Genomic DNA, 72,089 nt, shown 5'->3' with positions numbered 1-72,089 from the left:
TTGGTTGAACTACTTGCCTCTTTAATGGAATAATGAACTACGAGCAGCCAGATGACTTAAGACGCACATGGAGAAGTTCAAAGTCCATTAAACTCATTACTGCAAATTCAATTGAATAACATAGTGATTTTACCTAAAAAACACTTGTTTTTTTAAAAATGATCATTTACTATCATTACTTTACAGAGAGAGCAGTAGAACAGCATCCCAGCAGAAGTGACAGAATAGAGAAATTAACTCCTTCATGATGGGGTCATTTATGATGTTTCCACTACAGGACTGAAGCTATTTGTGTTTTTGGTATGTTTTTATTCAACTGGGATTTCCCACTAATTCATTTAGTGCATCCCCACAAATTATACTTTCAGGGCAATTGAAAAAATAATTATATATATATAAACCATCATTTAATATGAAAAAAAAATGAAAAATTAACAAAAAAAGCCACATTATAAAATACACACATAGCCAGTGCCTATGAGTTTAAAAAAAATGTATTTAGGTATTTGTCCTGAGTTTAGAGACCCTTCATTTCCCTAGTATTTTCATCTATTTTGGTGGCTACAGGACTAAATATAAATGGCGTGCATTGCTGTTTCCAAACTAGGTTTTTAAAAATGTAATATACTGGGAGTTGGGCCCCAATAGAGGTTAGAAAAAGCAGCAATGCTGAACAAAAGTATAGATTTTTTTAAAGTTGACAACCCAAAGTATTTTACCATGGGCATTTTAACACTTTTTATTTAACCATTTTAGTTCCAATCTGTGCCAAACATTGCAGAAATTATTATTTTTTCAATTTTTAAACATGTAATATACAAACGGAGCATTCCATGCATGTTTCTCAGATTTTGGGTCAAATTGGGATCTATCAGGATGAATATCAAGATTTCTTTTTTTCTTGTGCACATGGCATGGTTTTTGCAAAAGTTCCTTCCCTGGATTTCGGGGCAATTTTTTTAAATTTATTTTTGGTGTCTTTACTTCCCTGGGTTTCAGTGCATTTTTTTTGGCGCCTCTCCTTGCCTGTTTGGGACTAATGTGTTTTTAGCATGCAAATAACTAACCTAGAGAGATCAGCTTAGAGATCATACCTAGCAGTTAGTTTAGGTGTTTGAGATAGCGTCGGGGTCCTGTTACTGGATTGTTAAAGTGTAAGGTACGTTAGATACTAGGTAGATGATCTGATTAATAAACATGTAAATGGGCCACAACTGATTCAGACAAATTTGCCAGTTTGTTTTTGCCCCGTTTGTTTTCGGGCGATGAATTCCATTTTCTGCCAATTTGTTTCGTAGGGAAATGGGTTGGCTTTTTACATTTGGACATGAAATTCGTATACATTCACTCTTGACACTCTCACACTGTCACTCACTCTCTCTCTCTCATGTTAAATTTGCAATTCATACAAATCCAAATGCATAAGTCTACAGGTTACGTCACTGTCTATTGATCATTGAGACCGATCAATGATCAGTGACCAAAAGAGTCATTAATCAGTGGTTAGATAGCATTTTATTAGGTTAAAAATATTAAAAATTAAATATATAGTGTAAAATGTTTTTAAAAAAATGTATTGTTATGAGATCACTTGTAAATGAGAAGTTCAGGCCACCCACATTGATCAGTGAGACTGATTAAAAATCTGTGGCTTAAAGTGTCACTGATAAGTGATCAGGTGGTAACAATTATGTTTTAAAAAATAATAAAATCTTAAGCATTAGTGATCTTTCCTTTAGGAGAGCTTGCTGTTGCTGGTCTGCCTAAGACGTATATATACGTCTTTTGTGCTCAAGGACCATGCATTGTAGGATGTGCATATATACATCCTTTGTTACGAAGGGGCTAAACATGCATGGGATAGGCATTCATTTAATACAAAACCAAGGACTTATTAAGGTCCTTTTTATCAGGAACAATGGGCAAACTAGAACGGATGGTTCTCATCTGCTGTCCATGTTTTTTAGATGCATCAGTCAAAGAATACTCAATGGCCCTGCAGTTGCTAAGAACTCTTAAACAATATTTTTTATAATAATTTTCATAGATGCAAATTTATTGCGGGAAGCACCATATCTGAAAAGGAATAATTGATAGGAGTTTGTGGGAGAGCTATATTTCAGCTCTATGACTTCACTATTCGTTATGAAGTGCCAACCCCAGTGAGCTTCTGCTTCAGGGAGAGCTTGACTGGTCCTGTGTAATGTATTGTTAAATTAGTGAGATTTATTTAGTCTCTTCAACTGCTGAACTATGTATTATACGCCCTGTATATGAATAATGTCATAAAAGTCCCTGTTGGTGTAATAGATAGGTGTCCCAATACTTATGTCCATAAAGTGCATATATCAAATTCTGTAGTAGGCCAGTGGAGGTCCATTATTTTATGATCAGATAAAAGAAAAGCTGTTGAAGCTTTTTTTTCTTTTTTTTTTGTCAGAAGGTAACCTTTAGCAACTCTGTATCTAAACCCTACCTATCTATCTAAACCATCTAAAATAGGATGTCGAAGGATCTTGAAGACTGTAAATGTGTTTACTGAGCAGAGTAACTCGAATTATTTAGTATTCACTGGTTAGAAAGGTCTATATTAAACATACATTTATTTTACAGATACTGTATTTACTTAAAATTATGTATTCTGCGAAAGATTCCATTAAGAATGCAATTAGCCTTAGGGTTTAGTGTGAAAACGTTAAATATTGCTAGGGACTGATAAATATCCCAATTAAGAATAGACATTGTGGTTCAGCTCTGAAACATGTTTATTCTTTGTGACTGGAGGGAGATTAAAAAAGCAAATCATTAAAAATACTCTCTAGCTACTAATATATATTTGGTGAGGTCACAGTGTTGCTTACCAAACGATACTGGAGATTAGTTAATATGGATATGTGTTCATTTAATTACCATTTAATTACCAACAGGGAAGGTTTTATCGCCTATAAAAAGTCTGGTAAGAGTATTACCCTGTGCTGAAAATGCTCATACGGATGGGCAATCATTGGTAAGTACATTTAGCCATCTGAGTGCCAGAAGGTGGGCACCTTTTTAGAATTCAAATGAAAACATCTGTAGACAACGAAGCAGATGGTTTACTAAGGTATCATATGGCAGAGTTTGAAAACTCATCAAGGAATATTAAATTGTTATGTTGTCTCATTTGTGAAGATGTTTAACAGGCTAACTCAGTTTGGTACAGGAATTTTTAGTAAATCTTGCACAATTCTGACTTTGAGTTATTATTTGCCTGATGTGACTTGGATGATTGTGGTCACATCAATGATATATATACATCAATGTATGTTAAGAACCCTAAGAGTGAATAATGTTAACCTGGGAGATGGCAAAAATAACAACTTGTTGAAACTTTTACAAATGATTATGGCGGCTGTTCATCTCAGTTAAACCAAGTTTACAATATAGTTCCATTATTAGACAAAATAGGATGGCTGAAGTTCATAAGAGTTCCTCAGCATCCCTCTGGTCTTATTGAACAATGGACTTCAGTGACCATGTAGGAATCTAAGTACAAAGTAAAATAACAATAAATAACAATATGTATTTAATGAATTTATTGTAAAAAACAATATTATCCAAAATTTGCTGTTTCCAGAGGACTAACATTTGGACATCTCTAAAATGACTTCTGAAAGGAATGACAGGCTCATTAGCACTCTGTTTCAGAAACTAACCAAGAATGCAGGACCTTATGAAAATAGGCATGGAAAAGTAGCCTGTATTTGTTAAAGATCCTGGAATAGGTGTGAAACACTGATCTACTTTTTAACCAGTATGTTTGATTCTGGCAATAGAAGTGTGGTTACAATATAAAAAGGGTTAATATATATATACATACAGAGAAATCATAGCCATTGTGCTGCATCCTCCCTATTAAGTGTGTAGGTTCCTCTGTCCCAGTGTATAGTATGAATAAAATAGATGGGGGCTTAGCCTTTATTCTTACATATATAAAGCCTTCCATAATTAGCTGTAGGGAGCAGAGAGCTGCTTTCTTGCAGCAAACACGGTACAAACAGTGTGCAATTAACGGCAGGGAGCAGGGATTTTCACAGGGGTCCAGATGTCACCTCTGCTGATGCATCCTGCTTCTCCTGCCGAGCCCATCTGATGCAAAGGGCCACCAGACACTTCAAATAATTATCAGCACGCTTCCATGAGAGTGTTTTGGAAAACAAGATGCCAGCTACATAGAGCAGTTCTAGACTAACCCTAATTATATCATTTAATCATGGATTTTACTTAACAGCTTCCTAAACCTGTACATAATGGCATGGATGAGGTTTACAAGAACACATAGGTGATACTTAGGCAATCATAAGCAATCGCAATTAGGGATGTTTACTCTTTAACATTATTGGTGAATCTACCATCACAGCAGAAAAATGGGAGGGTGAATAAGAATGGAAGTTGTTTCTACTGCTACCACCAGGACAGGGTTTCGCATTAGGCTTTGTGTCTAGAGATGACCTTCATCAATATTGTATGATCTTATAATGCTACAAGTCTGTATTCTGCAGAACTTAATTTCCATTAAACACCATTGGATACCCCAGTCCATCATGGATTTTTTAGGGGTTCATGAAAACACAGTCGACTAAAGAAAAACACTTTTCCAACCGGAGGCAAGTAGATGTGGCTAAATGTCTGCTCCACTTGGCTCCATCCAGTCTTAAGACTAGTATGATCCAAAATGCAAAAACAATACCTAATGATCTATTTACTTATATTATGTCTATGGGATCCAAAAAAAAATTGTACGGATGGGCAACTGGGGCATAAACCCAAATCCTGATGATCTTGGGAAACAAACTTTGCAATGCGTCACAGTGAATACACGACAGTTACCCCACGTGTCCCATGCAGCACATCAATTATTTGTGCAAGTGGTTGGCACATTGAGGTTCAGTGCAGTAGACATGCACTGGTGCCTGAGACACAACTCTGCTATGGTCGCATTAATACATTTTCAAGCTTTATGTATCAAGATTAGTAATAAGGCATGGGACAGATTGAATTAAGCAGACAGCAAGGAACATGAATGAAACGCCACAAAACTTTATATATGGTACAAATCCTGCCACTTCGCTAATAAAGAATACTATAATATTTTATCCCTTGAGTATGAATCTTGTTTTAAAACACAATTATATATTTTATACAGGAGATGTTCATTTTTAGAGTACTTGTCTATGTAAAGCGTGTAGATTAATGGGCGAGCTACCGTCTCATAATAAGAGCTGCACATAAACCTGCCAAAGCTTCAAGATGGATCGAATTGCTGTTCTTTCTCCATGTGCGCCAGCGGACAAATTTGTGAGCAAGCCTTGTATCTATTTTATACACAAAGGTTAATATTCTGCCTGTGATGACAATTTCATCAGTTACCTTGATTTGCCTAGATTAAATAAAATCCGCCTAGTTTACTGGAAATCCATCGAGCGGGCAGTGCGCAGTTACATCTGAGCATAAATATTGTATTAAATAGTAATATTTGTCTACATTAATTGACTGGCTAAAAACATTAAAAGGATTCCGTGGGAAGATGAGCTTTTCTAAAAAAAAGTTCAAGTTTCCAGGGTTCAATACGTTGATTATCTTATAGTCTGTGAAGTTGACAAAGAGAAAAATAAACTTGCCAAGCAAGTAGAATGAAAGAGCCCATGTAGTTAGCAATGGGGCATTAATGTGTGTCATGTTTCCAATGAAAATCTCTCTTTGTATGTAATATATTGCTTTGCAGCACATGATAGAGTGGAACTTCCAATGTAGAGAGAGAAAAAAAACATTTAATAGGAATTCTGTGTAAACGTTTAAAAGAATATATATACAGATTTGATTTAATAATTCTCCCAAATCATTTACAATATGGGCTGTAGTAGTGATTTGTGCAATTAGGTTATTCAGAGATAATCTTTTCCGCCTTTAGCATAAGAGGTGTGTTGGTTCACTGTAAGGCTTTGGTAAGACACGCTCACATGTAAACTGGATCTTAAAAATGGGAGAAAATATATATACGGTAGACCACTCTGGCCAATCAGAATACAGGACATAAAAATATCAAAATATAGTAAAAAACACTTAAAATGAAACTTTACAGCCCCATGTCTGCATTAAAATACAAACCCTGAAGAACAAGTAAAAACAAAAAAAAAGACAATTCCAACAAAATGTGCATGTATACTTATTTTTTCACATATATACTAAATGCTTACAGGTAACATAGAGTTAATCTCTGCTTCTGTCAAACCTGTTCTACAATCCCCTATACTATACATGTCCTAATATTACAAAAACTCATTATAAAGTGACATTTTCTATACGGGGAAGCAGGCAGTGATTCACCACAGAGAAAATATGAGGTTGGTTAGTGTGAGGCTTATTAACCAAGGCCACCGGCTTTATGTACTTCCAAACATATCTATAGTGTTAGCCAGGTATTCATTTCTATAGTAACTTATTATCGCTTTCTTAGACCCTTTTAGAAACAGTATCTAGGAATAAAATACTGATACTACAACCCCCGGCATGATGGACAGTATGATGGAGCTGTGCACATTTTTCATTGTATGCCAGTTTTCAATAGCCCCCAATTTAGCGTTACACGTTGGCAGCCAAATGGTTAAAGGGCATTCCAGGTGCCACCGATAACCATCCTTCTGTTTCCACGTGAATAAAAAGTATTGATTGTATGCACATTATCCCCTGTAATTCTCAGTTGCCATGCACACATGCTCAGAGCCCTGGTTGATATTATGTCTGCCCCATATTCAGGTATAATACACGTTGCACTGCACTTTCCAAAGGTCTTTTTATTAGTCTGTGAATATATACATATACACACACACAGATACACACACACACACACATACACACACACACACACACACACACATATATAATGTGATATTCCGCAATGTTTAAATGGGTACAATGTGTGCTTCATGCTTACTGCCATATAACACTATAGAAATGGATAGGGAACCTATAGGAATCCATAGTATAATAGATGCTGGTATTCTTAGAACCCACTACAATCAGCCATATAGTGGTGATTCAGAAACGGAGAATAGGGGCAAGTGGCAGGAGGGCTACTTTGATTCTAATTACTGATTTGATCCAGAGAATGATTTATCCATCAGATAGGGCCGTGCAGTAAAGCGCCTATCAATCACTTTTTGAGGACACATATACATGTAGGTCAACAATATGAATTTATTTGCATGGAATGAGCCTGAATAATATTTAACTGCAAAGCTGTACTGAATTCAATGATTGTCTCTTTTATATTCACTAATTAAAGGGTCACTATCACAATTGTGGTTGAACAAACGGAGGGAACCACATGCAGAAAGATAGCAATAAGAGTTTCTGCAACCGCAAATGTTTTCTAATTACGCGCATCTTTGCGTTTGGGATTTCTCATAAATATTAAACATATATATAGAATATACAAGGGTTATAATAACATAACCAGAAATGTGCTGATGAGAACACATATGACTACATGTGATTAGGGCACAGGTGAGATATAATGTGTATGTAGTTCTATGTGGTGATCTCATGTCTTGGCCAGTTTTAATCTTTTTTTTCCAACCGAGCAATTTAGAGAATCAAAAAGCAAAAGCAACCCTTGCCAAATTATCCAATAGTGTTATGCTTGTCAAATTAGTATGCAATACCTGTGTAGCAAATAAGCCTGTCATGGATATTATAAAGGTGCTTCGGCTGCAAGGTAATTTGATTAGTAATATGCAGTTACTGAAAGCTGACTCTGATCAATCATAATTTAACTCCTTGCAAGCAAAAAATAGACTGGAGTCTGCTAATTATCCAACCTGCAGGACCCATCTCAAATGCAGAATGCTTTACTTATAACTAGCTATCTCCACATTTCGTCTAGATTGTAAGCTTGCGAGCAGGGCCTTCTTTACCTAGTCTGTGAATTCTGGTTTTGTCATACCCTTTGAATGTATGGGCTGTAAGAAGTGCTGTGTAAATTGTCGGCGGTGTATAAATAAAAGCTAATAATAATACTAATAGCTGATGCATTCACAGCTGATGCTTGCACAGGCTGCCATGTGAATTTACCCCATGAGCAACAAAATATGGACTACAACCCCCCGTATGATAGGGATACCCCTGTGCACACTGTTCATTGTACTCCATGGGAAGCTGTCATTCTAAGCACTTTGTACTTCACTACCAGCACCTTCACTTGGTCATTGGCTGTGATTAATAGGGACTGAAGCAACAACTTATTATTTATACCAAACCTAAGGCAATGTACAGTCAGCCTGGCTGGAGATTTTTTATGGAGCAGAATTAAGAAAATGCCGATTAGTCTGCCTTTTGTTGCACCCCTAAAAAATTGGTTGTCATAGCAATGAATACTACAAACCACTACACCAGAATAAAAATGATAAGCTCAAGTAAGCACTTTGGAAAGGTCATAAACACAGTGAGCTGTAGAACAAAAAGACCACTTTAGATCAGAGACAGACAAACCCTGGATCCTTTGGAATACATGTAATATAATGTTCTGCCGGCTACTAGGTTGGCTGAGCATGATGAGAATTCCAGTCCACTGTAAGTGGGGTAAAATATATGGGCAAACCCTGCTAGAATTATACCATTCTTGGATTGCACAGCCACCTGTTCTCAAGGTTGCTCTAGTGCATATCCCAATGCCCTCAAAAGAGCTGAGAGTTATGAGAGCTACAGTCCATCAACCTCGGGGGGGGGGGCTGCAGGTTTCTCTGACCTGAATGGAAGGACTGTGCTCTTTAGTTACAGCTTTTCATGAACTCAGTAAATGAATGCAAATCACATTGCAAGAATAAAAATAGCACCTAACATCCAACACTAAAGTTGCTAAAATAATCTACATCGTTTTAATTACAAAGGAAAGAAAAATCAGAAAAGCCAGGATACATTGTTAGTTTCCAGTAACTGAACAACCGCAAGCATGTAACAGCCACATTGATAAAGTTTAATAAAACCCAGGCATTGTCTATGAAATTAGATTTCAATAGAACTTTTATTCCTGAGAGCCCTCATCTCTGTTCTGAAGATGTAAAGTGTATATGCAATATATAACACTAACCATAAGATAAATTCATTCTTCATAACATAATAGCTATTTATAGGCAACAAATAGCTTTATTTATAAATATATAAATGTCTTGTTTTCAAAACAGAATAAATAAAGGAATGGGACAGAACTGCTTCATGAAGTCATCTACTCAATCACCTTCCTACCAATGATCATGTTAATCCAGAACACATATCTATGTTCAACATCCCCAATATTACCAGCAATAGCCCAAAGCAGACCTTATTTTAGCATTCCAGCAGCTGATAACTACAACTCCCATCATGCGTGATAGGAGTTGTAGTAATCAGTAGTCGGGATGCCAGAGGTTGCTTGTTAAATGGATGAAAATGTAGGGGAAAGAAAATTGTTAATTAAAGAAAATCTACAATGATGATTATTTAGAAGAAGGGAAATAATACATTTTGGGGGGTTTTTGCCAGAGAGAGAAATGTTGAGATGGGGGAAAGGATTTGTTAAGAGACATTCCCTGGACTGTGTCTCCACAACAGGTAGTATACCAGCTCCAGCCAAAAAGAGCTTATTTCTAGCTTGGAGAACACAAGGCATCAGTTCTCAAAAGAAAAGACTAATTCTGATCATCTACTACTGACGATCATATGAAAAAGGAGATCTGGATGATTTCACAGACAATAAAAAAGGAAGGTAGCATCTTACCTTGATTCAGTGCATGGCTTCTGCAGTTGGCTTGGTGAGGGAGTGTGCTATTCCAAAAGGAAATAATTTTCAATATAAAAACAGGAGGGGAGATGGTAAAAGAAGGAGGAGAGAGGAGAGCAGGAGGGGGGGAAGAATAGAATGAAAAAAGAAAAGCCAGAAAAGACAGTTAAAATCAGTTTCCTGCCCACACAGTGAAAAAAGGAATCGGTGACAGTCAGCGGAGAGAGAGCTCACATATACACACACCAGAGGGGGCAGACAGGAGAATAAACACAGAACATTGGAAGGGAGCTGAACTAAAACATACAATAAATTCTACAGCACAAGCTCATATTAAAGGCATAGAAATGGGCAGCTGGTGTCAAAATGAGAGCTTGATTTATGTGTTTAATGATTGCACTAAACAGCTGTGAGTCTTCTGATGTGGGTCACACATAGCTTCCTTACATTGACCAAATTGAATAAATGTAAGATTTTGAACCTGGGCTGGAGGGTGTTAGAAAGTCATTGATAAGGCAGGTCATGTCACCCATGAGCAATTCCTGAGGAGTCTCAGCAGAGTTGCACCTGAATCTTAGGGGTTTTAGACCAAAGTCAGTTGTGAAAGGGCTGATACTCAGGTCTGACTCTTCCATTCTTCTCAAAGTTGTTCTACCAAGTGCTTCTTCGCTGGAACATTACAGCAGAAATGCTTGCATGAACACAGGTGAATTACATTGGAATAAGGACAGTAGTGAGATAGGATTTTGCATTGGGTTATAGGGCATAGCCAGTGTCTGATTCCAGGTGAATATGGGTTGTCTGAATTAGTTGGCTAAAGATTAGTGTTCTGCTTGATACCCTCCTAACATGTTTCTTTTGATAATGTGAAAGCTTTGCTTTATCTGTTCCTTGTTTCTGAAGAAATGTGTGGAACATTCATAATATTGTTAATGATAGTAAAATAATGGAGGAAGGAGGATTCCATGATTCTTCTTCAAACATGACTGTGGAGAAGGCTGTGGTATAACACTAGCTGATGTCACTTAACATACTCACACTCAGACTTTTAACTTACTCATGTCAAATAATCACACCAGGATTTATTCAGCATGAATTAGAAGTTGCAGTGAATTGGGCACTGTAATCTCACCACACTAACTGCGGATTGTAATGGGCCAACTTGCAGTATGGCTGATCTGGCGCAGTGGGATTCTATAAGTTATATACAGTCTCCCGATTACTGTGAACAATCAGAACAACTTTACTTACTAATATTACATTTGGTTTCATTAGTGAGAATATATATTTTTTTAAATACGGTACTCCAATTTTGGATTTTTGGGTGCCCAATGAAAAAGTCAGCTCTGTTGCCACTGGGTACATTGTGTATTTGTTATTTCATTTCGTTCTTTATGACCTTAGTTTTTCCACATTGGCAAAATGTGTTTGCACCTTTGTCTTGGTGTTCATGTGGTTCTCCTGATCCATAGGCAAAATCAGCTAACACGATGACTGTGGTCCAGATGTAGGACTGCTAGGTAACGCCCAGGCAACAAGGCTAGGTGTCCTATGAATGGTAGGTAGTTAAGCCCCAGTGGCAACCAAACAACCTAAGGCTGAACAAAAAGCAAACAAAGTGTTGCTGGGCATCCTAATCCTACCGTCTGTTTAGAGTGTTCCTTTATATATTATCATGACATATTTACAACATATTTATAAATCTCCTTGTTGTAAGTAAGCCCTCCATTTATTATATATTTTATAACATACTGAATACATGCAATATCAACTAAGACTGCAGGTTACTATTATAGAGATTTATTCTATATAAAGAAGCTATTCATGGAAGGAGGCTGTCAGTATTTCTGCACGCAAGCAGGAAAAGAATCAAAGAAAGCACATGGGAGTCCGTTTTTACTTTTTTTTACTTTAGAGTGGTGATCGGGCTATTGCACCTCTTACCTGAGTTTTGTCTGAAGGCAGTCTTCTCCAGCGGGTAATTACTTTCAAAGGATCCATGTATAAAGTGGATATAGAGGCAATTGTGATAATTGTTAACCTTATTTGCATGCACCTACCCAGAATCCCTTGTGGTTGTGGCAGCACCATGAGATTTCTGAGGGGAAAAACAAGCCTTCTGGTGTCTGTGATGCTTCTACTGCCCCTTTAATTTAAGTTGAAGGGTTTTCCATCACCTTTACCCACCGTAACTTATGAAATGGTATCTTTTGATATTATGTTATTACCGCCTTCTGTAATGTTACAGTTGATTAATACTTCTTTCAGTGTTATTCAATATTCTGTTAAATAATCTTTTTTCCATTTTCTAAAACCCTGGAAGGTTTGAATGTGTAAATTTCATTGTAGCTAATGGCTGTCATATACAAGAAAAATAATTAGCTAGCTAGTTTGAAAGGTTTCTGCACAAACACCAATTTGTTTAGAAAGAGGACCGGAAAAACCACCGTACATTTGGCTTTGCATAGTTTTCATTTCGTTTGCCCATGTAAATGTGGTATTTTGATTTATCTTCTAATAGCACTGGTTTATGGCTGTACTTTACATCAAATTCCTTTGGGTATGTGGAAATGAAAGGACCTTTTTTACAGGGTTATAAATAATAAATAAGTAAATAAATCTCAAACTGACAGAATTAATGGGTAACAGTTGGGGTAAGAGTGTCCCAGGCTTCAGCATCACATACAATACAATTTAAGCCCCCAAAAAAACAAAACATGAAAAGTATAGGCGATCCTTTCATTGGACGCCCTTCCCCATAAAATAAGATAAAAAAGGGGCAGGTAATCCTCTAATTGTTCACCCTTCTCAATAGAATAGTATGGAAAGGGTAGGTGAACCTCTCATTGGCTGGTCTTTTTCATAGAATAACATGGAGATGGTGAGCGATCCTCTAATTGTTTGCTTTTCTCTATAGTATAACATGAAAATTGCACTTCATTCCCATACTGTAACACGGAAAGGGACTTCACACATTGGTTCATCGGTTGCCACTCCCCATACATCACATCGGTCACATTGTCTTAAACACACCCCCTCAACTGTTCATTGGTTAGATTATTTGAATAATCTGTGCTCATTGGTTGATTTTTCTGCATACTGAATTCCAATTCTATTTTTTTTAAATTGAATTACCCTGATTAGCAAACAAAAAGCACATGAGTGCTTATGAGTGCTTTCAATAAATTAATATAGTTATGGTAAAAGCCGGGGCATCTACAGTTTCCCATTAAAGATGGTAAATGCAAAACAGAAAGAATAGAAAACAGAAAGAATATGTTTCTTTGAAGCTAATAAATATACATCACAAATGCAGCTGATTTATTAATGGTAAAATACAGATCGCTAAGCAATATAACAATACTCTCTCTCTTTCTAAGTTGCAATTTACTATGTTCTAGCAATAATATTCTTGTATTGGTTTGCATGTGGCAAGGGTGCTCCAAACAGGCTCTACATGAAAGGTATCTTGATACATTTAAGAACTTAGTGATACTTTTGGTTTATATTATTAGCAGATTTTTTTACACTGATTTCCCCGGGATAATTGTAGCTTTTAGGCTAGTGAGCTGAAATATTGCCCTCTGCTCTGAGAAAGTTACCATTTTGTTCAGTTTATTGAGTCAAAAACAGGTTTTCCTACCTTTCCAGGCTCTGCATTCTCGTGATTTTATATCTATTTTTCTGCTAATAAAATCTGGTTGTTTTTTTTACATGCATGTGAGCCAACTTTTTTTTAACAGCCGTCTATTATACTGTTATTATTTTGCGCAGTGAAGAGACGCTGCCTTTGTTGATGGCATGTAGACATGCTTATTATAATTATTACTGTTGTGTAGAACGCATCTACTTCACAGTTTAAAATTTTGTGTTGTGACTGGTCTAAATGAGGCTGAAATACAGGAAAATGAGGAAATAAAATAACACAGCGGAAATCGTTAGACATGCAGCTTTTATGTCATAATAGTTAAAAATTATAAGAGGATACTATTAAATCAAACACTGATTAAGATACTTTAAAAAATAATATAGCCAGATGAATCACATCAAATAAGGTTAGACCTTTTTAAGGGTGTAGGTTTTTTTTTCCAGTTTGATATAGAAAATAATTCCCTTACAAATAATTACATATAACAAATGGGTATGTTATTTATAATGGGCTGTTGCGGTGCAAACTGGTAAAAGTGGTGTAACTGACGTAGCAACCAATGGCCTGGCTTTGTGCCACTTTGACCCCCAAAATAAATCCTATTTTTTAGGACTGTATAATAAAATATTCCTATTTTGCTTAATTTCTAATTAATTTTTATTTTGGTAAAAGTACCATATTTTAGTTGATTGTCTCACTAATAAAAAAAGTGGTATTTATCTAAGGCTATATTTTAAATGCAATTGTATGGTCGGTTTTCTTTCATTTGTCGTAAAGAACATGGGAAGATAAATAATTGTAATTAAATACAATGTCATAAAATTACCTAGCTGCGTTTATGAAAAAGCTGGCTGAGTTCTGAGGCCATCTCTGATGATAATGGAGCTCCTAATTGGCCAACTAGCCCAGTTGTACCTGCCACCAGAAGTTATGTCGGGGAAACCAGCCCAGTAGGCTGATACCAGATCGCTCAAGTACCTTTAGTGACTCTCGTGAGGCAGACTTGGTCCTGCATGAGGTCACAGGTGGGATACACATGGCTTCACTCTTCACAAGTGTAGGAGCAGGCATGTCCACACTCATCAATACAAATTGATCCATATCAATGGACCTGGTAGGGTCAATTTAAATTCCCAGTCCAGCCTAACCACCAAGATTCCTCCCTTTTTCCCATAGATGCCTGGTGTCATGCATATGCACAATAATGTGGAGCCAAGTTATAGCTGCTGTGGACCCTTAAGGTATCCTTGGGCCCAAGCCCGCTGTCTCTTTTGCCCCATGTTAAACAATTGATAATACTCTACTCAAAGCTTGAGACAGATTCTAGGGTTTCTGCGTCAAACAATATTTTTGAAACACAAAAGAGTACCTAATAATTAACATTTTAAAAGTGATTTACATAATTTGGTCATGCTATCCATTTAAAATCTAATTAAAAGCTTTTATATTCTACAAATATGTGACAAGTTTGCATTAATGAGCCACTAAAACTAACAACATGTAATTTGCATGATGTTTGCAAAAAATATATTTTTTTCTGTATTTTGTATAAATGAAGGTTGTGATGAAATTATTTCTCTGACACTCAATGAGTTAAATGCAGAAGACAGATCATACACATAAGCAGACTATCAAAGATGTGCTTACTTGTGTCGTGTAGTCTTAATTGAGAAAAAGAATCTAGAAGACTGAAATGCTGACATTAAACATTAAAGTTTGGCACAAGTGTCTGACATTTTGAATTATTAAACATCATTATAGCCACACGCCATTTACATAACATTCTATAGTTTTTCATGAACCATTAAAATCACTTATTTCCCTTCTATATAGTTCCCATGGCATGAAGGAAAAAGTAGCGACGCTACTAGAAAAATTGATGGTTTTCACTAGAGAATATTCATTTATCTGACCTTTGTTTAATGGTCTTTATCTAAATGTATTCATTGGGAGATTAATTTGTCCTTTTGAGTGTCTTTTGTAAAGGGCAGACTAGGGTGGGTGACAGGTAAGCTGATTGCTTTCCAACTCCCCTCTCCAAGACAGAGTTACTTTAAACGGTTGTGACCAGTAGGATAGACCAATTATCAACCACAGAAGACTAAGAAGTCAATATTGAACCTCTGTAGAACTGTAGAACCTCTTGTAAAGCAAGGTATAAAACTTTAATTTGGCAAAAGAGTGTCATTGGCAACAGGTGGCAGGTCCAACTTAGTGGCCAATAATAAACGACCTCAAAGACCTCAAACACACATTGCCAGGAAGTAAGTTATAGAAACCCTGTAATGTAAAGTTGAATGCCCTTGTTAAACTAGAAACTACAGGTGGCTTTACAAGGGCATACAAGTAAAACACATAAAGATAATTCAAGCGATGGACCAAACTCTTCAAATCAAAGCAGCTGGGGCAAAAAGGCAACTGCCCCCATGCCCTCCTTGTTAGCCTTACTCTGTAAAGCACCAAAGGCCATTTTATGATTTTTAACTTAAGTGCTCTGCCATTTCTAAACATATTGCTGAATGTCAAGGCCAAGTGACATGCCTGTTGGCGGTAGTAATTCTTTTATCAACTCAATAACCAAAGTCACTGAATGGTCCAAATAAATTACCTTTGTTTAGCAAGTAGCTCGCGTTATATTTCCTACAAAACACCTACAAAAGCATAGGAGAGACATGATTGCTGAAAAAACAAGACCTTGTGTTGTATAGTGATCTTAAGTCATGAATATACTATCCTTTCACATGCATGTATAATGCCTTCTTCTAAGACCAAAAAACTTGGTTAACTTGTGGCATTCTAAAGTAAAATAAAATGGTTTGTCTTGTTTTCAATTTTTTTTTAAGTTTCATATTATCATGTGTTATGACCCAACAAAGGATGGTAGTATAATGATTCATCAAAGTAATAAGACAGACTTGGGTAACTAACCGAGTGACCCAGTATGTCATCACATTGATTTCAAAAGGAATAGCTCATTAACGGCTTTAACAGCTTTTAAAGCTAAAGTAACGGCAACATTAAACATGGCAACAGAGTTTCAACTGTTGAAAACAGTTTGAAATGCAGCAAAGCTTGGAGGTACTTACAACAAATAAAATTAACTGAGAACATGAGAACTGATGCAGAAGAAAAGGCTTTAGCAGCTTGGCTATGTAAGCTGTAATTGGGAACTTTTTGGTGATGAAAGACTTACAGAAGGGGCTATTGAAATCCCAGAGAATTTCCTTTGTGATGGGCGTTTTGTGGAGAAATTATGTGGCACCTCCTTTTACGCCTGAAGATGCACTGCTGTTCGTGGACCGTTCAATGGTTTGCCCAAGAAAAGGTTGATACAAAGATGTACTTAAGTCCTGGAAGGTAACACTGTTGCTTACAGTAGCATGGTTTAGATGGGTTATTGAGCCCTTTGTCACATAACCAATGTGTAATGATATGAGGAACAATGAATAGGAACAAGGAGGAAGAGAAGGACCATCCCATTCTCCAAAGACCGTTCTTATAGAAGCACAGTGACATGAAGAGTACTTTATGGTGTAAGAAAGACCAGACTAAGACTGGGTAGTTGCCCCAGGACCAAGAGTGTCAAGGGGCCCCGATTTGCTGTTTACTTGCATTTTTAAGTGTAATTTATGTATGTGTCTAAACATGTCCAAGGGAGTGACAGTCGGGTACAAGACGCAAAGTCATATCTAAGCACTCCTTATCTTAAGGGTGCACAGCGCTATTATTGTACCATATATTACACAGCTCCTACACCCATGATTTCAACATTTGGTTTTGTAACATTAAACTTTTTTAAAGTTTAAAAAAACAAATAAAGTAGTCATTCTTTAAGGATAAACAGGATTTTGTCAAGATTTAATATTAAACGTTTTATGTTTTATCTGCATAAAGCACCCACAAAGGTTTTTTAAGTACATCTGTCTTTTTGGGGCAATATTGTTCTGTTTTACATGTTGCTCTGTATTTGTTAGCATAATGATATGTTCAAAACCCAAATGAGTATAAATGCATGTAAAATATAGGTTTCGTGAAAAATCAGATTTTGATTTTGTTTTTCGTCAATCTTGCATTTTAATTTTAAGTGCCACTTGAGAATATATTTTATGTCCTCAGGGAAACACTGCTTGATGTTAAATTAACTATAAAAAAGAAACTGTTGAGGAAGGATCAGGCAATGAAACGTGTTTGACTTAAAGTAAAATAGTACCGACAAACGTGTTCATTAGCATAATCCTTGCATGCTAACATGAAGTACAATACTGTAAAGGGTTAACACTGTGGTACCATATTACAGAAACAGTGAAAAACTTAAACAAGAAAAGCTAAGAAAGTGGGATTGTAACAGTTTTCACCTTTTCATAATACTCATTTATTTATATAGCGCCTTCATATTATGTATCTCTGTACAGCGGGTAAGCAGGACCCATGTAAAATATCTATAAGCTTTTCCCATTATCTAATAGGACCCAGGGGCTGTCCACAATGGGCAATGCTTTCCTGGGCCCCATACATGGGTACTGGCTGTATCCCCCTATGGCCAGAGCCGGACTGGGAATGAAAAGAAGCCCAGGGAATATCTGGACACCAGCCCCATATATTTTATTGCGTGGTCCAGCTCTTGTGCCCACATGTCACACCCCTTATACATCCCTATCTGAGTCACACTATTTGCCATCCAAATAGCTATAAATAATATATTAAATTGTCTGAAAACAGAATACCACATTATTATTAAATCCCAGGAACCAAAATTCTTAAAAGGAACAGAGTCCCGACCCTTCGATTTCACAAGTAACATGTCCCACAGTGCCACTTTTGCCCTCAAACAATTGTGAATCCCACTTTGGCCCCCTTTGTCATATTTACCTCCAAACAGCCTGCCTGTGTCATCTTTTCCCCAAACAGCCTGCCAGTGCCATTTTTGCCCCAAACAGCCCTCCTGCGCCATTTTTGCCCCACATACATCTCTGTGCCATTTTTGCCTCCAAACACACTGCCTGTGTCATCTTTGCCCCACCCAAACACTTATACATCAGTGCTAACACACAAAAACTCACACACCCATGCTAACACACACTTATACATTCATTTACTCATTCATTTACTTATTTATTCACTTGTTTATTCACTCATTTAGACTCCCTCCAGCACCCCTTTCCTCATGCGCAGCCTTCTCTGTGGTGCTTGCACACTGTGCAAGCAACAAACCTCTCTTTAACAGCCCAGGGGAAGCAGGAACACAGTGGGGGTCACATTGTTTTCATTATGGACAAGAATAAGGCATGATCCCAAAAACATAACTTTTTATAATTTAAGCCACAGCTACATTGGCTCCTTCAGCAGGAAATCCAAAGACATAGTTTTTCACACTAGACCCCCCCCCCCTTGTACTTTTGGTAAACCCACATTTGTTGATTCTCATCAACATTCCGATGGAGGTTCATAAGAATTGCAGTCTACAAATCCACAAAAATATTTTTGTTAACAGTGCACCTAAAACACCACAATCGGCGATCCCTGCATTTTTAGAGAAAAAAATAGTGTGCAGCGTGCTAGAGGTTTGCAACAGTCTGAATTAACCGCGAGGGCAGCTTTGCTGTAAGAGAAATTGTGAAGCATATGTTAAGAATCGCATATAATGTGTTTCATGGCTGAGTGCATTTGCTCTTAAATCTGTTCTTTATTTATTGCCAACAAACTAAGGCTCATTTTGGCTTATTTTCATTGATAACGTTACTCTCCTGCTGTCATATGCAATGTGCGGAATTCTGCAGAAGCCTTCCATATGCACTGGCCCCTTTTCCCACCCCTCCGGCTATACGCCATGCAGGGGATGTGTTCAGCCGAACTCATGTCCATGCACGTGATATACTTACCAGCAGTCAGCTCATGCGCCGATGGAAGAGCTGCCACTCATAGGAAGCTTAAAGCAGCCAATCAGTGGCAAGAATCCTTGGACCATGGCAGACTGCTTCTACATAAGTGCTCTATATATTTTTTGTTTTTTAAAGTACTGTCCCTTTATTTTGACACATCACAGAGATAATTCCCCCAAACAGCGCACATGTATAAAATCCATTTAAAATATAGTGGCTCATCACCAACCAGGAGCTTCTGGGACAACATTGCTGAGGCGACTACTTCATGGATATCATAGTATTGAAAAAAGGGCTGCTTCAATTATTCATCTGGCAATAATTCTGTTTAGTTGTCATGCCAACCAGCATCCCAATATCCAGTTGCTTGAGGGACCTTAATCGAAGAAGCTTTGGAATAATCCAGCTTTTCGGCCTCATAAAGTTTAAGGACGGATATCTGTGTATTAACTTGTTCTACCTTGGAATAATGTTTTATTTGCGGACATAATTCTGTTGAAAATCCCTCTCCGTGCTAAGTAACTCTTAATAGTCTAAATAAATTATCAGTTCCTGATATTGCTTTATTGAACTGTCAGCTCTCTGGGGAATTTTGCACAGGTTTGAACCTTCTAAGGTCATTTAAACACGCTGCTTTTTCATTTTTTGGTTCTAGAGACATGATTTCAAGTAGACAGAGCATACAAAATGTGGCACGGTTACACAAGACTGATTCTAGTGTACAAAGCCAGGGGTACATAGACATGCCAAGACAATGATTTGGCATATCTGATCATTACACCAAAAGAGAGCTTCATGACATTGCATTCTAAATACATAGACATTAGTATGTGGTTGCTCCCCCCTTTGTAGCCATAACAGCTTCTACTCTTCTGGGAAGGTTTTCTACAAGATATTGAAATGTTTCTGTGGGAATTGTTGCCCATTCATCCAGTAGAGCTTTTGTGAGGTCAGGCACTGATGTTGGACGAGAAGGCCTGGCTCGCAATCTCCGTTCCAATTCATCCCAAAGGTGTTCGACGAGGTTGAGGTCAGGGCTCTATGGGGCTAGTCGAGTTCTTCCTCACCAAACTCATCAAACCATGTCTTCATGGGCACAATCATGCCGGAATAGAAAAGGGCCTTCCCGGAACTGTTCTCACAAAGTTGGAAGCATAGAATTGTCTATAATAGGTATTATTTTATACATAACTTTGCTTATGGTGACCCTGTTAAATGTCATCTCCTGTACTGTTTGGTTGTTAATGAACAGTTTTTAAAAGCATTGTTACATGTTTTATAACTGGTATATAGAACAGGAATTTGGTCAGAAGGTTAGATCGGTGACCTCAATACCCAAAATATATTGGTTATCACAACAGACTAGGTGAAATGATTTACTGCAAATATTTTAAAAACTATGGTATGAGTTGTAAAAATATATTATCAGAACATTATAAGAAGCTTTTTGTATGAATTGTTGATTAATAGTAAGCTTATTTTTGGTGACAGAGGCTCTTAAAATGGATATTCTCAGCATGGGTTTCAGCCTTTGATTATGATAACCCTATTCTCACTGTGCAATAAAACCTGGAATAACGAAACCGCAATGGAAAATTATGTGAATTACAGCCTCATTTTAATCCCAGGTATGAAAAAATATATATCCAGTTGATTAGTATGTAAATGAATGTAATTTGTCCTTTTATTAAGCTTCATTTTTTGTAGGTTGGGGATATAAAGCAGGATGTTTTTTTGGCTTTATTCGTTAAATGTCATTACACCTGGCAACTAACACTGGGTCTGAAATAATAATAACAAAGCTGAAAATGGGGTGCAAACCCAATAGTGAGTTTGATTTACAAACATATCTTTGCATCCATAAACCACCACCATAATCTAGGATGAGATCACTAAGGTGCTCTTAAAGGTACATTCTAGTGTCCCAGACAGCCTCAGGGGTGGGCTGACACCGTGGAAGGAGGGCGATTTCCCCCGGGCCGGTCCAGAATTCTTTAAACAGACAATCAATGGGAATCAATGGGAGCACTTTCTGCACATGTGTATGTGTAATTTGTTGGTCGTTTCATCAGCACCCCAAACACTGTGTTTAAATTCTTGTTAGTTGAGTGCTTCTCATTTTGTATTTTTTTGTTTATTTGTTTAGGTTCTAACCATGCCTGAGGACACCTCCAACCACACAGGAGTCTCATTAATGGTGTAAAGTAAAGTCTCGGTGGATTTAAAGTAATGTAATACCATGTATTCAGCTTCATGATCAGCCAAAGCTCAACAGACTTAGTCCATATACAGGAGCCAGAAGCTGCTGCGCAGGGTCATGTGACGTGTATCAAGTGATGCAGCCAAGTGCCCTCCTCCTGGCAGCTCTGCAGCCCTGCAGCCTTCACCTCTTCAAACATCTCTTGAAGATTGACGTTCTGCAGTTTGGTACCATTACAGAGATCAAGTCCAGTTCTGCATCGCAGATCCGCCTGCTATACTGTTATATGACAATTTTCTTCTCTTCATCTGCTGCCTCGTTGTGTGACTCCATTTGCTTCCTATACACTCCTAAATAAAACTTCTAACCTATACAGCCCTCAAGAGCTCTCATATGCAAATACACTCCCAACCGCCCTCTTCATTTTTCCGATGACTCATGACTACTGATTTCTTGCTTTACAACTTTTCTGGAGTTTCCTACCCCATTCCTTCAGACTTTACTCCTAATGTCCTCAACCAGCATGCCAAAGAAGCCATTTGTCCTGTTCACCTGGAAGATCAACACAGTTCTCCATATCACCCTTGCTACAATCAACTCATCCTCACTTAATTAGCCCTCTCCTAATGTCTCTCTTCTGCCTCACTCATCAAATAGATTGTAAGCTCACAAGAGCAGCATCATTGTCTTCTCCTGTAACAGTATGTTTAATGTCTGTTACATTTTTTAAATTGTCTTATTTACTTTCACTGTACCCTATTGTGCTATGGAAATGCTAACACTATATAAATATATATAAATACATTTCATGTAGGTGTTTTAAAATGACAATCATGAATGCTGTGCGGTGCTTATTATTGCATGGTGTTAGCATGTGTGTGAGCATATAATGTTAGTTACTTTATGGCAGTAGAATGTGCACGTGTTAAAGTATTTTGTTTGTGTGTATGACCTTATGGTGTTAGCATGTGTGAATGTATGCTGTTACCATGTATAAGTTCATGTTACTGAATCATGTGCTAGAGTGTCAGGGGTCTGATAAGGTTAGTGGCACTACCGAGAGGAGAGAGGTAGTGCGTGTATGTATAAGAATGAGGGTGTAAGTATGCGCATGTGTTTTAGTTACACGGAGATGCCGAACAAATGATGCGCCCAGGAGCCATTAACCCTAGGCTCCCCACTGTAATAGAAAAAATGTTTCTAAGAAGTGTTTGGACATTTAGTGGCCTAGGAAGGTATGTTTTCAATGCTGTATTCGGTTACAAAAGTGTTAAGGTCAGCAAAGTAGTTATCACATTACTAAATAAAGGGATGTTTTCTTCTCGAAACCTTTTCGTTTAAGTTAATTGTTACTCCTATAAATACTGTATGCTTATTTTCTTTATATTTTAAAGTTGTTATTTTGTAAATATAAACAATGTTACACAATATCTCATTTACCATGTTATAGCTAGAGTTTTTCATTTTAAAGCTATGCCTGACCTCCATTGCATGGATTGTTGATCCATATGACAGAGTAGCTAAACTGCCAATACAGACTCTACTAAGCCAATACAGTAACATTATATATGTATATAATTCTATATATAGGGTTAAAAGGAAAAAGAAAATCATGTATCATTAAATTAGTAATGTTTTTTTTATTTTTAAGACGTCAGCCTCAACATCACTTGTTGCCTAAAGGTATTTGTGTGCTGTATTTTTTATGGATCGAGAAGGGCCAAGCAGCGGATTTTGTATTTCCTTACAGTTGTGTTGCCTAGCAACATGGTATAAATGACAAGCGTGAATGCACCACAATCCTAGAGCAGCAGAGCTATGGGTTAGGTACTTTGCTTTACCCCTTATGCAGATCATTTATAAAGCATTCAGTGCTCACAATTGTCCTGAAGAGTTAGATGTGGTCATATCGCACCGTTGAGTGAATGTTAGAGAGAGAGGAAACCATTCTACTCTCTAACCATAACGCACCAAGGTGCTTATGAGTCCCCATGTAGCTCCAAACACTTTTTCGTTTGGTGAAGGGGTATAACATTTCACTGCTTGCTGGAGTTGTCTATAAACACACACAACATGTTTTCTTTACCTCATGAGCCCTGGGCTTTTGGCTGATAAGTGATGGTTTAATTTATATAACGCTAGCTAATGTGCCAAAACAAAATACATAGTTTTATTTGCCAAAGATTAAACGGAAAATCACATGTATCCATGATTTTGGATTAACAATCAATATAGGTCACTTGTCTTGGTTTTGTGTGGATGTGTGTATATGTGCACTGGCAATGCCCCAGTGGAGCTTGGTCCCTGAATATTCACCACATCTTTACTCTCTTCCATATCTTTTTGTGTGGCGTGACCCCAGAAGAAGAAGACTGGGTACTCGATTATCCGCTGTGGTGGTTTGCTTATATGCATATCTATCTCTAGGGACCTTGAAGCCTGTTGAAATTAATTGTACCTCTTTAATTCAGAGTACTTTTGAATATATCCATATCCGCATGTGTATGTTTTGCTTGCTCTACTGACCCAACCCAATAGAATTCCACCAGCCATGACTATAAACAATCCTTCAATGGCTCAATATGTTTGTGGCATGTATTGGAACTCTAATACACATTCAGATGTCCATGAATGGTGAAATGGTAAATGTTTAAAATTCTCATATTCTAGTATTATTTAATGCCTGCTGGTGCTTTTAATTAGTGGTTTTTGGCCAGCTCCTCCTTCAGTACAGTTGACTTACAATAACTTTACCTCCCAGTCAATTTTACATGTCACGAGAACCATTCAGTTGCCACCATCAGCCTCTGTACTAGAATCTTTGTGATGGGCTATTAAATATTTAAACAGGTACATACATTAAATTACATCTCTCTGACACACTGATGCATACATCCCATTTTGTTTATAAATCTGAGTTCCTTAGCTGTACTGCTGCTTTAATATAAACGAAGAATATGTTAAGATCTCTCTTGTGGCCTCAGCAGTTTTCCTACAAACTGGGCTGAACTTTAAAGTAATGCTCAGAGTGAATTCAATAAATTGATTTAAATGGCATACAATTGCATTTGTAATAGCGTTTGTTCAATTCAGTATCCAATTTTTCTTACTAAAAGTCCCACACGATTTTTAAAAAATCAGCAATAGCGTATGTTGGATGTGTACATGTAATATATGATCACTGCATGTTTTAACCGTGTCCCAGCACCAAGTGGCCACCTACAAACTGACCTTAGATTTCACCCAAACATGTGACTCATCTTGTGTCTCCAATAAGAATTATTGTATAAGCACTTGAAGAGGTTATTGGAAGAAAATGAAGCTAATTCGTCTTTTTTATTTATTCTTTCTCCTAATCACATAAACGCTAAATTAAATGGCTTCTTAAGCTTCTGGTGTTGCTCTGGTAACAGAATTTTCAAAGCCTAATCCCTTGTCAATTTATTGTTCCACCAGAAAAAGCACACAGAAAAGGAGGTTGGCCGAACATAATCGACAGGTCTTCACAAACATGTCAAAGGATAGTTTCATGTTTGGTCGTCTAATACTAAGCACTTGATGATCCACATTCCCTACTATCCACGTGGGCCATCGTACACTAGCACTCACCAGCAGACATCAATTTAAAGAAAGCTAGTAAAGGGAGTCCAGAAATAATCCAGTCAGGTAATAAATACACCTCCAAAAACATGGCTGTAAATTCTACTGGGTAAGCCTAGAGGCCAAAAGGGGAATTGCATGAGTTGCCTAGTCTGGCACCTTTTATCATAGGCTAAGTTAATAGCTGGTAAGTAATGAGTTTTGATTATTCATGAGCATTGATTATGTCAGGGCTGTCAACATTACCTTTAAATGAAAGCCGTAATTGTTTTATAAATAAATTATATTGATTGAAGAAGTTCTTCCTTCTTGCGTCACTTTATTCCCACAGGTGACAGGTACCATCTCCAACTTCAGTCCAGGGACATTAGACCCAAGCATCATAATAAAAACATACTAGGTAGCTCCTCCAGTGATCTCCAGGCATCTATGGGTCCTCCTCAGTGGTTGTAGACATGGATTTCTTATATATTCATAAGTGAATATTGCATTATTGTTTTACAAAAAAATGTAATCATCATCATGTTATTTTGTGTTAATTATTTTTGTATTACTTGGATTACAGATAGAGCCAAAGTGCAATTACACCGGATACCTAATGATCCTGTACATGATGTCAGTGGTTAGAAGCCTTCTTCTTTAGAACTATATATTTTCCAAGCCTTGTTTCTACATCGAACTAACTCAGAATGTTTAATATCAAACACGAAGCCATGCATTAAAATATGGGTTTAAATTACTCATTGATCAGGTCTGATTTTTTCAGTCCAAAGACTAGTCGAAAATAGCGGGCCACTGGGGAAATAAGGTGACTGCAGATGTCAATATATTTTGTAAATTATTAAAAAGGAAGCTCATTGATCCAAAACCTGCTGGCAGCTCGTAACATAGAAATGATCGCTAACACAATGTCCGCTTACACAGGTCATTTACCACGTGGTGCCAGAAAGCTTGTATCATTTTGCTAGGTTTGGGTTAATTTTTCATAATCTATTGCCTCTGCTTTAAATAGGACCCTGTGACATCTATTATACTGAGTAAACAAATACCCTGAGAAGGCAGGGGGATATTAAAACATGATGTATTGTTTCTTTTGCCTTGTCAAATGAAATTAATTCAATAATCAGTTACATATAATTAACCCCTCTCGGGCACCTTCCTATTCACAGGTTATGAGTGACTTTCTTCCCCACAGAAAGCTAATTGAGTGTTGCAGCTGCAACTATGTAACATAATTTGAACACTAATGTGATTTGATTATAAACCATTTTAGTAAAATTTCTAAAACACTACAAATAAATGAACAAACCAGGGAGGGATTGGCACTTCATATTATTAGTAAAACAATGTTATTGTTGTTGCAAAACTCTAGTTGCTGAACTAGGGGAGCCAAATTAACCCCCTATTCCTGCAAAAAATATATATACCGGTATATATATATATATACACACACACACACAGTGGCAAGAAAAAGTAAGTGAACCTTTTTTTTCTGCATTTGATGTTCATAAAATGTGATCTGATCTACATCTAAGTCACAAGTATAGGCAAACACGACATGCTTAAGCTAATCACACACAATAATATGGTTTTCATATTTTTATTGAACACATATTTTATTGACTGAAGGTCAGCCATATCTTTGGGATGTCTGGTGTGAACGGCTCTCTTGAGTATCTCTAATGGGTTAAGGTCTGGGCTGTGACTTGGCCAAGCCAAAAACCCGATTTCTTTAATTGTTTAGGGTCATTGTCCTTCTGCATCACCCAACTTCTACCGAGCTTCCTCGACACGGAGGAGAGAGGCGCCACTCTAAATGAATGAGTTCTCCACGCTCCAGCTCCTCTGTTTTATAACATAGGAGGACTCGAGACTTAGGCCCCGTCAACGCAGAGAGGCGGGTCATGTGTATGATGCGCCCACATGACCCCGCCCCCGAGGGCAGGATACAAGGGGGTGGTAAAATGAGGTTTTTCCTAAGGTAACAAACATCCTTTCCCCAGCCATGAGATTTGTATATCATCAATCCTCATGTCATTCTTACTTTTTACTGCCACCTAATTGTAAGAGCACTATGGAACCTGCTGGTGCTTAATAAATAACCGTAATATAATTTAAAATACATTCCCAGTTAAAGGAAATATCTAGACACTCAGGTGGAAAACGTTTTTGAGATGCAAATGTATTCTTTCCACACATTGGAGCGCAAAATATTTTGGTGCTAATGATTGTGTCAAAAAATAGACAGCTATAAAACACAAAAGAGGTGGGCTATAAGTACATAAGGTATGTAGCATATATATATATATATATATATATATATATATATATATGTATATATACCGGTGTATACGGTATATATATACCATACCAGGTTTGCACATGCAGTAATGTGCATACGTTATCTCATAATTCCGTTATTGTGGACTTAGTGTCCAGAGGTCTCCATAGGAGACCATGTTGGTTCTCAGCAGCGCAGGCTCAGTAGTAGCTCAGAGTCTAGGGCATTTGGTGAAAAGAATAGCAGACTAGATTCTGCAAAAGGATAGAAAAACAAGGGAGAGTCTAAAAAGGAAACCCTGATGCCATAAGGGCAGCCACTTCACGGCCAAACAAGCTGTATATATAGGTTTAAGCCTTTGTTTTCCTGTCAGACATGAACCCCTGCAGCGGCAGAATTTTCATTGTTACAGAAGAAGCGAACCACAGTGTCCTCATCACCACATGGGGTCCAAAACATACCGCAGAGAGCCAAATATTCATAGATTTCAGTTTCTGGGTAGAAAGACAACAGAAAAGCTGAGAGCCATTAAATGCACCTTAATGCTGAAGGGTTCCTTTACATTGTCATGGTGTCCTCTGTCCAAATACAGGGAGGTTTGCAGAAACATATATTTATATATATATATATATATATATATATATATATATATACATACACATATACAAATACATATACATATACACATACACATACATATATACATAGACACACACACATACACATTTCACCTTTAGCCAACCCCCAGCTATTTTCCATATAGTCCCAATGTATATTTTTGGTTTGGAAAATGCATATTAACGCACTTACAAAGTAAGTTTTGTCTGGGGGCGTCCCTTTAGTAAATGGTAATTATTGGTGTCTTGAACAATATTGGAGCTGAGAAGTTTGGCAACTCCATAAATGAATCTTATCTAGTGGTAAAAAGAAATCTAGTATAAATACAGCATTTATAATTACAAGTGTAATAGGATCGTACAAAGATGTGATGATTTAACAAACTATACAATTAAATAACAAGACTGAAAATGTATGGACAGCATCAGCAAATATTATTTTTGTGGAAAGTGGTAGTGAAAATATATAGAAGAGTCTTACTGCACATTTGGTAACAGCAATATTGGATATTGGTTAAATTATGTTGAAAACCAATTGAACAGATTAGTAGAGTCACGAGTGGAAATTCCGTTATGCTGCGATATCACAGAGCCTTGACCATTTTATCATTGTATAGAGAAGGTTTTATTTTCAGATTGTATCCAGGGTACCTTTAGAAATGATTGCTAATCGTTCAAAACCAAATAAATTACCGTCTTCACTATTGAATGATATAAATTATTTATGCAAATTCTACAAAGGATTAAAGAATGAATAATTACAGCCTAATGCATCGTTGACTAAGAAAAGTAACTCATTTAATGCAAAGCATTCTGTTCTGCACACTTGTTTCAATACATAGTTGGCGAATGAGACACACAGAGCTTACAAACTATACTAAATGGCATCTAACGCTGCTCTGTCCATCCTGGAGTGAGTTCCTTAGACCTCCCTGTAGAACCTAGTAAGACTGAGCCCCATTACTCAAGTGTATAAGGCTTGTACATCAGTAAAGGGGACAGCCCAAGTTTTTTGAGGGGACCTAGCCTATAGAACTGCTCTTTTCCTATAGTAGCATTACCTATATAGGTAAAACATCGAAAAGTCTGGGAGAATGTTACAAATATGAATCGATTGGATAAACTGCCTGCTTTCCAGTTCTCTAACTTTAAATTTCACAGTATTTTACAATTATCAATAGGCAGGGCCGCCATCAGAAATATTGGTCCCCAGTACAGACCCCTTCCATCAGTCTACCCCATGTCCCTTCCATTAACCCACTCATGTTCCACCCATCACCCTCCCTTATGGTCCTCCAAGGAGACCAAGGAGAGGGTGGGGCAAACTCCCTACTCCAAGAGTGTGGCTGGTCTCACCCCCTGATGGTGGCCCTGTCAGTAAGTAGTAAATATGTATTTTAAACAATGCAGTTAGCCTTGTGCATATAATTTAGCTAATACAGGCTAAGCTTTAGCATACCAACTGTTGGAGACTCCACTTCCAATAGTTTGGCTTTCCTCCTTTGATGTTTTTATAAAGAACAATTCATGTTTAATGTTTTCTCAACCAGTTTAGTGAATCATTTACTTTTTTTGTTTCACTTAGACAGCACACTACTTTATAGGATGCTTAACAGATCTGTAATGCTACTTTACCTGCATTTAGCTATATCAGTGTTACATTCAACAGGATAGCTGGAACAGCACCTTTAAAATGACATTTTGAATAAGTAGCCATATATCAAACTTTCACAGGGCTTTTCTTTATGTTGTATTTATTAAAACAAATCAGCAATGTCTGGTGCAAAGAAGGAGCAATCGGAAGAAATATTCCATACGTTTTTTATGGGGAACATACCGCTCCTACTCATCACAGCCTAGAAGCCTATGGTCCCAGATCATACGCATACATGGGACCTCTCTCCAGGTGAAGTGCTGCTCCTTGGGTCTGCAGGTCTCTGATGCCAGGAGCAGCATTTAGGCCGGTACTCCCGCGTGCCCACTCTCTATACATTTCTGAGCTACCTGTGGCTTGTCCCTCCTCTTTGTAAGGTTTAGGTTTGTACTGGTCCCAAGACTTCTGATGGTGGCCCTTATTATATTAAATACACTTGAAGAATAGTTTACCATGGGCATCTCTAGACTCATACAAGATCAAGATTCCATCTTCTTCTTAGGTCCTTGCAGATTCATAGACCTTACAGAAGATACACACAACGGTTTCTCTATGAAAAATGAAATCGCAACTATAGAATCTTATAAAAATATAAAAGACTGAGGAACAATATAAGTAGACTGTTTAAATGTATCTCTTCTCCTCATTCTTCCATCTACACATTCCTAACAGAAATAACTAAAACCATAGCCTGCACAACAATATTTAGTCTATATTAGGGTCCAATTCAACTCTGGTTTCGTATTGAAGTTTCTGCTTGTAAAAGAAACAGAAAAACCAGTAAAAAAAAAAAGAAAGCTTCATTAATATGTCACCATAATTTGTAAGGCTGCAATTAGCATGTTCAATTGCCGCTCCCTTAAATTCTCAAGGCACCTGCACTACAATTCCTTGCATCCTCATGCAATATCATTATCTAAATTAGGATAATTCGATGCCAAGACAAATAGCTAAACAACAAAACAATTAAAACATAGTAGTTGATCAGATGGCCTCTATGGGTAGACCAAAGTACAAAGAAAATAAGTACAAAGAAAACTAGATTGCGACACTTGCACAATCTTTTGCTTGTAGAAAAAAATATATAGGTTCTGTGAAGAAGACAGAAAAGACTCAGTGGCTTCTACAAATAACATTTAGAATTTTAAGAGTCGCCTTTTTTATCATAGTCTGATCATTTCTTGCATTGAAATTATTGTTCAATTTCTTAATGTAGAGGCCACTATTATGGGCTTAATAACCTAACCATGAGTTGTTGGTCAGTTACTTTAAGATCAAATATTGTCAACAGTCCCACAACTGCATGGTCAGTCCCAAAGTTGGTAATTACAGCAGGATAGCCTCAATGTCTCATTTTCCACAAGCATCCCTACTTAGATAGGGAAATCTGGCCATCCTAGCCTAGGGGCACAAACGTCCAGTCCAATGTAGTTGTAAATAGGCCAGGAATTCTGCATATCCTGCAAACAAGTAGTTGAATGCATGTTTGATTGAGATACCTGTGGGATGGTTAGGATATCCAAAAACAGTGGTACCTTTGCAACCCATAAGGACTGGAGTTGTGTACCCATACCCAAACTCATGGCCCTAGACTTATTAGGTCCACTTTAAAAATACAAACACACGCTCTCTCTCCCCTTTATCATTAACCCTCCCTTGTTTTCTTTATCGTTGTTTGTTTCTGCTTATCCCTCCTATTTTTTATCTGTCCATATCACTCTTATTTCTCAATATCTCTCCCCTTTCTCACTATATCCCCTCTTTGTCTTCATCTCTGTTCTTTCTCATTTTCTCTTCCCTTTCTCTCTTCTTTACTCAACCACACCAATGCCGTGTACTGTAAGCAAGTGCATTCCGTGAAATTGGGCCTCATGCGGGACTATTATCGGTTACTGTGAAAACGCTATTAACTTATCATTACATGGGATTTTTTTTTAGTTTTTTTCTGCCTATGTAATCTACCTTCTACTACAAGCCATCGTGTTATGTGGGACTTAAAAAATAGACCTTGATCTATCATGGGAGCAGAACATGCATTATTACAGCAAATGTACTTGCTCCTTGGACAAAGGCAGTGATTTAAACTTTTAATGAAACATTTTGTTTTGTTGTCATAGACTGTAACATACTTTATAATTGGGTGGTGGAAACGCGTTGGGAAACCTTAGTTACCATGTTAACTGGTGGCTTTATTACCATAGAAACTCAGGCAAAGAGTGAGTGTTAACAGGGTAGCACTTTTATCTGGCTGCGATCGACATCATCAATGCAATTTTCTGTGTTCTAGCATAAATAATTATTTGAAAATGTAGCCTTATTTTTTTTTTTAATGTTCTAAAGGGAGCATTATATTTTAATATTTTTGCTTGGTCACCAGATCTTTCAAAAACAAAACAAAAATAAATCTTAAACAAACCTTAAATCTTGCAATTTGAAAGATATACTTTGAATAACAAATGTGCCCTGGTTATTTTTCTGCTAATTTGACAACAATGTGGGGTGATTAGGAATATGCTCTTATACATCCCACTCCAAATGGCAAATCCCTGCTTGAATACAGGTAACATAGCAATCTGTGCTTAATGTTAGGAGCTTATATAACTCAATTGTTTTTCTAATATGAAATCTGAGACTTGATTATATGTCTGTTTCTGAATATAAACATGACAGCCTTGGTGAGTATGTATGATCAAATAAATTTAAAATGCCTGGCCAAATCTGGTCATCACCATGTGTTTTTTAATAATGTCTTCATTCTACATTTGTAAAAAAAAAGGGTTTACAGTTAAAATAAAGCAAGAATTCTATTTATTCTTGTGATTCAGCTCATGTCTTATGTTCAGGGCCAGACTGGGGATAACATTTATATTGCAGGAGTTGATACAAATGTAGTCATAGTCTGGAATCTTAAAACAGGTCTGATTTTTGTTTGTTTGTTTCTTTGTTTTAGAACAATGGAATGGAACATTGAGTTGTTCACAGTCTCTGTACAAACAGTAGAACCTGGACTATTATTATTATTAATATATAATATTAATGATATAGCACCATCATATTCCGTAGTGATGTACAGTGGGACTAGAGCCCTCAAGCAAAACTGTGGTCAAATAGCTGTCTCTTTTCTAAAATTACATATGTAAGCATGCAGACCTTAAGTATGTACATGGGAAATACAGATCCATTATCTACGTGTGAGTCACTGACATACATGACATTTTTGAATAAATGGACAAACAGTAGACTTTTGTGAACATTAAGTTGTTTGTGAGGCTAGGTGCATGTAAATGTAGGTGTGGAAGCATATATGACACTAGTTACGTGCCCTCAGTACATGGAACAAGCCTGGCTCATTAACATAGAATTTAACGGTACATAAGGACCATTCTGCCCATTTTTTCAGATGTAGAGACCCAGACCTTAATTAGTCTCTCCTCCTGTCTTAGAGTCTGGATAGCTTTATGTCTATCCTATTTATGTTCATGGTATTAGCCTCTACCACTGCCTCTAACACCTCCCTACGTTACATCTCTCCTGTACTTTGTTCAATTCCTTTAAGTATTGTACTGTTGCTATCACATTTCCACATTTCTTTCTTTCACCCAAGCTATACATATTAAGATACCTTAGTCTTGATTTTGTTTCCTGATCATTTTGGTACTGCAAAGGATTTATGATTTTTAGTAGCCCTCCTCTGAGCTCTCTTCAATATTTCAATATCTTGTATTATTAGAGGACATCCACTTTGATTGGTGGCCATTAGCATCTCAAAATTAATGTGTGATTCAAGCTAGTACAGCTTGTGAAAACATGGACTTCTACAGCATAATGCACCCCGGCAAAATCTCTACATGGCACAAAGTTCAACATGAAAACATGAATCCAAAAAAGCAGAAATCGGACACGGTTATCGAGATCCTCAGATTTTGATCATCATCGAACTATTTTTACGATGGTGGCCTTGCTTTTTTGAAAGTAAATGAAAGTTCCCAATTTCTTCTCTACAGGATTCCATGAATATAATTGTGAATAATAGGAGATAACACAGACCAAAAATGTTGGATTTTCAGCTTGTAGTCAAGCTAGAAATAAATGAAGGACTTGCTGATTAGCTCAATACCTACCTGATTTTTAATTCATTATTATTATTATTTATTGTTTTATATAGTGCCATCATATTCTGTGGTGGTGTACAATGGGTAAACAAGGCATAACAAGTAGTATACAACATAACAATTTGATTTCCAGAAACAACAGGTGAGGAGGTGTTATTTATTAGGTTTGGTTTATTTTTTTATAAGGATGCAGATTATTTGATGCTAATTTTTAGGCTAATTTTTTACTTTTTTTGTTTGTTCCCCCCAGTTAATGTTTTCTTATGTGGTCCATTACTACTTGTTCATCGTTGGTTACTCTTCAACTGAAGACCAGTTGTCTCAGAAGCTGTCATTATAGATTAAAACGTTGTCCAAGATATAATGTGTTTCCCTAAGTAAACACGACTAGTTAATTGTATCTGTGACTTATTTACAATGGTTCCTCGAAATTAACAGAATTCAATGTGTGTATGTTATTTCCCAATCTATCATAATAAAACTTGATGTCCAGATGAAGCTGCCATCTACTGTGAAGTTGTTACTGGAGCATGAGTACATGACTTAGAGGTACACTATATGACCAGAAGACTACTATGTGACTACCTGACCATCACACATGTATGAGCTTGTTGGATATCCCATTCCAAAGCCATGGGTAGAAATATGGAGTCCCGTTCCCCCCTTTTTGCAACTCTAACAGCCTCCATTTTATTTGCTTGTAATATATGTTTTAAGAACATTCAATATCTTAAGGTTTTTGCCCCGCGCCTTTTGCATTTGTTTAGTAACGCTCAGACACTCTATTCTGTTAAAGCCTCTCATCCTTTCATAGCAAACATACCATTAACTGCATGACCTTGTCAACCAAACCATTAACATTACACACTTGTCATCTTCATTTGGCTGCTAAGTGCTGCCAGATAACTTAATACACAATTATTTCTGCTAAATGTCCCATATTATTTAATAAATGGCGCTAATGTATATTCAGTGTAGCACGGTGATTGGAGAGGGGTAGAATTGCTGAAGCTGGCAATGAGTTCTATGTGCATAATGTTTGAGCGGATGAAAATCTTGTGCATGAAAATTAAAATGCACTAATGGTGGTGGAGTATTGTACTGGGGCAGCAAGTGTGATGTTTGAGTTTCATTGATAATATAAATGGGGCAGTGCATTATAATGAATGCAAAGAGAGTTATAAAGAGAAAAAAATATATGTACACAGAGAGAGGTAGGTTGTAACAGATGCTACCATTACATAAGTTATGGTGCGTAAAGGTGATGGAAAACCCTTCCACTAAAATTTAGGGGGTAGTAGAAGTATTATTAAACACTCATCTACAGACACCAGACAAGCCAGAAGGCTTGTTTTCCCCTCAGAGATCTCATGGTGCTGCCACGACCACAAGGGATTCTGGGTAGGCGCATGCAAATAAGGTCAACAATTATCACCTTTTGCCTCTATATCCACTTTATACATGGATCCGTTGAAAGTAATTGCCCGCTGTACAGGACAGCCTTTAGACAAAACTCGGGTAAGAGGTGCAATAGCCAGATCACCACTCATTTTTTTTATCTATTTTTACACATCTGATTTTACACCAAGCAGGGAGAGAGGCCCAGCTCAATCTAGGTAGACTAGAGAGCTGTGTGCAGCAGCCCTTTCCAAGCCTAAGGACCCACTGAGGGAACAAGTCTTCTGGCTTGTCTGGTGTCTGTAGATGAGTGTTTAATAATGCTTCTACTGTCCATGTGATGAAATTTGTCTGCTGCCACAGCGGTCTGTGTAACCATTGCCATTGTGTTACGTGTTAATCTGTTCCTGTTTCCTGCTTTATGTCAACTCCCCTTTCCGTGGCAACGTGGCCCACTGCTAATAAAGTGTGTTCTTTTGGCTTCCTGACTGGTGTGTTGTGTTGTGACTGTCGTTATGGTTCTTTGGGAGACCTTTTATTACAATAATCAGAACGCAGCCCTCTTCGATACAAGAAAGACAGCAACGATGGCCAGGGACCCTCTGGTCTGCCTGGTTACTGTTACGTAGGTATTAAAAAAAATAGGTAAAAAGATAACTGGGATCTTTATAAATGCTGACTCTTCAAGTATTAACCCTTTTATAACACCAAAAGACAGACAGAAAGATATAGATAGATAGATTTTCCAGTTATTCTCTCAGTTTCTTGATTTCATAAGTAAAATACATGCGTAGGTCCATAGACACATACATAACTGATAAACATGCATGAATAGTAGCATTTTTATTTGTATTTTTGATCATTAGATTTATGAGCTTTAGTGGTAAATAGAAATGTGCTACAGCATTGTCCCCGGCGCTAATGCAGAAATTATGAATGTGTATTTATATGTTAGTGGCATCGCCTTCAATCTAATGGCTGCACTGAATGAAAGCAGAAACATTCTCCATTCATTCTTATTCTATTCCTGCCTCGGTCCGTCCTCTTGTATATGTATGAAAGGCATGTCAGAGGATGTCAGTTCATTTTTCTGACAAGAAACAAGGAAATTTTAGACTCACATTTGCAAGTATACATGCATGGTGAAAAAAAGATGGAGATAGAAATTTCCACATCATTTTCTATCTGGATTAACCCTGTTCGGGTCTGGGAGCATGCAATGTTTTGGAATGTGGTCCACAAACCTAGACAATAGCATGGAAGATGTACAGTATATCGGTAGATGCAGTTTGAAGCCTATCCATGCCATACCCTGCTGTTTGGCAAATAATTTAACATGGGAAGGCAAAGTGTTGCTTGCTAAATTAACTACCACTACCATGATCCTCAGCTCTTTCACTGTTGGCGAACTTCACCCACCCTTGTAGAAACCCATTGGAATTGGAGTTAAGCAAAGTCAATTTGCTGATTATTACTAGTTAGGACAACTTCGAATGGTTTAAGTTTATCATGTGTGCACCAAAATCATCATACAAATTTGTTTTAATGACTTTATAGGGGACCACATTATTTAACGTTTTTTTTTCAGTTCTACAATCTAATTTAACCTGTTTAGAGTTTACAATAAGCTATATATGTATTAAAACTCCTCTTATGTCCATACCATGGGAAAAGCCCATTACTCTAATTCCTATATTTTGTTGTATTCAGATGAATAAAGGCATGGTCAGAGGGCTGCGTGATTACAGATTTATTGATAGTTATTTAAGTATTTAGAAGGGAAAGGATGGAATTTGGACACTTTCATTTGTCAAAATATTTTCTACTCGTCCACAAACCACAGAGAAGTCTAATCTGGTGAAATCTTCTTGGTGGTATCCACCGTGTTTGGCTGATGTGGTTGTAGTTTGCTGCAAATGTGTTGGTCAGGTGGACATCTGTATCATCCAAAGTTAGGATAAACTTTCTGTTCAACAAAGCTGAACAGTGATATGGAGGTAGATAATATTTTTTGTTTCATTGCTATTCTTGAGGAGCCATCCTTGTTATTCGTATTAATCTGCTACGTGAACAAAAACACGTAAAGAGCGGCAGATGGCGGCCACACTTCCATCATTGGTCGGGGCCAACTCGGCATCCCCAGTCTCGCCCTGCATAACATTTTGCAAACGAAGAACAATGGGTGAAGGACATTTCATGGAGACATTAGATTTTACATAGTGAGCATATGGTAGAAAAGCTCAAGCCATCCTCATCACCATGTGATAATATATTGTTTGAACATGAGAAGGAAGCCATAAAAACACCCTGATTTTATTGTCCTTAATCACTTTTATTTCCTGTCTTTTGGGTTTTATTAACGCTCCACTATCTTGTGCCATTTGGATCTTATGTATGCTACAGAAAGCAAATCCTCTTTGGAGCGTGACAGCTGTATGATTCTGTTCATGGACTTTCTGAAATAAGATTTCATCTACTACCCTCTGACAATATTGTCCATATATAAGAAGGCAGCTGTATAAACATTGTGATATGTACTTGTTTTTTATTTTATGTATCTTGTGTCTCTATTGATGCTCTACTATTGTGTCAAATCTGGGTCAACTGGATCCTGTGGATAGAGAATAAACTTTGGAGCATAATGGCTCACATAGAATCTGATAGCAGACAAGAACCATTTCCCTTGAGCCTTAACCAGTCCTTGGTCCTGTCTTAGATTCGGGATAGTCATAAGCATACCTGGGAACTTCTGAGCTCCGGCTAACTGGAGCCTTCCCTTGCGGGACGCGGCCAGGACTGCACACTGAAGCAGTGGTTGGTCCCATTGACGTCAATGCAAGCTCCCGCTGACATCAATGGGAAACACCCCCATTTAAAGGAAAAATGGGCGGGGAGTGGGGCGTGTCAAGACCCCGCTCGCGCAACCCGGAGGATTTGGGTCTTGACCAGGAGAAGCAGCGCTCACCCGGCAATCTCCGGCTCAAACCCGGAGAGTTCCCAGGTGTGGTCATAGGCCTCTGACAGGCATATTTTAATTCCTTACTGTGTCAACCTCTACTACTTCTGCCGGGAGGCTGTTCCACTTATCTAGCACCTAGAACAAGAGGTCGCAATCTAACATTTCTCCTCTTTTGAAATAAACATACCTTCTGTACAGCGATTTTTCTGCTTGATGCATTGCGTTTCCGGGATTGTATTTTACTTGAAGTGACAACAGATTTTTCACAACTCTGCATGCAGATTTCTTTGGCTTGCGGCATTGGTTTCTAACACACAGGCTGTATTTCACAGGTACAAAATACTGAGGAGAGATTTTTTTGGGATCACATCAGGTTCTCATGGCAGGATAACCAGCACAGTCTTTACATGCAACACACGCCCAAGGCTTCAGCGTTCACTGCAGAACAGTTTCCGATGTGTTTGGAGAACTCTCCAAATTCAAATCTTTGCAGAAGCTGTGAAGGAGAGAAGAGACACAGATACACGGTTATCTGGCACTGATCCAGATGACACACCTCATAAGTCCTTCTATAACAAGAGAATTAACAGCATAAACAGTGTGAAGTTACAGGCATAACAGCGGCCATTATGGCACTTGCAATGTAAATAAAAGCCCATAACAGCTCTTATACAGTAACATCAGGGTTATTAGTCCATAAACAGATGTTCAACCAGGTTTCTGTAATATTAAATATGAACATACACAACCATGTTACAGGTTTATCGTCACAGGACACACACAGGACACAAGATTAGCCTGTATTTATAATACAGCTGACAAAAACCAGGCCAAAAATGGGATGCCCCAACATGGTCCTATCTGTAGGTCTTGTCTCAACTGAGTATAGCGAGAAGAAGACAATATATTTAATGTTTAGCTCTCTTCAGCACCAAAAAGTGATTACTATCTGCACTTTCCCCACACACACAGTAACATACTAACATATATACACATACTTACACACATACAGTATCCTTACCTACACACACACACAGTACCTGTCACTACAGGCCACTGGCGCTTCGGTAAAAGGGCGCCTGGGCGCCGTGCACCTGTTTCTTCCACCTCAGCACAACCCTTCAGCGAAGCAGGTGACAGAGTACACTAGTACTAGGCCGACCCCTCTGGTGGGCCTTAGTTTTCACCAGCACATAAAAGCCCTTAAAAAATCTGCCCCGCCATATCCTTACAAATGAGAGTTTGTGAGATTAAACCAAGCACCCATAGATAAATCTTTGTTACCAATTTGCAGAAATGCTTATTCTCTTGAATAGTAAAGGTTTCGTTGCATGTAAACAATGGAACCATTTTGCACATAATAAGCATATTATAAGAAAGAGAAAATGAAGCAGGGGGAGCTAGTAGCAAAGTTGCAAATATTGATGCTCTGTTAAACTGCTGCACGTATTTACTTTTTCTGAATATAGGCTATTTAGTGAGTCACTGTGCAGTTCAGGTGGTTTTAGCTCAGAAGCCATTGACTTAGTAACAGCCTCACTATATCCTGCGGTGGCAACATCCCTCTGAGCTACGGGAGGCATCTTTCTGGCCAGCTGTAATTACCCACACTTGAGGGGGATTAGGTCAGCCAGATTTCTAGGGGGTCTCTCATGTCCCAGCCCACAGCAGCTGTATGTGGAGGCATCTCTCTCATATAATGCTCGCCATATGCTCACCCTCCTCCTTTTGATTGGCAATCCCAGCTATGAATCTATGATATTAACTGGTAAATGTAATAATACAGTTTGTAACAATCTGCAATCAGGGCTGTGGCATTTGGAATCGAACATGAACATTCTTAACCCTACTAGTGCAGAAAATGTCAGCCGTACAGTTATTAGGTCCACGGCTCTAATCACTATAATGAATACTAACATTTCATAGCCGACTACCCAATACTACATGAGATATATATACACGTATATAATTAGATGCAGCATTTTAACAGAAGTATTGAGGTCAATTATCTGTTTTCAGAAAGACTTTGTATTCACATCTAACATGTGCTGTAATTCGCACATTCAACCTTTTTTGGTGCCCAAGGGGTAAGGAAGGAACTCAAAGGTTTGGACAACTACTAGTTTCACATAAATGAAGAATATTTACATTTTCTGTAAATAGATTCTATTATTCAAACAAATGCTCATCTGTGAGCACACATGGGGTGAATACAATACCAGATTTATCTTTTAAGGCAATGGCAAAAGGCAGTGCCCTCAGCTGCCCACTCTGCAGCCACCTTCATCACTGAGAAGCACCGGTTATGATATCATAGTCCAGCTCGTCATGTTTTAAATGCAGTGCTTTTGACTCCTATGTAGTCTGTGTCTAGCCTGTGTCTACTCTGTACAATCATCCATTGGGTTTATGGGCAGGTTGGGGTAGTCAAAGATCTGCCTTTCAATGGGCTCATTGAGCAGGAGGGCTGGTTGGCCAAGAGGAGGATCTGCCACTGGTTTTGCTGCTCGGGGACTGTCGCCCGACTGTACATGCATTCCAGAATACATCTCTGGGGCCCACAGACCCAAATCATACCATCATCAAAATTAATGCAGGTAACTGGACATAGGTAGCCATACCAAATAATTAAACAAAGGTTACGAAAGACCATTAATAACAATAGAAAGCAACAGGTGAGCTGTCAGTGAAAAGTTAAATATGTACATAAGGTGCATTGTGTAATCAGGTGAGTAGATGTAGCGTCGATCAATGATTAACCAATACATGAGACAATAGAAATGGAGAAATAACCCAGAAGAATACAGGGACACAGCAAACCATGGAAAATTATTTAGAAAATGGCAATAGCTGAACAAATTGAAAACAGGAGCCCAAATGTGCTTGGCAGGAGGACATGAAAACTAGAAGGGCAAATAGATCCAAAGAAAGGATTCACTGACAGAATAATCACAGAGGTTGAGAGAAGGAGCCATCTAATGACGATGAGAGAATGGGGAAGACTGACAGATGAATAGCTGAATGTCTGATAACGTCAAACCATTAATAGAAGCAATAGCAAAATTAAAAGGCCGGGACACAGCCTGTGCTTTCTAACTGAAGACGTTTTAAGGGCTTCTCGATGCTAAAAATACAATGACACTTATGGCTGAAATTAGACTACATTGTTGGCATATTTAAAGGTTCTTTTCTATATACAAACACATATACCAGCTTGAACTTGCACTTAGCATGGCTTTGGGTGCTGCCCCATCAGCTCTTTCGCTACCAAATGGTTGTAATTAAGTTTTTGCCAATCAGGCATTGATTGGGCCTGAAAGACTTGCTTATAAATATGCTTATTACAGGGCTGTATCCTTATCAACAGCTGCATAACTATAGGCATCTCACAGTTGTGGTATGGCTCCAAGTCCCAGAATGCCCAGCCACAGTGCAGCCGCTGCCCCTCCAGTAACCCATGGAGAAGGGACTTATGTAACTTAATTGGTACAAACCACTTATCTCCTTCTTCCCTGATGTTCTACACAAGTTCTAATCATCAGGGTTTGGCACCATACCAGGTACCAGCTGGAGGGGAAGAAGTTGGAGAAGAGAGCTTTGTGCTAATGGAGGTACAGAACCACGGGCAGCCCTGATTATATATATAAATATATATATATATATATATATATATATATATATATATACACATATATATATACACACACACACACACACTGGTATATATATATATATCCTTCTCATCTGCCTACTGAACTGGTAGAGGACACTGCAGTAATGGCACTGCTTTCCGACTGTTTTCAAGGAGGCACACTAACAGGATGGGATTTAGGGTACTACTATATTCTATTGCAATATGGTTATAACATTAACCGTTGGTCTAGGGTGATAGCAACTATGACCAGCTCTGCATACTCACTATAATCCCATCTGGCCCAGCATTATCTATGGGAAAACAAGAAGGTACTGCCACAGGATGCCATCCGATCTCTCCACGTGCCAACATGATACAGAGAAGGAAGAAGTATGAGTTTAGTGAGTGTTTAACAAGTAGCTATCGAGTGGTGAGGGCAAAACATAATTCTAACCCTGCAAATTTATATTTAACCCCTTCTTTACAGAGGGTATTTCATACCCAAAATCCAAGCGCTGTTTTTGCATTTTTACATTATGTTTCTTCAACCATGATTCTTCTATTTATTTTTTAGTCTACCCACACAAATGTTATATTGTTTTTTTCAAGGACAGATAGAACCTTCTTTTGATAACATTTTTAGATTTATATTCCTGCATTGAATATGAATAATACACTAAAATATTTGAAAAAAACCAATTTGTAATATTTTACTATAATTGTCCACAAACTAGTTCAGTTGACCCAAATACTAACAAATATATTAACGTAAGTCTCCTGATTTTGAAAATACTCAACATGCGTAGGTTTTTTGTGGTTTATAGATGTTACAGGGCACAAAATGGAACATTCCCATTTTCTGGATTATTCCCATTTCTAAATTTGAAACATTATTTTCTGTGTCTTATTTGGGGCTGTTTAGCAGCCCCCCACAAAAGAACATATTTTTGGAGAGAAGAAAATTACTAGGAGCATTTGGTCACCAATCCCTGGCAAAAGGAGCCACAATTAAAATTTTTGTTGCTCTATTCACCAACCTTTCCATGTTCGAAATCAAACAATAAGATTTGGGCCCACAACCCAAAAGAAAAATAATATTCCTAATTTTTGGCTCCTCTCAGTGAGGGGTCAGTCACCCGATAGGTGAACGCCTTACGCGTTTCGTGCGTAAAGATGGCGCTGAGCATGAGTACCTCGGGCTTCAAGGGAACATAAAAAAGGTTTCCTTACCTTGGAGCACCTATCTACAGTTTTTCACATGACTGACTGAAAAGTACCTCGGCTTAAAAAAGAACGAAAGAAAGAGGAAGAAAGCTTCTTGGCCTTTTGGATGAGATCAAGTGAATAATTATTAGAAAGGGAAAGTTTGGTTCTTTGATCTGAAGGCCGAAAACGCGTTGAAGCGCAAAATATTCTCAGAGCTCCCTGATAAGGTCGGTCAGAGACTGGTGTCTCTGTTAAGGGGTACCTATGCATCAACATGTGTATGACGGTGATGTGTGTGCTAAGTGCCCTTGGACTCTTCTATATCTTTTATTCCCCCCCCACACACACACACACACTAGCACTGTCTATGGCTGATAGATGTGGACTTTGTATCTAATTTTGTATAATGCCAGCCATTAGCTGATGCCTGAAATAGGATTTGTACATTCACAGATTGCTTTTTCATATGTATATTTCTTACAGATAAGACCCAAATATGACCACTTTAAGCAGGGGAGTTATAAAGAAGTATATCATCCAGTATCTATTTTAACATATATGAGTTATCTATAAGCAGACCATCCTGATTTTAAAGAGCAAGGCCTAAAATAAATTAATGAGAGAAGATGCCCCTGATCTATATATACTGTATATGCTATCGCATAGAACATAGAATTCATATGACAACATGGGTGTTCCATACCAAAGAAACACATGATAAATAAGACTGCTGACACATAATAGCACTCTCTCTAAAAAAGTCTTTGTTGCAGATGGCTGCTGGTGTTGACTGGTGTTTGCTGCCCCCTGCTGTATGATTAGAAGAATACACATTGTTTATGCGAATAGGATTTACTATTGGCCTATTTCAGATGCTCCGCAGGAAGCAATGTCCTAGAGTTTCAGGCTTGTGAGCTGTGCAGCATCTTTAGTAAATAAAATTATTAATAATTCACTAAGAATCATACAAGTTGCAATGTAGAATTTTACAAGCTCATCTCTAGCTAACGATTTTTTTTTAGTTACAGCGTGAGATAATTTGCATGTATCCAGTTTTGTGGAACAGTGCACTACTTTAAGGTGATTGTCTTTTGGGCACCATACGCTTCTATAATGAGGCTTTGTTTACAATGACTAAATTAAGGGGAAAGAAGTTCATATATTTCACGGGTCCTTATGGCATCAGGGGCCCAAAGGTTCTTCTCTAAGTTGGCTCCAAAAAGAGCTAGCCAAGCTATATCTATCCAATACCTATATCTACCCAGGTGGCGAGAAGACACACTTACCTGAAATTTTGCAAAGTTTCTTCTGAAGTCTTCAAGTGAGTATATTCAATCTCCGGGCAAGGAAGAAGCATTTCATTATGCCCATTCCCTGCTCTAATTCCATCCACTCTTACTTTTTGCCCACTCTTAACCACTCTCCAGTCCTCAAATGTCTATATTTGGCTTGTTCCACCATTACATATAGTTGCCCCAACCATCACAGCCACAGCACAAAGAGAGAGGGAGCTCCAGGCAGACATGCTTTGGTTGCTCCCACATATGACACGGCATAGTGAGTCCGATTTGACTCCAACCCAGGTCATACTGCATCATCTGGAGCTTTGACACGTTAAGAACCGTATCACCTACTGCATCCCCAACAAAGATGGTGCTAAAGGCAAGTTAGCTTTTTAATTCCAGACCAAAAGAACCTGAAGACCTTTCTACAAACAGAAGACTGAATGTGTAGGCACACATGATGGATCATATGGCAATTTCTGAGTGAGCTCATCTTATCCATCTCTCCAGCTGAAGCCTTTATAAAACATCTAATTATTTCCTGTCCTTCTGTCAAAGGAACACATTTTAGAGCTCTTGGCTGTAAGTGTGGGCCAATAAAGCCATTAAATATTATAAGTCACGTACATCCCACCATTTAACCTATTGGCACACATACAGTGGAGAAGATTGAACATTAACAAACAAGGTGCACTGACTGGCCCCACACATATAGCAATCATTATGTTGATCGAGACAGAGCAGTATTAAAAAATGCATGTGTTGCATGTCTTGTACGAGTTTTGAAGGCTTACAAGTTAACCCCCTGGAGCAGTTCCTGTTTTGCCAGGGGTAACTCCCATCTTAATGTACATATATAGATATATATATATATATATATATATATATATTTAGAATGGGTACGTTCTACCTAACCATTCTCTGCACCATTTGGCACTTTACGCTAGGTCACTGACCCAACAAAGTTACACTATATGGACAAAAGTATTGGGACACTTGACCTTTACACCTACATGGAATTTTATCTAATTCTAAATACATAGACATTAAGATAAAGTTGCTTTGTGCACTGGGACACAGCCATGCTGTAATAAAAAAGGACCTTCCCCAAACTGTTCCCACAAAGTCGGAAGCATAGCATTGTCCAAAATGTCTTGGTATGCTGAAGCATTAACGTTACAGTTGGCATAATGCAGTCAGGCAGGTAATGTTCTCCAGGAAGCCGCCAAACCCAGACTCGTCAGACTGCCAAACAGAGAAGCGTGATTCATCACTCCACAGAACATGTTTCCACTGCTCCAGAGCCCAGTGGCAGCGTGCTTTACATCATTCGATCCGATGCTTGGCATTGTACTTGGCGATATGAGGCTTGCATCCTGCTGCTTGGTCCTGGAAACCCGTTTCATGAAGCTCCCTCAGCGCAGTTTTTGTGCCGATATGAATGCCAGTGGAAGTTTGGAACTATTCAGCTATTGGAAACTTTTACGCACCATGCACCTCAGCACTCGGTGACCCCTGAGGCGCTGCTGTTCCTAAACGCTTCCACTTTCCAGTAATACCACTTACAGTTGACCATGGAATATCCCACAGGGATGAAATTTCACGAACTGACTTATTTTAAAGGTGGCATCCTATCACAGTACCACGCATCAATTCACTGAGCTCTTTAGAACGACCCATTTCTTTCACAAATTATTGTAAATGCAGCCTGCATGGCTAGGTGCTGGATTGTATGCACCTGTGGCAATGGGTCTGATTGAAACACCTGAATTCAATAATTAAGATGTGTGTCTTTTCATGCTATTAATTAACAGGTATATTTATAAACCACAAGCCAAACTGAGAGGGGAAAAATGGCTAAATTTTAGCATCCCGATACATTTTTTACATCATAATAGTATTATTAGTTTAAAAAGTACAAAATAAAAAAAAAAAAACTAGGGTAACTTTTAAAAGAGATAATTAAAAAATAATAAAATGAATTCTATGTTGTTACAATAACACGTGTAGGGGTAATGATAATGATGGAAATAACATCTCTGCTGTAACATACTTTTACATTTTTTGCTTTACAGAAATGATTTCAGTATTTTGAAGAATGTGCCATCTGCTGGTCATTTTGATATTGCAGGCAAGTCCACATTTTCACTAGTAAGTTTTTTTGTTTTTTTTTAAAATATATAAAAAGTAACGCATTTTTTAAATAATGATTTATTTTATGGTCTGTAATATTAGTGTATGCTTTCCAGTTACAATTCCTGTTGACATCACCTTTTGGCCGCATTTATTAGAATTTTGCAAATTCTTCATTATTTACAATATTTTGTGGGCTGTTTGTATAACTTTGCTCCTAGCATTTGTTAGAGGTTTAAATATCATTGGTGTGAAGGTAGCTCCTCGATTTTTATTCTAATACCCTGTTGAGAGGAAAATGTTGAGGTACCATATTATTCTTCATTCCACAGTCTCTGGAGCTGCCTGCTGCTTCATTCTTCAAGCAACATTTTAAATGGCATAATCAGGAAACCCTACGGGCTCAGTTAGGTCCCACTAACTAGCAATTTTGCCACACAGAGCTTGATTCTGCACACACAGACATTCTGACATTCTGTGACATCATCACGCAGTCACACAATGCACGTCTAGCCTCAGATCATTCTGAAAGCAGGCAACTCAACTGATGTCAAAGCATGGAATTCCGATTGTTATTACATCCCAATATGATGCTGAAAATCAGTGCGGGATACATCCTTCTTATTCTGATAGAAATACTATTGCTTAATATTTTTAATTGATTGAAAAAAGTATTTTTGTCTGATTTGGAGAAGAACGCCTTTCCAATACATCTCTATTCTGGTTATTTCCCATGCAGGGAAATACTTGGCACTATGCGTATACATTGCAAATGTCTTAAAGAAAGACTGCCACCTACACAGCTTTTAGCATGATTAAGTACATTAGTTTTTCTTATGAGTATGCGCCAGGGCTTGGATTTAAGTATAATTAACTGTAAAATTAAGAATTTGGGCGAGAGGCATCCTTTATTAAGAAATGTAAAAGCCAGTATCTGTATGTCCACAGGAGAAAAAAGATTGTGAGTAGCCAGAAAAATCAACATTTTGACCACTCAATAGAGTTATTTTTTCATATACAGACCCTTTAATGCATATGATAACATTAAATATAATTCTGAATATTTATATAATAATATAATAACATGAATATTTGCAAAACATTTATAAATTAACACAATTTTGATAAATGTACTGCTCTCAGCTCACTTGCTTGGCTGGCTGTCCGCGGTTAATTCTATAATGCTGCTCTGCTCAGGCTGAATGACTATCCTTGACTAAATGTCCCGCGCAGGCAAAATGCAGCGGCGGAGGTTGTCTGCGCGCATTGCCCAATGTTCACCGGCTGCCAGAGAGGAGGATCCCCCACAGTGCTGCAGGGGACCCAGATCATTATCTCTGGCAGCCGGTGGGCATATGTGTGACGCACGCAGACATCCTCCGCTACTGCCGGCACTTCCACTGGGGCTTCTATTATGGAGCACCGGCATCACATGACCTTCCGGTGCTCAGTCATAGAAGATCCTGAGAAAGTGCCGTCCAGCAGCAGAAGTTGTCTATGTGCATCACGCAGACATGGGGCTAAGTCTGGGGGGGGGTGACATGTCAAGGACACAGTGGTATATAGGGGGTTATAACTAAGGCATATCAAGGGCACAGTGGCATATAGGGGATATAAGGCATATTTGGGGTATAAGGCATATCAGGGGGCAGAGTGGCATATTTGGGGCGGCAGAGGGGCATTTCTGGGGGTATAAGTCATATCTGGGGAGCAGAGTGGCATATATGGTTATAAGGCATATCAGGGGGCACAGTGGTATATAAGGGGTATATGGCATATTCAGAGGGACACAGTGGCATATAAGGGGTATATGGCATATTTGGGGGGCAGAGTGGCATATTTGGAGGGCCGAGTGGCATGTCTGGGGTATAAGGCATATCAGAGGACACTATGACATATGGGGGGGTATAAGGCATATCTGGGGGGCAGAGTAGCATATCTGGGGTTAAAAGGCATATCTGGGGGATATAAGGCATATCAGGTGGGGCAGAGTGGCATTTCTGGGGGGTATAAGGCATATCAGGGGGCACAGTGGCATACCAGGGGGTATAAGGCATATAGGGTATATAAGGCATATCTGGGAAGGGCGGAGTGGCTTATCTGGGGGTACAATGGCATTTCAGGGGGTACAAGGCATATCAGGGGGTATAAGGCATATAGGGTATATAAGGCATATGTGGGGAGGGTGGAGTTGCATATCTGGCGGTATAAGGCATATCTGGCGGTATAAGGCATATCTGGGGGTATAAGGCATATCTGGGGGTATAAGGCATATCTGGGATGCAGTGTGGCAAGCCTGGGCTCAAATGTGCATAACTACGGGGAAGGTTGGGAAATAAAAACAAGAAATGCATTTTTCTCAAAGTTTTTTATTCTGCTGTTTGTTTTTAACATCCTGATTGTTTATTACGTTATTTTAAATAAATGAAAAATTTACATTTATTTTTTTATCCAAAATAATCGGCCAAGTAATCGATTATGAAAATAATTGTTAGTTGCATCCCTAAGGACAGACTCTTTGTAGAAAGGGTTTTTCTGTTGTCATACCTGGGTGACCCAGGCAAATAGTGTGTCTGGTTTTGTCAAATTTGTATTCTAATATACCATATTTGCTTGCTGCCAGAGAGGAGGATCCCCCACAGTGCTGCAGGGGACCCAGATCATTATCTCTGGCAGCCGGTGGGCATATGTGTGACGCACGCAGACATCCTCCGCTACTGCCGGCACTTCCACTGGGGCTTCTATGATGGAGCACCGGCATCACATGACATTCCGGTGCTCAGTCATAGAAGATCCTGAGAAAGTGCCGTCCAGCAGCAGAAGTTGTCTATGTGCATCACGCAGACATGGGGCTAAGTCTGGGGGGGGTGACATGTCAAGGACACAGTGGTATATAGGGGGTTATAACTAAGGCATATCAAGGGCACAGTGGCATATAGGGGATATAAGGCATATTTGGGGTATAAGGCATATCAGGGGGCAGAGTGGCATATTTGGGGCGGCAGAGGGGCATTTCTGGGGGTATAAGTCATATCTGGGGAGCAGAGTGGCATATATGTTTTGTTGAGTGGCATCCTGATTGTTTATTACGTTATTTTAAATAAATGAAAAATTTACATTTATTTTTTTATCCAAAATAATCGGCCAAGTAATCGATTATGAAAATAATTGTTAGTTGCATCCCTAAGGACAGACTCTTTGTAGAAAGGGTTTTTCTGTTGTCATACCTGGGTGACCCTAAGGTTTCTATCTCCCTAGGCAAATAGTGTGTCTGGTTTTGTCAAATTTGTATTCTAATATACCATATTTGCTTGATTATAAGACGAGTTTTTTTCAGAGCAAATGCTCTGAAAAATACCCCTTGTCTTATAATCGGGGGCAGCTGCAGGGGACCTGGATCCTCCTGTCTCCCCCCCACACACAAACACTTACTGGTACTTCTGAGTCCCCGGTGTGTAGCTGGGGCAGCGTGTAGATGTCTACGCGATTCGCGTAGACAACTTCCGCTGCAGCAGGAAGGAGGCGTGGCTAGCATCGGGGGTTGTCTGCGTCCATCACACAGACCTTCCCCAGCTGTCAGAGATCAGAGTTCCCCACACCGGTGACAACCCCCGCTGCTAGCCACGCCTCCTTCCGCCTGCTACGTAAGTGCGTGGGATCTACACGCTGCCCCGGCTACATGACAGGGAAGTCAGAAGCACCAGTAAGTTTGGGGGGGGAGTGTTAAATGGGGGGGCATAAGGCATTTCTGGAGGCAGAGTGCTCTGTGAAATGCCTTTTAACCCCCTTAATGCCACTCTGCCTCCAGAAATGCCTTTTTAACCCTCTATACGCCACTCTGCCTCCTGAATGCCTTAAACCTCCCTATATGCCACTCTTCCCCATAATATGCCTTTTAACCCTCTAAATGCCAGAGTGGCATATAGGGGTATAAGGCATATCATGGGGCACAGTGGCATTTAGAGGGTTAAAAGGCATATCATGGGGCACAGTGGCATATAGGGGGTATAAGGCAAGGGAAAGAAATAAAACCAAAATATTTTTCTCAATCATAGCTTTTTAAAAAAAAAAATAGTTTAGATGAATTAACATTTACTGGTAAAACTTTTTTCCTATAGGGTCGTCTTATATTCAGGCTTTTTCTTTTTTTCCTAAATTAATATTCAGATTTGGGGGGTCATCTTATAATCGAGCAAATACGGTAGTTGGGGGCCCTTGACAGCTGCCATTTTCCCAAATACAGTGTGTTAGGGAACTTTAGTGCTGCCTGGTGGTATCCAGAATGTATAAACTCACAGAAGGGGAAAACAAAATAATTGATTTCATAGTTGATTCTCTTTGGTGTGCAATTATATTTAAATTTGGGCATTTACCGGTATAATCTGAAAATAAGAGAAAGTATTTGGCATCATCTTGTTCTTTAAGAAATACTAAACATGTCCAGCAGGTGTCACTGGTGTCTCAGGGACTTGCTTCTAATTGACAGGCGGTGAGGTTCAATCCCAATTTCAGAAGAAAAAGCTTAAATCAAAGAAAAAGAACCCAAACCTTCCCCAGCGGGAATCTCGTTCACTGCTTGAAATATATATGCCTGGGTTATCTCGGCTGTCAAACTGACACTAGTCTGGAGGGTATTACTACGGACATAAATATATAATTAATGATATATTGGCAATATATGCATTTGGGCTCCACAAAATAACATATTACGTATTTATGTTTATGTCACCCATATATAGATAGCATAGCAATAGTTAAACGTGCTCTGGGAATGTGTTTTGGAATATCCTGAAATGCACTTTAACTGAGACCTGGTTAGTTTGCTACTGTTGCCAGAGTGGTCTGATTAATGATTAACCAGTGGATTTCCTTGTGAGGCAGAATGAAGTCATCCATGTGGCTTCTAATGGTGTGGCAATGAAGCCGTTGTGGTACTACTAAAAGTTAAATGGTGATCAAAAGCAGATGGCGAATGTAGGACTGGATGACACGGCCTCAATAATACCTCAATACGTTTTCATCTCCTTTCTGCACATAGGTGGATAGTGTAATCGGCGTAGGTCCATGTTGGTTATGTATTAGGTAACAGTACATTATAGGTTAGATTTGTTTTTTTTACATTTCCTTTCACTGATATCTATCAGCCACCAGAACCCTTTGCACTTGATGATGTGTTGACCTGTAAAGGATAACAAGGGTAATAAGGGTTTATAGCAGGGTTCAGTATTGAACCTTCTATAAGAAGAATGCATTGGAGCCATGAGAGCATGTGTGTCCCCAAACAGGGCCAGCCCCTGAGTGTCTAGCTCTTAGCAAATTATGCTTCCGACTCCACTTACACACTCGTGCTATCACACATAAACAGTCACACTTGCACATAATACACACTTACACCCTCATGCTAACACACATATTTACACACTCATGTTAACATACTCCCTCACGCACATATACATTCATGCTCTTAAATATACATATCCATACTCACACACTTATACATACACATTCTGTCTCACACACACTTACACCTATACATTAATGCTCACACTTATACACATTAATGCTCACACACAAGCACACATACACATGCATGCACACATACACATGCATGCACACATACACATGCATGCACACATACACACATTCATGTCCACACGCAAACACTTTTACATACTCCCTCCCTTACCCTCACTCGGTCACTCACTTGTATATGTGCGAGCAGCCTCAGTTTTACTGCAGGGGTCACATAACACTGCGTTCCTCTCTCCCCAGGCCGGTCCAAAACAGGTTGGACCAGCCTTTTGTGAAAAATTTTGGACCAACCCCAAAGGCAGGGAGAAATTGCACAACCCTGGAAAAAATCTTCACTTGTTATATACGGAAACCTTACACCACACTACAAGCTTACAACAAAAATATTAAACTCCAGACATCAAAGGCCACTAATAAACAAGACATTTTGTATATCCTTGGTTGGCCACATGTGTCATCATGAATTTCAACCGTTTTGATTGAGTTGCCTGTGCTCGGGCTGGGATATACAAAGGTCCTAGTCACTTTGTGGCCTGGAGTTTGACACAAAGCCACAAACCCATTAAATCATGATTATTAACAAAGCAAAATTCAGCTAGTTGACTACAGAAGCTCTCAGAAAATATTGTGCACCTCCAATAACCTCCACCAAGGATAACCTGCTCTATTTTCCTAGCTAGCCTACCCAACTATGTTTTTAAGATTGCGTTAGAAATAAAACATGCAATGTCTCTGTGCTCCATGAAATATGCTGCTCATGGCAGGAGGTCTAGGCAGCGCCAGGCACCAGTTAGACAAGCGTCTCCCTGGCAGAACTGAACATTTTAAGATATGCGCTGGCTTCAGATTCCTTTACAATCCTAATGAGGGCTGCAGATCATCCTTTCAGCTTCTCTCAGAAGATCTAGAGCCTATGTAATCAAACTTTTCAGAGCAGCAACATAATTCATGTGTTAAACTCCAAGTGTTCCATAAATAAAACATAACGCTAACTTAAAATGAATCCAAATCATCATACGTTCTATTTTTTTTTAATCCAAACTACCTCAGTTAGGTCCAAATGTGAACGGTAAATCTGCAAGAAATGTGAAAAAATGTTGTTCTGGGTTTAGGGTGACAGACAGCTAGGCCCATTATCAGGGCCAAATTGTCCTCATGGGTGCAGGTGGCCAAATGTTATCATGAACACAAAATGATGGGTACACAGCAGTTAATTGTAACACAATTGGCATTAAGCGAGTCTCCTATAGCTTTGCACACACCCTTTCTAGCATTGTTAGCCATTTCAGTCTTCACATAATTGCTGTGAACTGATGACACAGGCCGTCACAGGCCGTCACCCAGAGCATTATGGCAAGACGGTACATGTCTGATTCCTGTTTGTTATAAGTGCTTTTTTACATGTTTTGTGACTATGAGGTGATTTTTCACTAGCCCAAACATCAACGCAGCACGCAAACCTCCTAGAAAACCAATTGACCTACATTTCAACTATAAGGAGGCTATGCAGAAGTTCAAGTTTTCATAATCCTTTTTTCTGACCAAGGACCACCTAAAATGATCCATATGAAAATTACACTTGCCTTGAAAGCAATTCCATTTCTAACTTAATGTCATGCCAAAATCTTTCTACGAAATTTTGTAGTAGACAGGGCCAACCAAGAAAATGAGACCAACATCGCTAGGTGCACACTAGGTTTTTATGCTCATGTAGTCTGCAGCTGGACATATCCAGCCAACGCCGCACACTACAGCACTGGATACGTCGCTGGAGCGGCTGATCATGTGAGTGTGTGGCATCGTCAGCCAGCGGCACACCAGCATTTGCCAAATGACCAGTACGGGCCTGGTAGTTGGCTTTGCCCAGTATTAACTTAATGTTGCTATAACTTTAATTTGTTCATCCCTCCACAAGCCTCTTGCAGCTAAATGTTTTGTGAATAAGTCCAAATGTTTATCAGATTCTGATATCCATACCCTATATGGTGTTTTCTCAAGACCAGGGAATACCGCAAAGTCTGTGAGACATGATACGGTATGTTCAACTTCAATAGTTGCCAAGAGTTCCGATTTCATGGACCACCGACATTGGGAAGATCCATAGCATTTCATAGGTGATGAAGCATGTTGTGACATCACAATGACATCACATATTCACAGTAAGCAGTAAGAGTTGCTTTCAGCAGAAGCAGTAAACAATAAAGATTGATAGTAGAGATACATAGATATTACATTATGTTACTAGTGTACTTGGTTACAAAACGTTGAGAAACAATGTTGTAAATGATTTAGTACATTAAGCCTTCTCAAAATAATTGTCACAACAACGACTAGCCTAATTATGATCTGTTGTAGTTACAGAGACTCCATTCAGTGTTACTTGGCACATTCACCTGCCATCAGGCTCCAGGCTGGCCTTTTACATTTAGTAATTCATTCTAAGGATGCCGAATAGCTGGTTCGTCTTGTTTTACTAGAGTTTCTTCACTCTGGGAATTCATTTGGTTGCTGGGAATCATAATCGTTGGATAAATGCTAACATACTCGACAGATCAATCCATGTAGCAGTAACAATTGGCCATGTGGATTGGGGTCATTTTATGGAGGCACAAAATGGAACACATTCAGCAATTTCGATTAAACACATCTTAACACTTCTCTTTTAATTACTAAGTACTTTTGTATTACAATTATGTATTGCCAGCCTGACTGTTCCCCAAACCCATGCCTATGAGAGCCCTTCATAGGCCAACGTACCAGTAAACCCTGCCATAATCTCTCTTACTAAGTCTTGATAAATGCTTGCCCCCTGACCATGCCTGCAACTACTTGGTTTGATGTGAAATGTCTCTTTGGCAGATGGGAAGATATGTCATTGTGATATAACTAAATATTATACTGGAAATATGTCTAGAGAGACAGGCTTGTCCTGTAATACTGCCAGATCTCTGGATTGCAAGCTCATTTGAGCATCGTTTCTGTATGTCAAATAGTTATCTACTACTTGTTGTGTCATGGTTACTCATTGTACAGTGCTGTCGAATATGATGGTGCTCTATAAAACAATAAATAATAATAATTAATAATAATCATTGAGTATTGACATTCTTCGTGGGACCTTCACCTACTGTGCTCTTCCCCAAAAGGTAGACACATAACAGACTGTGTGTACACATAGACTTGCCACATCCTATACACATCTTTTTGGGATGAGGTACCAGTGTAGTAAGCAATTTCTAAAAACATAATTGAAGTCGTCATCATTTCCCTTTCCCTGCCCAGCTACAGACTTACTAATATTGCCCCAGGCTGATACTGATTCAGGTCAGTTGCAGCTGAGAAACCTGTTCCATAATGAGTGGTTTCCTATGTGCGAGTAACTGTGGGAAACTGAAACCTCATCTATAATGACTCTGTAATTAAAGTAAACCTGTTGCACAAACAGTGGCTGGGATATGCGTGTAACAAATAAAAACAAAACAGCAAAAGACAATTTTGTATAATGTGCTACATTCATCCCGCGGACATCACAAATCAAAAACAGCTGCTTCTAGTGCCAAAAATGTGACAAGAAGGCCAGGGTGGGCTCCAGGTCCCCTTCTTTTTTCTTCAGGGGGCCAAACTCCTCAAAAAGATGTGCAGCCCCTTCCGTTCCGCCTTGGCCAAAAGGCCTAAAGGAGGGCCAGATCTTCTTGGTCCTTCCCCTCAACGACCACTAAGATCTGGGGGGTGCACTTCCTCCACTCACTAAAAAACTGGGAACTTTTATTAGGGGGCCCGGCTCCACCACACCATTATCAGTGTAAAAAAAAACAACACATGCATTGTACAAAAAAAAGTGAATAAGCTATATATACATAAAAGTGCTCCATCATTGGAGCCTGAGCACTTTAGGCTGGTATGATAAAAAAATTCCCATGCACCGCACACCGAGCCTAAAAGGCTGGGGCTAGCAACTTGTAAAAAGTGCCTAGGGTCCAAAGAGCGCTTACCAATGTGCATTGCACTCTGTGATGTAAATTGCACTCGATGATGTAAACTGCACTTGATGATGTAAACTGCACTCGGTGACGCTGTGGCTCATGCAATCAGCAAAGCAAACAGAAAGCAAGCCTTCTGTATGCATTTGGAGGAGAATATCGCTCTGGTACCTAAAACATGTCCAGTTCAAACCCAGGCACCTGGCAACGCTACAGACGGCTCCAGCAAATATGCCGATATATGAAGGAAGTATTTATGAATGTATAATTAAAGAGGTGTAAGTCAGCTCCACGGTGTATTTCTTGAGAATGGATTTAAATGCACCGTCATGTAAACAAGGAGATGCAAGGCAGGTGCGTGAGGATTTTGCAAGCACAGCACTTCAGAGAAAAGAGAAGTAATTCAATCCTTTCGGTATTCCCCGCCCTGGCTAGACAGAAAAAGGCTTAGAGATGGTGAAGTTTGATGTTCCTCCTCTGTTTTAAATCAAAGTGTGATGGACAAGTCATTTGTAGCCATTATTCTCATTACTGTAATTTTTCGTAAAGATGATCTGGCATTATGCCACACTTAAACTGGACCACTCTTTTCAGGAACGGGTGCCCATTACTAGAGGACAACAAATCCCACTATGCTTAGCCAGCAGAGAAGTATGACAATAGGTAAAGTACATAGTAAATGGTGTGTAATTGTTGTCGGTCCTTGTCATTTTTTTTATTTACAGTCTTTGTCACGGTGACATTAAATACAGCAGATGTCTACATTTGATAGAAACACACACTTGCAAATTGGTGGTGATAGGTGTTGCTGGTAATGATCTACGTGGAAGCATAGGCACAATCACATGCCTGGCATTTAATAAACATTAAGAGGAGACATTAAGGACCAGATAATTCTGCAGGTCTGGAATAGATAAATTACAGTTTGCATTGAGTCACCTTGACATTGGATGGTTAGGAAGCCCAGCGATAGCGAGGGCCTTGGAATGGGTTAATGTTTAGGAATGTATTAGAGAGGCAGACGGGTAGAATTCCAGCTCTGTCCAAGCCTCATTGTATTGCATGTTTGTGATCAGTTCAGTCTTGTTCATAAACTATGCATGAAAACCTAATCCTACCTGGATTACACCTAATGCATGACGAAGCTTGCAAACAGAGACTTGGGCACTTGAATGCTCCAAAGAAACCTGCCGTTAAAATGTCTCCTGGAAAAAGCTCAGTAAGATTAGCAAAAGTGCATAATTGTTACATGTAGGTCATAAATCCACTCTAAAATGACCCCAGGTTTCCAAAATACTTGTCAGATTTCTTAGAGGGTTTTTTGCTAAACAATGCATTTGCAGGAGAGTTCCAACTAAGGGGGGGATCCAGTGCGTGACTTTGGGAGGGGCTCTCACATTAACGCACGGACACAGACACTCGCACTAACACACGCAGCCAGACACTCACACGAGCACACGCCCAGTCATTCACACCAACACACACAGAAACCTGACACTAACATTCACACCCATATAAACATACCCAAACTAACACAACCGGTCACACCCATTCTAACATACCCAAAGACACATGTTCACATACTAATATACGGAGAGACCCATTCCAACATACTCAGGCAGATACATGCTAAAATACACAGACAGACACACATGCATACACTAACAGACATCAACATACACACACACACTAACATACAGAAACACACACAGTAAAACACCCAGGCACACACACACATAACCAGACACACATACATTGCCAGACAGACATTAACATGCACTTAACATGCAAGTATTGGGACACATCTCTCAATTATTGAATTCAGGTGTTTCAATCAGACACATTGCCACAGGTGAATAAAATGAGGCACCCAGCCATGCAGTCTGCATTTACAAACTCTTGTGAAAAAAATTCTCGATATTCCAAGCTGAACTGTAAGTGGTTTTATTGGAAAGTGGAAGCGTTCAGGAACTGGCAGTGAAAGCTGTTCTAGCGGCAAAGGGGGGCCAAACTTCATATTAATGTCTATATATTTAGAATGTGATGTCATAAAAGTCACTGTTGGTGTAATGGTCAGGTGTCCCAATACTTTTGTCCACATAGTGTAAGTATTTGCTGCCTCAAAGCCCAACCTTGTCCCCAAGGGGCCTGGAATAGTGCCAAACATGAGATAACAATTACTTGGTTTTGGAGGTGGTTTGAGGATATTAGACGTCCTATGAGAAAAAAGTTTTTAAGGGGCCCCATCTGTAATATGAGCAATGAATTCAATGACACACAGAGTGGGAACTGGAATATGTTGATCATGTGTTTGCTAAAGAAAAACATGGTGAGGTAAGATTATGATAAAGCTCACTTGCATGGGTTTTTCCAATCTTATTTATTTTCACTCGTCTAATGGAGGCTCCTTAGATCAAGGAGGATTCTGAAAGGGTGCTTAAAGTAGACATCCCATGCAAAAATATTTTTCTCCTTCAGCGTAAGATGCAGAGCTGTATACAGCAGACGGCGATAGGGGTACTGAAAAAAATGCTTTATCTTTTTTTTTCTAATAAACTTGCTTTATCTGCAGACCCGGAGGCTGCGATTGTTGTTAGATGTGATGTTTTTTGGGGACTTTTCCCGCTCAGACATCACACTGAGATAATTTTTTTATGGCAATGCTAATAAAATCCATTCTTCCACGAACATTCATTAGTCCCACTGGTTTATTAAAACTGAGCCATTCTATTGTGTTACCCGCAGGTGGTATGATAAGGAGTCAGTGTGTTTGTCCAGTACATTGGGCTAAACAGAGCTAGAACACTAGAAATGGCTAATATGGAGTTTAGCTTTTCTGTTTATCTGATACTATTAATAAAATCAGTATGATCTATATATTTGGTTACATAGGAGCCGTAAAGTTGAGTCTTGTGGAATCTATACAAATGTCTGTCCTTCCAAAATGTAAGTGACCCACTCCACCAGACCCCTGGTCCTCCAAGCATTTGTGATTGCGCACGTAAGGTGTGCTGGTACAGAATGAGTAGAGGACCCTGCTCATGTGAACATAGAATCTGTTCCCATCTGGCACAATTATTTGTATAATTATGTACGTGTCAACTGCAAAAATGATTAAAGTACAATTTAATGTAACTGAATTCAAAGGACTTAATAAGGTGCAAACAGCAGCGCTGCCCCTTCTGCGTCTGCCAACAGCATCACTGTTCAGTCTACAAGCAAGCAAAGTCCGGTTTTAGCTGGACTATGTATGCGTTTCCACATTGTTTTTTTCTGGTCTACCACTTCCTCTCCCTTCCTTTCCCATCGAGATATCATCCTTCCTCTCGCTGCCACCTCTGCCAGAAATCCTGTGTTATGTTCAATGGCTTCATGCGGCCTTTGACTTTTGGCCCCGTGCCTCCTACTGCTGGCTGCTACTTGTGTTAACGTGACACCAGGCTGCTGCCATCTCAGAGACAGACAGTTATATCTATCAGGTCATTCATTATACCAGGTGCACAAACAACAGGGGAGAACTTGGGATACGTGAATGGAGTATTAATCCGCCGGATTCCAGGTATTCTGTACAGACCTGTCCTCGTTCACCTTAACCGACGGGCTCCCACACTGAGTGCTCAGAGGCAGCCCTCCCAAATCACTCTGTTTCCAGGATATCCTGAGAAAAGGTGGCTTTTTCTATGAATTTGGGCAAATGACTGAAAAGACTGACCGATCCGCTTGTGTTCTGGGATATCCTGGAAACTTATTTTTTTGGTGGAATCTTCTTATTGCCATACCTGGGAACTTCTCGTAATATGTAATATTCCTATATGTAATATACCTGTTTAGTTACCAGCACAATTTATTTATAAACCTAAATATAAGAATAAACCCCAAAGATCAACATAGTTATACATCTGAGGTGAACATATAAGTAAACCCTCTGTGTTAACCATATTTCATACAAGTAGTAAAATTGCAGTCCTGTATGATACTTTTTTAAGGGCACCTGGTCATCCTACTCCTTGTACCTGTCGATGAGACCTTTTAGGCCGAAGACCAACCTGGTGTGATGACTTTTTCAAATGAACTAGACAACAGTTGAGGCTTTTCAATCTGTTGCTGCCTTTACAGTTCAATCACAATCTGGAACCTGCTTTGGAGATTGTTTGATATCTTCAACAATTGTGTGGACCTTACGGAACAGGATTTCCTCGCAGAGGAGGGGATTTGGGGCATTACTCATCCTTCTGGAAAACTCAGTATTATTCTTATATTTGGTTTACTTGGAAAACCTATTAGTCAATAGTATGTTCTTGTGTTCCTCACAAAGTGGTGGACGAACCTGGTCCTTTTCTGCATGTTAGAAGGTTTAAGTGAGAGAGAACCGAAGAGCTGTATCTTAATGCCTTCGATCTCTCTATGGGAAAAAGTAACGATACTGGCAGACGTTTCCCAAACCTTTGTATTCCACATTCACACTTACACATTGGTATGTTAGTTAATGGAATGTAAATTATTAATGAATATCATTTTGTCACTGTTTCATATTGTGTCATATCATTACTGTCAGTTGGTGTGATATCACTCAGCATCGTTATCCGCACCATTATAGCACACACTTTTTTCAGTAGTTTGAACTTTTCCACAATTTAAAAAAATGAAATTCACACTATTAAACTAAATCCGTGAGCTTTAATCTGATTCATTCATGTAGGAAATAGATTCCTCGCATTTAGTATGTGCAGTTGTGCACTTTTTCTGACAAACACGCACACACACATAATGTGCTAATACCCTGCAGACATCACCCATTGTAAAGTGTGTCACAAATACCGTATGTCACAAATATGTCACAAATATTGTATATGAACAAACACAGCATCACCCAAGAAGAACTCAAACACTTGAAATCGTGTGGTTTTTTTTTCCCAAAGCCCTATGCTGGTATGGTTCCAGGGCCTCCAGAACTACTGTTGGTTTATTGTTAATGATCTCCTAAGTGGAAAATTGTAGGAAAAGTAGAAGTTGCCTCTTCTAGTCTAGGGGATCAGTGGAACCAAGGAATTAAGTTCTCTAGAGCTTTGTGGAATTGTGCTATGACATATGCCAAACCCACATGTTCCTAATTGCGGGTGCCTCTGGACACTCTTTTACTTTTCCTAATGGGAAATTAAAGTGTTTGTTATAACATTGTTTTTCATAAATACAAATTTGATTTGGCACTATAAGGGTTAAATATTGGAGTTTTCCATCTTCAAACTTTTCATCTCTGAAATTGTTGAGAATTTATGGTGTAATAAACCCCCTGCTGTGATGTGTTTTCCTGGCAGGAGACTTGGATAAATGACCATTTCTCCTCCAGATATAAAACTCTGCAAGGAACATAGCCATAAAGAGATTAGCTGCTGATCAGGGAAAGAAAAGGAGAGGGGAGGGTGAATGAGCTTGCAAAGTGTTATGTTACCATGGAAACGCTAACTTAGGTTTATGCCTAGAAACAGGTGAGATCAGAGTGTGAATAATGCCTGAGGTGCATAAAGGACCCTTCGATTAATTCTAGCTAAAATCCCCAAACATGTAGATGCACCATGTGCCAAGAATATCCGCCCCATGCTTGGCTGAATCTCCCATCCGTATCCTAACTGAAGACCAAGAAGAAGAGGTGGACTGAAACGCTGTCTCTTACTTTAAAAAAAGTATTGGAACCTATAGTGACTTTAACATATCCTTAAGCATCTGCGATCTAAAATGAACAAAATAACTATACATGATTCTACCTGGATTGCTAAAAATCCGTATAGGTATGCTGTGAGTATAGTGGGGTTACTCAATGGTAGCATCACCAATGCAGGGGGAAACTTGGCAAAGCTGGGCATAGGAGTTTCAAAAGAACATCATGGAGTGAGTAATGTTTCATTAGAGAATTTGGGTAATTGTCAAGCATTTACTCTGAACTTTTCTGTTCACCTCATGTTACATGTAACAATGTTTCCACATTTCTTACATGACAATCCAGCCATTCTCTAGGTTTTCTATACAAAATCAGGTAGTTGTGCTAACATTTCTAATAAATACAAACTGTGTCTTGTTAAGGAGACTTAAGAGCCCAAATGTACTCCAGGGTTGTTGGCATGAGCATGGCAAGAGGGGGGTACTCCCCCCTTGGAAACTCAAAGAGGACCACTGGAGAAGCAGAAGAGGGGGGGGAAACAGTAGGCTGTTTAGAGTGGGTTAAATAGACATGGAGAGCAGAAAAAAACACCTGGTAGTCAGGAAAGTACTACAAAAAAGCATTTATTTAATTCTGTACACCCCCTGCAGTCAGAGTGGTTTGGTCTGCCCACTTCCTCTAGCTGGTCTCCCCCCATTTACTTTGGCAGCTGGTCTTTCACAGGCACAGAGTCCCTGCCTTGAGAGAGACATGGTTTGTATGCTGCAGACACAGTTTGTATGCTGCAGACACAGTTTGTATGCTGCAGACACAGTTTGTATGCTGCAGACACAAGGTAGTTTATTGCAAACTTTTATTGCAGCTAGGGTTAGTTAATACTTCCATAACTCATGTGTCCCATGACTCTCAACCAGTCTGGTATGTTAGACATCATGAGAAAAGGAGTTCTCAACAACTGGAGTGCCAAAAGTTAGCTTTTATATCCTTATGGATTGGTACTGCAGCTGCTGTGGAATGCACATCTAATGATTCTCCGCCATCTATTTAGTTTGCTGAACATCATGTGAAATGAAATAAAAAAGGTTCCAAGCCTTTATGTCCCTTTTTTATTCCCCTCTAACTACGCCCTTTTTTGTAATACCTCAGAATGTTTGCTGTGCATCACAGAGCTACACTATACAACACTAACTTTTCTTGACTGCAACTCCCATGATTTTGAGCCAGCAAACATAAGACTATCCGCTTATACACGGTATTTATAATTGTAAAATATTTCATAATATTATCTCACCGTAAAAAGCACATTGGATATAAAGAGTGAGCTTGCAGGTGAATTTGTACATTTTAGAAAAATCCTGGAACAAATTACGTTTTTGGTAGAGCACAGTACAAGGTAAATGTGTCAAACAGTATACAAAACTAAGATATCTGGTATTACACGTAAGTCTTTTTCCCAGTAAATCCCAGAAGAAACACATCACACATTACGAAAGTCCCCTTATATTCCCCGTTACTATAGTGATCCAAGGAATCGAAAGAACTTCCAAATACCGTCCGAGCTCCTAGCAGTTATTTTTTAACCATTACTGTTTTTTTATAAATTAAGGAAAGGGTATTTAATAAAGGTTATCACTGCTTTAAAATCAGGCGGCAAATTTCTGCGATTTTAATTCAGCGACCGTGGGCGCCCTTTCTTCTGTCACCTCCGCCCCCTTAGGTTTAGAGACAGCTGAACACAATCAGTCTTCTGTTAGACTCATTCACAGCCGTATCCTTTGTGTCTGAGTTCTGGCTGCAATTTATTTGGTTTCAATTTTAACCCTACAGAAAAAAATCCAGCTCCTCCTTTATTGGCTGTGTCCTCCCTTCCTTCCTTCATTACCTGTTTCCTGTCTGTTCTGGCAGCCCACATGTGTTTCTTTGCCGCAGCCTTCTCCTCCCAGCAAGGTTTTCTGGGGTCATGTATTCCCACCCTGATCTTTCGACTAACAGGGAAGGTTGAAAAGAGAATAAAGAAAGGTTTATATTAACCCCCATTTCGTTCCCAAAGAGGCCTCTTTCCCGCAGGTCCTTCTTCTGACTAAGACTAAGGCTTCACATCATAGAGCTGAATGACTCTGGTGTGAAAATGTGGTCCAGCTCAACACAAACCGACTGGATAAATAAATACTGCTGGATATATTTTTCACTGAATTCAAAAACTACTGAAATACTCAGATGTGGCCACAAGCTTTTTTCATATGTTGTAGGAAACTCATTGTGTTTATTGCAGCTGACCTTCCCATGGCTTTAACCTGGACCTCTTCAGTTGTCAAACACAAACCATACATCCAGGTTCGTGTTGGTTTCTAGATTTGTTTTTCTGTGGTCATTCATTCCATGCAGCTTTAAATACATAGTTCATTCCTCATAATAAATAGGTTTTACTTAAAACATAAAACATTATGAAATATTAAAACAAAACAAATTTTCCAGTTGTAATCTATTTCAACCTTTATTTAAATAGTATTTATTTCATTGATTCATCCCCATGAATCCTGAAGTACCTTGCTACCTGTCGTTGCTTGAGGAAGGTGAACAGGTGCTCCAAAGTGGTAGAGACACAGTGGATACCAGGTCCCTAGTATTCTTCTTTTTTCTCTCCTTGGCCAAAATGCACAGGCCACCCCCACACACAAAAACAAGTCTTCAGGGTCCCCAGATCCACAGTGGCTTTTTCCAGTGAAAAACTCTGTGTTTCAACATCAAATCAACGTTAGACGTGCACAAAAACAAACTAAGAAGCATGTGAAATGAGTGAAGGTACCTATGGCTGGTGTCATTAAGATTCTCCCCTGCCTACAAGCCATAGGCTAGGGCAATTTAAGTGAGGAGTGGTCATTAAGATCATTAAAAAATGAGCATTGGAGGGTCCGATGTCTTTTATAGTGAGCTTACCAACCAAGCTTGGTAAAGCCTTTGGCCTTCAGGCCAGAGGACCAAATTGTTCCTCCCGCACAGGTACTTACTTTATCTTAGCCAAAAGGCAGGAAAACCATTTATATTTTTGATTATGATAATGACTATTATTTATTAACATTTATTGATACATTACTTGATTGCAGGAGGTACACCTTATAATCTGCTTCCCAATGTTATGCTTACAGTTATACCTGGGAACTCTTCGGGTTTTGCCCAGAGACTCCTGGAGAAGCGCATGCCTGAATCCTCTGGGTGGCGGGAGCAGGGTCCTGCATGCCGCACTCCCCGCCCATTTTCCCCCTTAATGAGGGGTGTGTCCCATGTACATCAGCGGGAATGGCCCGTGACATCAGCAGGAACGTTAGTGGGACTAACGTTAGTGGGGCTGCTCACGACATCAGTGGCACCACCCACTGACATCAGCGGGTAGTCCTGGCTGCGTACCGCAAGGACGCAGAATATAAACACTTTATTTAAGGCAATGCTATATATTTTTATTTAGGTCCCACATGTCTATTCATTCACAGGGGCTGGCATTTTCCCAAGGGTCCCATATGCGTCTCTTGCAATACTTACCAGCTTCTCACCCTTATTACTTACTTCTTACTGTCTACATGATGATGCAATACCCATTAATGCAACAGCACAGATCTGGAGTCGCGTTCATTCTGGGTTTATTTTCTAACCCGCAGACGGTGCAGACTCTGTGATCCGCAGCATAAATTATGTCAAACCCTGCAGCCAGATGTCAGTGCTATTTACATAATATATTTGCTGCTGCACATTCTTTATCTTGGGAAGATAAAATTACATACAGACATACCCCGCTTTAAGGACATTCACCTTAAAGACACTCGCGAGTAAGGACATAGTTTCAGCACAACCATTCCCACTTACATACGCTCACTTCATGAGAACAGATATATGTTTTACATTCATGCTCTGTACCCCATTGTGTGTACGTTAATGTGGGGTATGTCTGTATACAGTTGATCCCATAGGTGGCATATTGTGGATCCCATAGGTGGTGGTGCTACTATAGAAACAGATTATGGAGCTGGGCTCCAATCACAGCATCAGGGGGACACAATTTGAGTACGATTTTACATAACGTTACAACACAAATGATTTTATATACCCAGCACAAACCAGATAAATCACTACGAGGGCACACCCAGTGTCATCATCTAATGTAAAACTGGCTACTTCCACAAATCTTTGTTACATTATGAGGCAGTCACATTATGAGGGAAATCCAGCCGTGTGTGAAGGCCTGCATACAAGGTTTATGCCAGTGAGGGTGGTAGATAAAGGGAACAGCCTCCTATCAGACGTGGTAGAGGCTAATACAGTGAGAAGAATTAAACATGTGCGGGATAGACATAAAGCTATCCTGAATCTAAGAGAAGACAAAGACTGATTAAGGTCTAAGTCTCTACATCAGTTAAAATGGGCAGATTAGGTTGGCTGTAAGACATGGAAAGGCATCTAAATTGAAGGACAGAGCATGAAGATACTATGGCGGCTGTGCCAGTTACAAGGAAGATCAGAGATCTCAACTGGCCTATCGAGAAGCAGAGCACCAGGGAGCCTGATCGCCCAATAGGGAGTTCTGCCCCAGTTTTGCAGCTTGGGGTTGCCACCTGGTTGGCCTAGGCCAGAATACACCATGATGACATCACAATGATCATACCTGGAAACATTCTAAATTAGCTGATCCCAAGATTCATGAAGTATTCACCCTTTAATAGTCTATAACTTAGTAGTCATAAACTATTGTTTATTTCCTGTGTTGATTTCCTGGCAACCAAACAGTTTTAACAAAAATCCTTAATTACTTACCAAAAAGTAATGATATCCTGAATCAAATGCATGTTTTCAAGCAAAGATTTTGTGATATACTTGTATGAAAACCATGAGATGTCATTAGATCAGAATACAATATAAACAAAGCAACTCCAGACTATGTGACCCTGATAATTTTCCCATTCACTCTTAGGCTCGTGTATAAATTAATAGAGTCCCCATATATGGGTATAATATAGCTGCCAACCGTCTCGATAAACAGGCTTCAGCAGCAAATGTCCCTTTTTTTGAAAAGTGGCTGCAGTATTTGCATCCACAGATCCGGCACTGCAATGCACAAATGGGGATGAATGGGCCTTATTTGGGCAAAATCATGATGTCATACAGACCCTGAGGTGTGAACTGAGCCTATATACCCTGGTCATAACATTATATACTACACAATAGATAGATAGATAGATAGATAGATAGATGATAGACAGATAGATAGATAGATAGATAGATAGATAGATAGATAGATAGATAGATAGATACAAAAATCATTTACTAGATTTCGCAATCTAGCTACCATAGCCTGTTTAAACACAGAGGCAGCAGACTGAGAATGTATGCATATGTTTATGAAGTGTAATAATTTTGGGTGGAACGGAAAATACTAAAATTGAAGGAATGTGTTTCAGAAGGAATGAAGGGCTTACACTGGATCTCTGCCTATAGACCTATAGTCTCCTAATCCAGCTCTGCATGGAATGAGGGAGGTACTGGGAATCCTGCCAAAAGGAAAAAATATCGACCACCTAGCCAGACTGCAAACAGATGTGGTATTCCATCAGGACACGCATGTCGACTAGCAGACAGCAAACAAAAACAATAAATGCCTTACAAAGATTGGCTGAACTCCCCTAAACGGCTATGAGACTGTGAATGCGGGTGAACAAAGGAGATATTACTTTTTATAGATAGACTTGCAATATCATTTTGCAGGGAAAAACATGATTCCTGCTTTTGAAGACAGACAGAGTAGGATTTTGTTCAGCATGCTTGCGAGTAATAAGATAACAGCTATAGTGTAGATATGGAGAAACAAAATACTAAAAATGTATCACTCAGAAGCCTTGCGCATACACTAAATGACCAAAAGTATGTGGACACCTGACCATCAGATCTACATGAGCTTGTTAGACATTATTATTATTTATTGTTTTATATAGCGCCATCAAATTGCGTAGCGCTGTACAATGGCTATCCCATATGGAGTTACACCCCCCCCCCATGCTTTAATAGCTTCCAGTTTTCTGGGAAGGCTTTCACCAAGATTTTGAAGTATGTCTGTGGGAATATGTGCCTGTTCATCCAAAGAGAGCTTCAAAATCAGCATTCCAGTTCATCCCAAACGTGTTCGATGGGGTTGAGGTCTTTATGCACCTTGCTTTCTGCAACAGGGCAAAGTCATGCTGGAATAGAAAAGGACCTTCCCACAACTGTTCCCACAAAGTTGGAAGCATAGCATTGTCCCAAATGTTTCGGGTTTTTGTTAGACTGTAGCATTAACATTAACTGGAAGTAAGGGGCCCAAGACCTGAAAAAAGCCCAAGACACTTATCCCTCCTCCACCAAACATTACAGTAGACATGCTCCAAATCCAGATTCATCCATCCGACCTCCAGGTGAAATGTGATTTATCAATCCAAACACTTTTCCAGAGACCTCTCTAGCCGATGCTTGTCATTGAGCATAGAAATCCTCAGCTTTTGTGTATCTGCTCAACCATGGAAACCCATTTCATGAAGCTCCAGATGCACGCAGCTTGTGTTGTTACCTCCAGAGGCAGTTTGGATGCTCCAGAGGCTCTGTGAGTGTGAGTGGCCTACCAGCTTCGTGGCTGAGCTGTTACTTCTAGATGCTTTAACTTAACAACAATATCATTTACAGTGTATGGGGGCAAACATGTCGCTAATGTATTTGTGGCAAAGGTGACATCCTATGACAGAGCCTGTTAGCTGAGCTCTTCATTAAGACTCCTTCTACTGCCAGTGTTTGTCTATGGAGATGGCTGTCTGTGTGCTTCATTTTATATACCTGTTAGCAATGGGTGCCACTGAATAAGAAGGGGGGCGCATATACTTTTGGTCATATAGTCTATAAAACAATGGGGTTGATGTCCACAAGAAGTGGTTTGCTGCACTACTTTCTTGTAGGTTTCAAACAGTTTGGTTGGTGGTGAAGGATGCCTGGAAGGGGATTCTACCCATCCCAGAAGAGAAAAGGTACGCAAATGTTCAAACACAGAGCTTTCCTCTGCTACAAATAGAGGCTCGTTGTACCAGGCTAAAAACCTGCTTTTAGAGTGCTGGAGGAAATGATATTTTTCCTTCCTGGACTCAGGTATGTGCGATGCACCCAAGTTTAAGCACAAGCCTAGCAGCAACTGTTGGGAACGCAAGCAAACTCCTAATTGCCAGGAAATGTGTCTCTGCGTCAGCGCGGGTTCTGAGGTCCTCAGATATTCAGCGAGCCGACTCCCTTATTGGCAAAACACACAGACTGTCTCTAAAAACACTCTGGGAAGCACAGATATTGGTAATTGCTGAGCTAGAGAGGAAAAAGTGCAATCAGTATCCATTTGTGTTACTGGGAGTGGAAAAGCAAAAAATAAATAGTATTCCCAGAACATGTTTTGTGGTTATGCATCGCTGGCTGTCTCTGGCTGTCTCTGCAATTAAGGCATTGGGCCACGATGATGTAATAATTACCATTAAACGTCACTGGCGAGCACAGACTCGTGATGTAATAGCCATATCCAATAACTATAGAACACGGACCTTTTAAATGCCCATTTATGTTCCAAGAAGCTTTAACCTTTAAAGTGCCAGAGAGATAAGCATTGATCTATCTTTCCAAGTGATGCGCCAAAGCATGCGGTGATCCTGGTGCGCAGGGTCTAAAATAATATAAAAACAAAACAGATGGGAGGAGAAAGGCGCTGTATGGCTGCGTGGTTAGCTGTATCTTCGGTTGAAAATAGAAGCTATGTTACTAGGGAGACAATTCAGCTGCTCTCCTTCAAAAGGAGGATTGGAGCAAGCCGCCCCCCCCCCCCCCTCAGAGTGCTGGCTCCTTCATTGACAGCCCAGCAGTTATCCTTCCCACCTCCAGGCAAACTCATCTGTTGTACACAGGTAACCATGACAGCTGGCCTCATAGCAACGAGATGACTGTCAACACAAGCTGGGCATTCCCTGGATACTTGCTACTGCAAATTTGCAGCCCACGTAACGACAATAGAGCAAACAGCCACGGTACCTACTGAGCTGAGAGGCGGTGTTAAAATAGTGAGCACGAGCTTGGCGGACAATTTTTCCTCCATTCCACTATAGGGGGCCATGTCTACTCAGCGCCGTTCACTTACAAAACACCATTCTTAATCGATACACATGAAAGTGCTGTCTTCAGGATCAAAAATCCCCAGTAAAAAAAATGCCCTTTTCCTTTTGTTACATTATAGTCATTACTCACAAAATTTCTCCCAATGGGGTTGTTTTGTTGTGGGCTTTATGAATCAAAACTCAACAGACGGTTCGTCTTTGGAATAACTCCCATCATCCTCAGGCTTTCTGGTGACTGAGACGCTAACCATGCTCACGGCTGTAAACACAAGATCATTCTACTTCTGCTTGGATGTGTTTCAGCCCCTTGGTACAGAACTGCTAAATGCATTACCACTTCATAAATAACTGATAATAATTAATAATAGATGATCCATGATGTCATCTACTCTTACTTGGAGTGTGTCATTGTAGCCTGTAGTTTCCATTTGTAGTTAGCGGTGTGATTTGCTGTCCATTAAATAGGGGAATATACAGCATCTTGCTGGAGACAAATAAGGCTGCAGGTTTCCATCCATCATACATTTCCTTATCGTACCAATTTTTGTTCCTGCCTGGAGAATTTCAGTGACCTGGCAAGGAGGGGGTTGGCTTTGGTTCACTGCCCCTCTCTACATGAATGAAGATGAGCTTAGCTCTGTTTTCTACTCTGGTTGTATCAGCTCCGTAAACACCTGGTTTGTTGTGGTACATTAATACATTTGTGCCTATTAAACATAGCTTGGGCCCTTTCGGGTCTGACCGGGAGTCTCTGGGTGAAGCGTTGGTTCTCTGGGTCACTCCCCGTGTTCTCCGGGGCAGGGGAGCAGCATTTAGCCATTTGCCGAATTTTCCTCCCTCTCCCAACCCATTTACTTCTTGGGGCTAGCTCTGCCTTGCGAGAAGCTAGCCCTGGTCCTCCCAACAAGCCTCTCCCACGGCCTAGGCCTGTCCTTATGTGTGGCTAGCCTCGTCCCCCTAGAGGGAGAGCAATCTGATCTCTGAAGTTCTCAGGTATATAATACGGGGACAAGCAATGGACTATAATTCTCAAAATGCTTGGCCAGCCTCTTGTCTGGCTGAGAGTCATGGAAGACGTAGCCTACAACTATAGCAGTAGATGTAATAAGCTTGAGTATTTCCTCCTTACCTGTTAACTTCATGTTTACCCATTGTACAGTGCTGTGGAACATGATGGCGCTATATAACACAATAAATAATATTAATAGAGGAAGTCCTCTGGCAAGTTCCAAGTTTATCCCATGGAATGATAAGGGTTCTAAAACGTAATATTTTACAGTACAAACATACATTAAGAGGAGAGGGGGCAAGTGGTGACCGTGATGCCCCATTGCCCTGCCTCCACAGAGTCCACCTCTGCAGGATCATATAAAACGCGCATGTACTAGGATAAAATGTCCGTAATTTTTAGTGTGCAGGGGAACATTTCTCTGGCAGCTGTTAATGGCAGAGTGCAATGACTGGTGAAAATGCGGCTACGTTTCGTCGCCCCAAAACAGGTGCAGATGTTATCGCTCAGTGTCACCATCTTGGTTGGCTGAATGATTACTTGTCATACGATCACGAAATGCCGCTGCAAGACCTTATTGCTAGTTCAAGGAAGTGAAGGAAACTCATCCATCAAATTCCAAATGTTCATTCACAACAGGGATTTGTGATTCCCCCGATCTGCTGATACCAGCATAAGAAAAAAGGTATTAGCTGGTTGGGTGCCTCGCGATGTAGTCATCATGTCTCTGGGGTTATTTCTAGAGAGGTCTCAGCATTTAGCATTTATCCCATAGCTCCAAATGCTCTTTGCTGCTCAGGGACATTGTCCCCACATTCTCAACATGGGCATCATTGCATCACACTTTATCAGACAAAGAGATGCCCCCTATGAGGGCATGACGCACCAGGTGGACCATACCACCAAATGGGCAGTACTGTGAAAGTCTGGGCGGTTTTTGTGCGCTTTGATTGGGAAAAAGATATCTTTGTTATTCAAAAGAAAACTAATAATAATGATATGTATCTAATTGGAATTACCAGCCTTTATACGAACTTCTGTCGTGGCTCCAGTACTGCCCACTAGGACGTGATGGTGTATTAAAGAAGTTGTGTCGATTTATTCAGGATAGATACCTTATGATTTCATGCTCAGGAACATTATGCAGTAATTAACTTTATATAGCGTGGAAGGTTAAAAGGTAAGAAAGTGAAATAGGACATGAAGAAGAAACTAATAATCACCAGCAGCATGAAAAATCTGTGCAAACATAGAAATTACAAGATTAATTAATCACATCAAGTCCTATGAGATCCTCGCTGTATTTAATTAATTATCTTACCTGCAGGTGTGCTAAAATTCTGCAGATTGGAATTCAC

This window comes from Spea bombifrons, chromosome 6, assembly GCF_027358695.1.
Source record: "Spea bombifrons isolate aSpeBom1 chromosome 6, aSpeBom1.2.pri, whole genome shotgun sequence".
Taxonomy (NCBI): Eukaryota; Metazoa; Chordata; class Amphibia; order Anura; family Pelobatidae; genus Spea; species Spea bombifrons.
The sequence above is the reverse complement of the archived record's forward strand: the minus strand, read 5'-3'. Positions refer to the sequence as shown.